This window comes from Polypterus senegalus, chromosome 8, assembly GCF_016835505.1.
Source record: "Polypterus senegalus isolate Bchr_013 chromosome 8, ASM1683550v1, whole genome shotgun sequence".
NCBI classification, from domain to species: Eukaryota; Metazoa; Chordata; class Cladistia; order Polypteriformes; family Polypteridae; genus Polypterus; species Polypterus senegalus.
This window is the reverse complement of record NC_053161.1, coordinates 32,835,793-32,907,881: the sequence shown is the minus strand read 5'-3', so window position 1 is coordinate 32,907,881 and position 72,089 is coordinate 32,835,793. Positions and strand designations below refer to the sequence as shown.

Here is a 72,089-nt window from a genome sequence, read left to right as displayed (position 1 = left end):
ATAAAAAACTAGTAACTGTGGAACGGGTAATTTTAGCAGAATAAAAAAATTGCCATGCAAAACATTGCGTGTTTGTATTTCTTTAATACTGCAATACATCTTATGTAATAATGTTTAACTAAAATTATTTATATTTTAAAGATCCAATAGAACCTATGGTATTAGTAGTTGTATTAGTAATGTTATCACATGTAGAGAGTAGAATAGAATTCTTACTTCTATGTCCAACCAACTTGCAATACATCCCCACTCTCCGACACCATGATAAACAAGAATATTTTAGGAGTCATCCTAGGAGCAGAACCAGAGGCTGTTGTAATCATACATTTTAACTATCACTCAGCAGAAAATATATAATGGGAATGCATTACCTATGGGCATTATCTGTGAAAAAATAAATACATGAATGGCAGGTATTTATGAGATTTATTTGTAATGCAATTGAATGGTGACTCGCAATACTGTAGATATTTAGAATACATTCTCTACGTTAAACCAATAAATTATACAGAAATACGGTATGTGTAAATTTTAACCAGGAAAAATATAGTTTCATTTTATTCAAGTAAATTATACCTGCATCAATCAGTTGTTTAGTGGGTTTTTTTTGTTAATTAGCCTACTAGTGTTAATATAATAAAGATCCCTCTACAGGCACTATGTACAGTATATATTGTCACAATCAGAGTAATTGTACACCGAACATGTGTATTCTAATTTGTAAAGCTACAAAAAATATTACTCTGGTAGCTTTGAAACCTTTTATATATAAAATGACTCTGCAGTTGATTCAATGTAATAGTATTTTAAGGTGTTGAGGCATTTTACTTCAAGGACATTTATTTTTAGTTTGTTCAGAGTCACATATTCAGGGAGGAGATTGTTCCTCCCCCACACTATGCGACTCTTCAATTCCACCCGGGGAGGTAAACGTTAACATTATACAAAGTTATTGTCTGTTTTACCTGCATTTTTATCACTCTTTAATTTTAATAATGTTTATTTTTATCAGTATGCTGCTGCTGGAGTATGTGAATTTCCCCTTGGGATTAATAAAATATCTATCTATCTATCTAGAACACTTGGTTGATAGAATGTTTCATGTTGCTTTTAAAATTATGCCTTTACAGTATTTTATGTACTGAGATCTTTAATAAGCATAAAATAATTTTATTTTGTTGCCTGTGTTCCTTGGATTAGGATGTTGACCGAATTATTTTCCCGTTTAATTAAAATTAAGCATTACTCGCTGCTTTTCAGCTGGAGGAAGCTCAGTTTAAATTTTGGATCAGAATCAATCTGTATGGAGCTTGCTTTTTCTCTTGTGTCTGTGTGGCTTTTTCTCAGTAATTCAAGTGTCCTTTGAGTGAGTAAGTGTGTATATTAGCTTGTCCTGCAGTGACACTAATATTTTTAAGATTCTCATTCTGTCAGGGTGAACTAACACTTTAAACTTCCTGAGAAATCCCATTTCGTAGATAGATAGATAAATAGATACTTTATTAATCCCAAGGGGAAATTCACAAAGTCCAGCAGCAGTATCTGATACAAAGAAACAATATTAAATTAAATAGTAGTAAAAATGAAAAAAATAAAAATAAAATTAATGTTCGCATTTACTCCCCCGGGCGGAATTGAAGAGTCGCATAGTGTGGGGGAGGAACGATCTCCTCAGTCTGTCAGTGGAGCAAGACAGTGACAAAAGTCTGTCACTGAAGCTACTCCTCTGCCTGGAGATGACACTGTTCAGTGGATGCAGTGGATTATTCATGATTGACAGGAGTTTGCTTAGTGCCCGTCGCTCTGCCAAAGATGTTAAACTGTCCAACTTTACTCCTACAATACAGCCTGCCTTCTTAACAAGTTTGTCCAGGCGTGAGGCGTCTTTCATCTTTATGCTGCCACCCAAGCACACCACTGCGTAGAAGAGGGCCCTCGCCACAACCGTCTGGTAGAACATCTGCAGCATCTTACTGCAGATGTTGAAGGATGCCAACCTTCTCAGAAAGTATAGTCTGCTCTGACCTTTCTTACATAGAGCATCAGTATTGGCAGTCCAGTCCAATTTGTCATCTAGCTGCACTCCCAGATATTTATAGGTCTGCACCCTCTGCACACAGTCACCTCTGATGATCACAGGGTCCATGAGGGGCCTAGGCCTCCTATAATCCACCACCAGCTCCTTGGTCTTGCTGGTGTTAAGGTGTAAGTGGTTTGAATCGCACCATTTAACAAAGTCTTTGATTAACTTTCTGTACTCCTCCTCCTGCCCACTCCTGATACAGCCCACAATAGCAGTGTCATCGGCAAACTTTTGCACGTGACAGGACTCCGAGTCATATTGGAAGTCTGATGTATATAGATTGAACAGGACCGGAGAAAGTACAGTCCCCTGCGGTGCCCCTGTATTGCTGAACACAATGTCAGACCTGCAGTTCCCAAGACGCACATATTGAGGTCTGTCTGTAAGATAGTCCACAATCCATGCCACCAGGTGTGAGTCTACTTCCATCTCAGTCAGCTTGTCTCTAAGGAGCAGAGGTTGGATGGTGTTGAAGGCGCTAGAGAAGTCCAAAAACATAATTCTTACAGCACCACTGCCTCTGTCCAGGTGGGAGAGGGATCATCTTCTTATACTATTAATGAAGACAGTTATTTAAACTGACCAGTAAACTGTAAATTTATCCATGGATTTGGTCCCATATCTTCATGAATGTCTAGTACATCATCCTGGTACCACTTCCAGTGTGCCATATATTTTGGTCAATCTCATGATTCCTTCTTTCCTCACTTGTAAATAAAACTTGCTGCTTACATTTCTTTGTTTGAGGAGTCTAACCCAACCTCACCTACAGAGAGCAAACCACTAGTTTCCAAGAGACCGCCATTACTTTAGAACTGGAGAAGTTCATTCTCATCCTTAACACATCAGAAACAACTTTGAACTGCTCTAGTTCAGGTTGCAGGTCATAGGTGTACTGTCTGCATGCAACATAGTAACAAAAGTTGGACATTTGGACCAGAGTTAAATCAAAAGCTAAAAATAAAGTCAAAGGGACTAGGAAAAGAATTCAAGGCCATAAATACCTACAACAAATAAGGGTGTTGAGGTTATTCACAATATCAGATCAAGACAGATCCATTGTCGCTGTATTTGAAGCACTGCATCAATGACATTAGAAGCTGCAACCTCTGAATCTACGCCCCCTTGCAAAACTGCATCTTGATGTCAGAACTCCAGAAATGGCAGCTCCAGCATGCAAAACAAAATTGATGTTACGATAATGCTAAATAATAAGGATAAAAAAATGGTCTTTGTCCCAGAGGCAATAAATAATTAATTCATGTAGCCAAATAATTCTTTGACACTCATGCACAAGTGAGAAGGTATTATCCTTTAGAGCATCGCACACATCATCTCTAAGACCGTTGAATACTCTGATTAGATTTTAGGGATATGCATGGAAACTCAAAAAGTTTTTTCACAAAAGTCACATTAAGTCAATCCTCTCATCTACCAGTACAAAGTATATATTCACAGTAAAGCTCCCACATTCAATGGAAAAGGCCATATTATCTAAGAAGCATTAAACGTAAACTCTCTCAGTCATCAACAGAATTAGCTTTGGATCATTTTCTCTCCTTAAGTCAGTTAGGCAGATCTAACCATTCCTGAAACTCACAGATCTTAAATGAATGATGGGAGCATTGATTTTTCCCATACCAAAATTACAATCCTAATATGATATAATTCTAAATGTTCTACTTTACTTCCCATCTGCTCAATATGTTTTGGTTTTAGTGACCATACACTGTACTGTATCAAGTCACCATATCTCTATATTAATCACCAGCTCTTCTTTAGGAATTCCCAGCCATTCTAAAACAAGCCAAGAGTGAGTCCTCAGTCTGCTCCTGGATTGTCTTCCATTATCCCATGCTTGGTACACTTAAAGGGTCATAGTCTCATAACATGTCTACATGAACTTACCTCACTGCTGTCAATTAATGGCTCATTGGCCTTTCATGTCCCTGTTAACACTGTGCAGAAGCTCTATTCGGCCAACTCAAATCATAATATCATTCAGCTACTATACAGAGTTCATAATGACAGGTGAGTATGGCAGTTTATATTGTGTGGTAAATTGAAGGCTTTGTCTAACAAAATAGTTTCCACTTTACCACCACAGTTCTCTTTAACAATCATAGAGCTGCTTCCAGTTTATATCACAAACATACTGACTAATCCCACAATCAGTCCCCATTCATGTAGGAGACACTAAATTCAAATTTCAACACTTGGGACAGCTGCTCCTTCCTTCTAATCTGCAGTCTAAATATTTTACAATATTTCAGAATATCCTGATTGAAGTGTGGATAAAGGAGATGAATTGAAGATGAGCTGAGGCAGCTGCTGAAGTGTTTCATTTTGTTGGGATATAAACATAAGCCAGTTCTCTTTTTTTTTTACCAAATTTTTATTAATAAAATAAAAAATGCAAATGCTAAATTAAACATAATACCATCAAATATCAATACAGCAAAAAAACATCCATCCCACGGCACTACACCCCACCCTCAACAGCCCCAAATAGCACAAGTTAATTATGGAGGAGAAAATGCACAACTCTCAACAGGTCATTAGGTAAAATTTCCAACCAGGTAAGTCAGAAAAAGTTGTATATATGATTGGCACTTGAACTGAAATATTTAAGTCGGTTGCACTATTAAGTCTAGCAGTAAGTAACACAAAATGGTAGAAAGAAGATTTCCAAAAGTTACAAGATAGAAAGTCAGGAAATTTCCAACTTAAAGCCTAAATTAACTGTGCAGTGACTGTGCCCAAACTGAACAATCCTTCTTTTAAAACAGTTTGCCAGTCGTTGTAGTCAAAAAAAGTAATTATCAGCAGCTTTGGGCAAGAAAAGAGTCTTGATGGGAAGAGTAAATCCTTTGAGATCTTTCAGTGGACAGATTGTACCCATGTAATGAGATGAATACTGTTAGCTACAGATTTTTAAATATTCAGATGTACTGCTAATTTCCAAATTTTCTTTGATCCAGAAAATAATACATTATTGTTTCAGTCATCCAGTTCTATTAGTTTCAAGTTAGGTTTGCTACAATGATTTCAAATGACTAGATCTTTTCATCTTGCTGACCAAAGACATTCATCAGCCTACTGACATTGTGTGAGAATTTGCTGTATTTATTTTTCACCATTGCCAGATCTCTTTGAAGTAGAGCTAAGTCCACATAAGTCTCAACCACCCATCACCCTGTTGGTCATTCTTGTTTTTTTCCCAACTTGGACAACTGTCGGTAGATAATCACTACAGCTGACCATGAACACCCCACAAGCCTTTCCATTTGAGAAGTGCTGGGGCCACAGAAATTTGCTCACATTGCCAATGAGTACCTAATGTCAGCTTATCATGTAATAGATCCCTTACCCTGACATGCACTGTTACAAGATAGTCAACATCATTCACTTCATATGGGCGTAGTGATAATGTTTTGGCTCTTTAGCATATAATAGAAAGACACCCTACCCAAAGCAATTAGGACTCTAGGAGTGAATATTGGACCAATTGGTTTAGGATGAAATTAATTAATTAATTAATTAAAGTGCCATTTAGGATTATGATATGTAGCTACCAGCCAGGGAAATCTAATTACTTAAATAATTCTCTCCATACAGCACATCATAGCTTTTTGTTGAGTTGTATATTTGTTGCAGCCAAACTTTCAAGCTGTGCATTTTGTTTTCTGTCCAGCATATATCTTTTGGCAGAAATTTCTATTCATTACTGGAAAGAGTATCAGAATGTACTGTTGCAGATTACAGAGGAAGAAATCCCACAGTGAAAAGGAGGAACATTTTCTGAAAATGAATGCAGGTAAAAACATTCACAAGGAAATAATTTAAACACTTGTTGAAAAGAATTGTAAGTCACTTTGGAGCCACTTTTGTTTTTTTTTATTATTTTTACTATTATTTATTATAGGGGATATCTGCATTATTTGAAATAACAACACAATCATTGTATATTCTTTGATTGAAACTTGCATTTGTAGTGCATCATTTTTCATATAAACGATAACAATAATAACAATTCTCCAATTGCAGTAGCAAGGGTGACAGAGACATGGCAAAATAAAATGAAATGATGAACATGACTCCATGACAGTGACCCTAGTCAAATATCATCCTCCTTTCTTCACTTCCACGTATGACTTGATTTATTTCACATTTGCTCCTGGCTCACTGCAAAATTCTCTTAAGTCGACTTCTTGTATGAAAAACTCTGCCTTGATGATGAAGTTGCATTCTCTGCATACAGTGGTCTGGACAAAGTAAACAGGAATCATGATTATATGTTTAAAGATGATTATTACACCAGGATTTCATTAATTGTTTTATTAAATTGGGATAGTTAGTATATGTCAGCAGCCTCAATGAAATTTCTGTATGTATGGTTTGATAAGATTTTGCTGCCACTGTTATCATATTAAGGGGCAGTTGACCTCTCAAGCCTTGTGGGTTGGAAATGATGGTGTCTGGGAAGAATGTATGTAAATTCCTCCGTCACCCCCAGAACCTGGCCATTGTTGTGTAAAACCCCTGCTGCTGTAAATGCTATCCATGAACTGAGCTGTGCAAACCTCAGCTGCTATGTACACATCTCGAAACGGTGGCATATGCAACAATGTTTTAATGTTTTATAACTGCCTAGGGCATTCAGCACTGAAAGATATAACTAAGCCATTATGTGTCAGATGAAAAAATACTGTAAGAAAGAACTTATTTGCAGCATTTCACTAGGAACTCATACTAAATAGCACTAAATTGTTCTACAGTAGAGAAAAAGAAGCTTAGGTCTGCACATTTTATTGCAAACCTGAAAACTGAAAGCAGAAGAAAGGAAAAGTCACAGAAAACATATTACAATGTTTTCTGTGATTTTATTCTTCTCTGCATCATCACATGGCTTATCTTTCATTTTGTTTGAAAGTGAGTCATTTTCCACAGGGAATATGAAAATGCCTTATATAATATGAAAAATGACACAATCAGTGTGACAGCTTTTTAGATATGTTCAGCCTTCTGTGTTGCATCTGCTTATTGGCCGGATAATGTTGAACCACGTCAAAATGAGTGAATTCAGTAGGAGAACACAAACCCACCTGAGACATACTGACTTGATTCAGTGGTTAAAGTGCGGCCCTGGGTTGAAAGCCTGCCAAATTAATAAGAACTTTCAGAATACTATGGAAAGGTGTGCTTGCTTTCTGTACCTTTGACATCTAACACAAACTGTTTTTATTTTCCTTTTCTTTTTAACCACATTCATCATTTACAGTACCTACAGCTTATTCCCTTTCATAACAAATACGGTGCTTTCATATTTCCATTGTAAAGAGAAAGCATCAACTACTGGTAAATTTAAACATTTGACCCTTGACTATCAATTACATATGTTCTTGACTCCAGGACTAATATGAAGTCAGTATATCAATATGTCAGCTCACTCAGTAGGCATATGTATGTCATAACACCTCCTGTGTTTTTAAAAACAATTAATCCTGTTCACACTTAAGTATTTTTTCTTCCAGGAGGTGCTGTCAACAAGTAAACTCTTTTCCCATTAAACAAAACAATGGCAGAATCGTAAAATACAAGCATGTCCATCTGCACTCTAATTAAAAATAAAAGCACCCTTACCTGAGTTACGACAGCTTTCCCATTGATGAAACATATAGTAGAAAAGGGTCCAAGATATCAAAATAGAGGTAGGAGCAAATTTCCTATACACTGTGACATTGTGTATGTTTGTGGCTTGTGATTCAGATTCATAAAGTTTATGCGCTGCCTTAAGAAGAATGTGTCAAATTTTTTTTGCTGAAACAACTCCGGTTGGAGGATGTGTATAAAAAAACTGAAGATGAAAGAGGAAGAGAAAATGATTTTTAAAACAGCGAAGGCTAGGGACAAGGCTGGCAGGGATTTTAGTGAGATAAAGCAGATTAATGATAAGCAAGGTGTGGTCTTGAGTGAGCATGACAGGATCAAGAATTGAAGGGAAGACTACTTTGAAAAGCTGTAGAATGAAGAAAATACAAGGTTAGCATTTGGGGTTGGAGTCTCAAATGAAGGACAAGTGCCAAGAATAAGGAGAGAGGAAGTAAAGGAGGCGCTAAAAAGAATGAAAAATGGAAAGGCAACAGGATTGGATGTAATACCAAGAGAAGTGTAGAAGAGTTTAGGAGAAGAGGAAGTAGATTTGTTTGTGGGCTCAAATGCAGAAGATCTATGAGCAGAGAGAATACCAGAGGAGTAGAGGAACAGTATGATTGTACCCATTTATTAGGAGAAGGGTGATATTTGGGGTTGTTGAAACTCTAGGAGATAGAGCTGATGTCACACACACTGAAAACTTGGGAAAGAGTTATAGAGAGAAAACATAGGAAAGAGGTCACAATAGGGAAGGAGCAGTTTGGTTTTATGCCAGGCAATGGAACAACTGATGCAGTCTTTGCATTGCAAGAGCTCATAGAAAACCACAGAGGAAAACAGATGGTGTTTATTAATTTGTAGAAGGCTTATGATAGTGTGCCACAGGTCTGGAAGTGCATGAGAGAGAAAGGAGTACCACAGAAGTATGTAAGGATTGTTCAGAATACATATGAGGGAGTGTGCACAGTGTTGGGGTATCAGACAAGATCCCAGTTAGAGTAGGTCTGAACCAGGGACCTTTTTAAGTCCTTACCTCCTTGATCTGGTTATGGACATGTTGAGTCAAGGGTTAAAAGACCAACCCCCCTGGTGCATACTTTTTGCTGATGACATTGTGTTATGCAGCACCAGGAAAGACGAAGTGGAGAAGTTGGAGGAATGGAGAAGGGCTTTGGAAGATAGAATGTTGTAAGATATAGTAAATAGGAAGAGGACAGAATATATGAAGTTTATGATCAGAATTCGAACGTTACTCTGCAGGGAGACCTATTCAAAAATGTAGATAAATTTAAATGAGACTAATTTTTTTTCTAACTAACAATATGAACTGTAAATTTGTAACCTCATCTAACTGTGTATGTATGTGTGTTTCATGGCAAGAACTTAAAAAGTCATATAAAATAAACTTGATAAAACTTGAAAATAATATGAAGATGAATGGTTGCCAGGTAAACTTTGATTTTTGGTGAGATTACAGCTCATTTTCCTCATTTACTGTACTTTTAAATATACTGACATGTGTTGAAACAAAGTGGACTAACACTAAATACAGTCAGTCATTATCCAACCCGCTATATCCTAACACAGGGTCACGGGGGTCTGCTGGAGCTAATACTAGCTAACACAGTGCACAAGGTAGGAACAAACCCCGGACAGGGTGCCAGACCACCGCAGGGCACACACACACACACACACCCACACACCATGCATACACTAGGGACAATTTAGGATCGCCAATGCACCTAACATGCATACTAGTTTGCAAAACTAGTTTGTTATAATTGTTGGCATACTGCCATAGGAAAATTAAAAGACTTACCTAGGTAATTATAAAGGAATTACTCCACGAAGATGCTTTACCCTTTGTCAAGTTTTGGTGCTTTCCAACAATACTTCTTACAGTGCTAAACTTGATATTAGAAGGAAAAGGAAAGAAGTGGACTAAACACGGTTCATTGTTGGCTCAATAACAGGAAGCAGATTTACCAGTCGATACATCACTTCCGAATTTTGTGGAAAGGGCTAATTGCCTGAATGAAAGTAGGTGGACTTTTAAAGATTTCTTCTTCAATACATTGGCAGCCAGACAGTTGTGGTCATTTTAGCATGCTGCACTTTGCTGATAATGCCTCAACTGAACCATACATTTTCCAAAAATGTTCTTTCTTTAGTGAATAATGAATGAAATAATGAACACTATAGGTAAAGAATAAGTGAGCTTTGGGAGTGTTTCCTGAAGACCTTCAATATTCAACATTTAACAAATGAGTATTAAGTATTTCTATATTGGGCTCTCCCCCAAGTGCCCACATCAGAAAAGCATAATAATAATAACAGGAACATGGCTTGAGGGTTTAACATTAGAGTTGGCAAGTATTTACAAAGAGGATACCCACTGTCTCCCAGTAACCAACCACCAGAAAACTCTCCATCCCTTGCTATCTGACACACTCCAGAGTAGGAGCAGATATGAGCAACATATGGACTCCAAGGCTGCTTGGCCACAAGGTCTCTAAAAAGTCCCTTATGGTTGGTTGCATATCGACTGGACATGTAACGCTGAGAATCATTTTTGACAGGTGTGGATGGGATTCAAGGGGTTAGGAGTGTGAAAGAAATGTGCATTCTGTTGCAGCACCCGTTGGCGGTGCCTGCAGAACCCCACAGAGCTGTACAGAACTCGAACCCCCATGAAGCCCTGGGGGAGTCAGAGGCACCGCTGCAACCCAGGGAGGCTGCCATCTAGCGTCCAGGGGGAGATACTGGGCTTCACACCCTTGTCCCCCTGGCAGATGCGGTGAAGGGGCATCCTGGCCAGGCATGGACCACGCCATCCGTCACAGCTTACATTACATTATCCATCCACCCATTTTCTTAACATTATAATTTTATGCCTATATTGGAACATTGACTTATTATTATTATTATTGTTGTTGTTATTTTTATTATTGTTGTTATTGTTATTACATTGTCCAAATAAGAGCATCAGTGTGTTTTTTTTGTGATCTACTTATGGCACCCTTTGTCTATACGAGACAGAATAGAATGTAAATGTCCAAAGAATGATATTAAAAATAATGTTTAGGTCAGGTCGGTTGTTAATTTACAAACTAGATAAAGTACTACTATAGTTCTGATGGGTTTTAGGAAACACTTGCTAATTAACAAATAATCTTAAGTTAGTGCTGACTTAATGTAACAGTGTTACAAAGCTTTTGGAAACTTGGCCCAGAATTGACCCAGGCGCCATTGAGTAAGGAACGGGCAGCGTGAGCTGGGACTGACATATTCACTCACCATTCGTCATGATTATCTTGGTAAGATGATTTACTCTGCCATCAGTTTCCTAAGTTACGTAACAATTTAAAGTGGTAAGTTTGACGGACATTTCTCATGTGCCGCTCTAGGTGATTATCTTGTTCACCCTATGGATAGGCTGGTCCTGTCTCCACTGACTACAGACCTTGAGAATGTTTCATTTCTGTAGGAAGTCATATTTCTTTAGCAAGGAGAAGAAACTCATACATGAAAAATCTGAAAACAAATGATCACTTTTAGTGACAATGTAAACACTTGTTATGTAAGGATGTACCCCTAACATTTGTAAATAATTAAAGGTTATAAAGAAAAAGAAAGCTTTATACCAATTGCAAACAAGCCACTTGCTGCTCTCCATAACAATCACAACATAAAAAAGAAAGAAAAATTCTGCTGAACATTAAGCAAAGTATAGTAAGTACCCCTATTACCTAAATAAATTGTACAGATTCATATAATAATGGATTTTAATACATTTCTCACTCTCATGCGAAGATTAAGAGACCTTGAAGAAGCATTATTAATTTACATGGTGGAAAGCTCCAGGCCATTTAAATGATTTATATATTTGTAATTGTAACAGGTTACTTGATTGTCAAGAGTCTGCTGGGGCAGAACAGGCATTTATATGGCACAGTAAACAAGGCATGCCAGGAGGCAGTAAGCCTTGTCCTTACACAAAATGTCTTCAATGTAGATGCTCTGAGGGCACCAGAAAGAGAGGGAGGGATTTAAGGACTGGAAGGAGGCCATCTGAATTCCAATAGGCAGGCAAATGGCGGCAAGGACTCTGCTGGCAATTATAGTGGGGAGGCAAGCTAGAAGCAATATTGAAATATGTTGGTATTTAAATAACAACAAAAAAAAAAACAATACCAATATAATTGATGATTTTTACCACATTTAAGATTAATGAAATTTGGCTGTCAAAGCAATGAGAGATTGTGCACTGTAAATGCATTAAAAGGAATTACATTCAACAGACCTTTACTATAATCATGTTTAGGGTTATCCGAGGTTACAGAGGAGGTTACTGGGCACAGAAACATTTATGTTTATATTCTGTCCAGGTTCATCTGTAATGATTCTGGAGGTTCTAAGGTTTCCACCATTCCACTTAGTTTCGTATAATCTGCTAACTTAACCAGCATGTTATTTATTTTGTCCTCAAAATCAGTTTGGGTGACAGCTATGTAAATATGGAAGCCATCAAAAAAGCCAGCACAGATACACCCTATAAAAAGGGAACCTCTGCACTCTGGGATCCAGAGTTGGTTTGTCGTGTGGTGGGTGCTGCAATGTGCTGCATCAGTGTGTGCTCCTAACCTCTGCACAGCCATCTGTCTTCAGTCTAGCACTGATGGCTGGGTAAACGAGTCCTTTTCAGGATAGGAAACCAATAAAACAGCCATGAAAAAGAGCTGCAATCCAGAGGAGTCACACGCGTTTTGGTTCAATGGTGTCAGGAGTACGGGATGGTGACTTACACTCCAATTCAGCAAAATACCATTCCTTGCATATAGGCTGTATAGATTGTACTATGAGGAGTGCCAGCATCAGTACCCTTCCTCCTCCTCAGAAGAGCCGGTTAGTGGATCGGCTAGGCCACATTTACATCTACAATGGTCAACAGGATTGACAGTTGTTTTGGTCCCAAGTTCAAATAGCACCCAAGCACAATAGTTGGAACACCTCTACTTCTGCCACACCTCTGGGACTGGCAGTCACGGGTTTAAGAGTTGAATTTGAACTCTGGTCCAATGTGCACATAGCATGTGCCAAGTCTCATATCCTTCTGAACATATGCTTAAAGGCTGAAGCTGTTATTTTATTATTCACTATGACGAATGCATTTTGGTTATCTACTGTATATATATCAAAGTCAATGTGTGTATGTATGTTCCAGCATCACGTCCGAACGGCTGGAGCGATTTTCATGAAACTTGGAACACATGTTCCTCATTGGTCGACTAAAAATACTGTAGGGTGAAATCAGCCATTACCCACCCCTTCTGGGTAGGATGGGAGGTGATCTTGCAGTCTTGTATGCATGTTATCATCCAGTTGACACTTGGAATGACCACCAGAGGGCGAACTGGAAGCAACTGCCGGTATTTTTTATGTTTGAGCGCCACCGTGCCCCTGTTGCTTTAGAAATTAAATAGAGTTCTACGCATGGAAGTGTGTGTGTCTGTCCGGCCCGGAAGTGAGACGTAGAGTCGGGGTGAGGGCGTCAGCTCTGAGGATACGCAAGCGAGGCCAGTACACCAGGAAAAGGAAACCTCCTAAGAAAGACAGTTGCTTAGCTGCTAATGCACAAACGATGCAAGTACTTCGGCAACATGAATCCTTCTAGCAGAGAGATGCCCAGAGTAGTTCTGATAATTTAAATACTTTCTAGGATCCCATGCTTTTAACAGCACGGGCTTACACAGTTAGTACTGTATATACCAGGCGACTGCCAGTATTCTTTATTTTTGAGCAGCACCGCGCCCCTGTTGCTTTTCAAATTAAATACAGTTGGCCAGTTCCGAGTGTCAACTAGATGATAACATACATACAAAACCGCAAGACAAGGACATTAGTGAGTCTTTGTTTCTTAATTTATTTTTATTTTTAACGTTATGTTTTTTTAATTATGTTTTTCTCAAACAATTAAAAAAAACACAAGGGCGAACTGGAGGTGACTGCAAGCATTCTTTATGTTTTAGCACCAACGAACCCCCTGTTGCTTTTCAAATTAAATATAGTTGGCCGGTTCCGAGCATCAACTGGATGATAACATACATACAAGACCGCACGGCAAGGACATTATTGAGTCTTTATCCATCCATCCATTATCCAACCCGCTGTATCCTAACTACAGGGTCACGGGGGTCTGCTGGAGAGAATCCCAGCCAACACAGGGTGCATGGCAGGAAACTAACACCAAGCAGGGCACCAGCCCACCACAGAAAACCCACGCAGACACGGGGAGAACATGCAGACTCCACACAGGGAGGACCCGGGAAGTGAACCCAGGTTTATTGTTTGTTAATTTATTTTTATTTTTAAAGTTGTTTTTTTTAATTATGTTTATCTCAAACAATTGGAAAAAAACAACTTTATTTTCCTCCCAGGCAAAGCTGGGTATTTCAGCTAGTTTTTATATAAAGCTTAAAAGGAAAATGTTATATTTTAAAGTATAATCATTGTTCTATTGTAATGTGCTAAAGTTTTCTGTTGATGGAAAACTTAGGAAACATATGGTTCAGAACACAAAAATGAATGTGCATCTTGTGCATGTAGTGTACAGGGTGGTTCAGATCTAATTATGCAGATCCAGATTGTCTGGATGACTTTGATTTATGCAGGGACAATTCCAGTTTGGCGCGAAATTGATTCTTCATGTCGTCAGTTCTCACAAGTCTCGATGGTCCAGGATTTTTCAGGTGATTTTTTATGTAATAAACTTAATACGTTATAGCGTAATGAAAATTGCATAATTAGATGTGGACCACCCTATACCTTTAACCCTTCTGAAAAGTCACATACTCTTAAGTACTATCAATCAAAATAGTGGATGGGGTCAATTGTGGTTATTTAAGGTATCAACATTTCTCATGTCCCATTAGTAACTGGGTGCAACCATTCATGGTAAAGGTTTTCAGATTATGCAATGAATTCCTTAAAATTGTGATTTAATCAATTAATTATATAAATTTAGAGCAGACAACACTATTTTCCTTTGCAAAACTTGATAATAACATATACTGTTGCCTCTTACAAGATTTAGATAAAGAATAATGATTGATGCTTTCTCCTGCCTGTGGTTTATTGTTTAAAGTAGGGCATTCCAGTGGGAAGTGTCCATTAAAATGTTCTTCCACTAGGGGGAAGCTGCAAAAGTGCTGTTGTACCTCTGACCAGAGGATTTCAACAACTTGTCCACTCTATTTACAGCCTTGGAGAGGAGATACAGACAACACTGTTTCTCCAACCAAATTCAAGCTGCATTATTCAATTGTCAAAGAAAGCCAAAGAAAGCATCTACCATTGAAACCCTGATTCATCAGGCTCATCCCGACTTCCCAGAGGCCCTGCAGGACCAGCTGGCTCTGCAGGCATTTTTGAGGGTGGTAATGATGTTAAAGGTTCAACAACAGCTTTGTTTGGCTTCAACAAAGATCATGAAGGAACCAAGAGGAACAAATCCATTTTAGGCCCTGTTGAAGACACCCCTTCCAGCTGCATGGAACATCAGGGACACCGTTTAAAACTGTCAGGAAACTTCACCAGATAGATGCTGTGATGAAGGCATTGCCACGCCCCTCCAGCCCTCAAACAACGAGCATCCATACTATTGACTTTCTGGATCTTTCATGCAGCCCTCAAGTCCCTTGCCTTGTTGTTTTATATATTGTGAGCTGGAGGGCTGATCGCACCCCAAATAGATACAGACGCCCCTAGGAAAACCACAAACCCTGAAACACTGACTACCCTCACATTGCTCCTTATCCTTGCACTATAACGCGTAATACAAGCCTCGCGCGGTACTCCGCCAACTTATAAGCCTTGCGCAGCGCTTGTCAGTTTTGGGTATTGATTGTTTGCTTTTATCTCTCTCTGCTCCTAGCGGAACTGTCATCTCTGACTTGTCATGGAGCATGTTTAAGCTCATGTGTTTGCGGTGTTTGAATAAAAATCCTTCTTGTTTCTACGACCTCCTGTGTCTCTGTGCAAATCTGTGTCCCAAGCGTGACTATATATATATATATATATATATATATATATATATATATATATATATATATATATACAGTAATCCCTCCTCGATCGGGGGTTGCATTCCAGACCCCCCCCGCGATAGGTGAAAATCCGGGAAGTAGAAACCATATGTTTGTATGGTTATTTTTATATATTTTAAGCCCTTATAAACTTTCCCACACTGTTTATAAATATTCCCCACAGAGTTATACAGCATAATCCCTTTGTATTCTCTTAGATATTAGGTAAGATTCATTGAAATTATGCATATAAACACACTGTTTATATACAGTAAAACCTAAATATTATTTTAAAGATATCGAGTGTCTCCGATATCATATATGTTACAGCCATTACGATAGACAGGCCACCAGCAATAAATACGTACAATGCAAGAAAAATAGTATACAGTAAATATGTGTACAGTGACACTAAACGTACGTACATGTACTACATGTACTAAGTACTGTAAGTAGAAAATTAATTATGGTTACTCACCAACAATGACACGATGACTTGTCCGATAACAATGGGTTTTATTTTACTGCACAACAAAGGAGAGCGTTACAGCCCTTCTAAAGGAGCCATTTCAGGCGATTGTGTAGCACTGCCGTTGTTCTTCTTCTGGCAGTCTTCAATCCAAATCCCTAAAGCAGATTCCATCTACTGCCTTATTACATCCACTTACAACTCGTTTTGCACCCTGGTTAAAAGGACACTGTGGCCGTAGATCTTATATTCCTCTCCTAAAGAATCATAGCCTCATTGATGCTGTAATGGCGTCCTACAGCAGTGTAGCTTTTCCCTTCCTTCGACAAATGCAAAACGTTTTCCTTTTTGGCAATCGTTAACATCTTCCGTTGGCGCTTGGGCACGGTCCCTGAAGCAGTAGCAGGAGCAGATCGTTTTGGAGCCATAATGAAGGGCTTGACTATGCACAAAGATAAACACAAAAGAGCACAAAAGTTAACTCTTTACACAGCAAAACACGTTGATGCTGAATGAGCGAGACGAGACTTCCTGGTTAACACTGCATTCAGCACACAGGAACTTAACTGCGTGCTCTGATTGGTTAGCTTCTCAGTCATCCGCAAATAGCGTCCCTTGTATGAAATCAACTGGGCAAACCTACTGAGGAAGCATGTACAGGAAGTAAAAAGACACATTGTCCGCAGAACCCGCGAAGCAGCGAAAAATCTGCGTTATATATTTAGTTATGCATACATATAAAATCCTTGATAGAGTGAAGCCATGAAAGTCGATGCGCGATATAGCAAGGGATTACTGTATATACATTGTGAAATAATGAGTCTCGACACACTAAAAGAAGGTTTGGGGCAGCCACCCACATATTGTTCCTAGCTGCAAAAGGATTTAGAGAGCACAATTGATGTTGCTGGTTTGAGTTCCCAAAATGAACTGCCCTTGGTTTGGCAAGATGGAGGATTTATAGTCCGTAACCCGTAAGTGACTTCAGTCTGGGATCCGCAACCGGAAGTGACATCAGTCTGGGAGCCAGAACCAGAAGTGATATTAATCTGGGAGCCGGAACCAGAAGTGATATTCAATCAGGCAGGTTTTCCCGTATTTGATCTGCAGAATTAACAGAAACAGGTTTAGAGCACCCTGCCACCCCCTGGCCTGGCGGGTAATCACCTCCACTTGGTCCACTCAGCTCGCTCCTAGTTGCACGTGTGTGACACGGCCACCCCCATCAGCCTAGACCCATCGGTCCAGGCGTACCTGTTCGTGAGGTTTTGGCACAGAGAAAGGGCATCAACATTGGCCTGCAACAGACCTCAACGATAAATGACCGAAAACTTATAAGGCTGTAGGTCCAAAAACCACCTCGTGGCACTATGGCATCTATTTTGAAACATTGTGGTTTGACCATACCTCGGCCCACTAGGTAACCTAAATATTTGGCTTCGAACCAACCCAAAATAAAATTTCTTAGGATTAATACGAAATCAGGCCATCGCTAGTGTCCGTAATACAGCCTTAACCTGCAGTAGGTGTTCCTTCCATGTGCTGGAATAAATGACAATGTCATCCAGGTAGGCAGCACTGTACAAATTATGGGGTCTGAGCATTTTGTCCACCAGACATTGGAAGGTAGTGGGTGCACCATGTAATCCGAATGGAAGTACACGATACTGCCAATGTCCGCTAGGAGTGCTAAACGCAGTCTTTTCCTTTGCGGAATACGTTAAGGGAACCTGCCAGTACCCCTTGGTCATATCAAGAATAGTCAAAATTTTGGCATGTCCTAGCCGCTCGAGAAGGTCGTCCACTCGCGGCATCGGATAGGCATTGAATTGGGAGACTTGGTTAAGCCGACGGAAGTCATTGCAAAACCTCCAACTTCCATCTGGCTTTTTGATCAATACGATAGGACTGGACCAGGGACTAAAACTTTCCTCTAATCCGATATGGCCGTTCTCTGACTATAACCCCTGGTTTTGTCACTATGTCATGCACAACCAAGGAGGTTCGTCCAGGATTTTCGTTCACTACCTCTGGGACAGACAGGATAACTGCTTCGAGCTCCCGTCGTTGTTGGCGAGTCAAATTATCACCGAAGTTAAGGTGTAATTTATGAGCGAAGAGGGAGCATGGCTGTTTGGAGGAGGGATCGGGATCCCTTTCCTTTCATGGTTTCAGCAAGTTGACATGATAAATCCGCTCTTTAGGTCAACAATTAGGTTGGATAACTAAATAATCGATCAAACCCTTCCTCTCCATGGGCCTTGCCAATGAGCCAGTAATTTGGAATGTGATGTAGGAACTAATACCATGACTCGATCCCCCGGGCGGAACCGAGCCTGGGCTGCTTGCGTCTTTTCCATGTGAGAATGTAAGATAGGTCTAATTTTGGCAAATCTATCACGTAATTGCACAATACTGTATATTCAAGTATATTTACAGAGGGAAGGACCTCCTCTTCCCAGCCTTCTTTTAATATATCCAATAAATCCCGGGGTTGTCATCCAAACAATAATTCAAAGGAGGCTTGGGGGACTTCCCGATATGCAAAAAGGATGAGGGGGAGGAGTTGATCCCAGTTCCTTCTGTCTTCATTGACTACCTTGCATAACATCTGCTTGAGAGTTTGGTTAAACCTCTCAACTAGACCATCTGTTTAAAGGATGATATACAGTACAGTACAGAGGTCTTTAAATGTTCTATTTTCAGTAACTTAGCAGTTTCCCTGAACGTTTCCGAGGTAAATGGAGTCCCTTGATCCGTCAGGATTTCTTTAGGGATTCAGACTCGCACAAATACTCCTACCAACTCCCGTGCAATATTTTTGGAAGTGGGTGAGCGTAAGGGAACAGCTTCAGGATATCGGGTGGCATAATCCATGAGGACCATTATATATTTATGTCCTCTGGCTAAAGGCTCTAGGGGTCCCACCAGATCAACCCCGATACGTTCAAAAGAGACATCAATTAGGGGTAAAGGGATTAAAGGAGCACAGTCCGTTCTAGGAATCTGCCATAATTGACAATCCGGACAGGACATGCAAAAGCGGTGGACCTCCTCATTAATCCCAGGCCAAAAAAATTGTAGCTTGTTTTGCTCTAAAGTTTGCTCTGAACCCAGATGGGCTCCCAGGAGGTGGGTATGAGCTAGTTCACAGACTTTTCGCAGGTAAGTGTGTGGAACTAAGAGCAGTGACCTCACCCCTCCTTCATGATCTGCCACCCGATATAAAAGGTCATTATTTAATGCAAAGTGGGGACCTTGTGGCATGGGATGTGTGGTGCGCTGGCTACTAAGACCACTGCATTTTTCGCAAATTTAAGGGAGTCATCATTCCATTACTCCCTTTAAAATGAAGCCGGTGTCTGCCTAAACTGAAACTGCAGACGATTGAGGGGATCAGATTCAACCTCAAGGGGCGTAGTTTCAGACCGAGCCAGCGCAGCACTTGGTGATGACGTTTCGCTCTGCGAATGTCCGGCTGTTTCCAAGTCATTCTCTAAGACCATATTCTGTTACTCTACCAGATGTGTACACGGCATGGAGGTAGCTAAGGATGCAGTTTATATCTGACCAATCTCTACCCAGTATCAAGGAGAATGGAGGATTGTCATATACCGCCATTGTTATTTTCTTTATAACGCTGTTTTGGCAGGTGTAACAGCGGGCGGACTCGTATGACCAGACGTCCCCATGAATACAGGTTAAATGGGTCTTTATTTTTAATCTTTGTCGCAGCAACACTAAATGGCGAGCAACAATGGTAATGTTACTGCCAGAGTCAAATAAATATTGTTCTTTAAAGCCATTGACTGGCGCTTATCCCATATGAGAAAAGGCCAGAGGATTAGTAGGAGCACCCTGCCCCCTGCTCTGTGTTTCTCTGCAGACCCTCGTGTCACCTCGCGAAGCCCTCCGCCGTGCATCCAAAGCATGCTCCGCAACGTAAGAGTAAGACTCTAAGTTAGTGGCCCCTTTGGGTTCACAGGGATTCCTTTCTGGGTCTCCTAAGTAGGTTTCATCCCATAAGGTGTTAATTATCCCCACAAGGGTGACCATGTTGTTATATGAATGTCCCCAGGTCAGCTGGGCGAGATTAGCAGGTAGACCCTTTATTACTATGGCACAGGCCACCCTTTCCACAATTAGTCGGGCATTTTTATTATATGACCATAGCCAACACCCAACTTTCTGCCATAGTGTCATGGCCTGTTCTCGGAGGGATTCCTCTGGATTGTATTCCCAAGTCATTATTTCCCTCACCTGCCTCCCAGGGCACCCCCACCTTTCTCAAAGAATTTTTTCTTCGTGGGGTTGTTTGGGTCAGTCCCTGTCCTCGAGAGCCCATAATGAGTCCCCACTGTGTTCCTTTCAGAACCTGGCCCTCATCTGTAGGTCTTCTGCCTACACTCCCAGGTTCTCATTAAGGAGAACTGGGTTGGAACATACTCCAGATCCCCCCGAAACACACTGTCAGACCCCAGCTTGGCAACACAAGAATGGTACTTTCCTACCTGATTGGTCTTGAGGGGTTCATCATGTTGGTGTGTTGAGACATAAAGTTGGTTCGGCTTCCGATTCCACCAGTAGGCCATCCTTGCCGACTATGCCACTGTGAAATAATGAGTCTCAACACACTAAATGAAGGTTTGGGGCAGCTACCCATATATTGTTCCTAGCTGCAAAAGGATTTAGAGAGCACAATTGATGTTGCTGGTTTGAGTTTCCAAAATGAACTGCCCTTGGTTTGGCAAGATGGAGGATTTATAGTCCGTAACCCGGAAGTGACTTCAATCTGGGAGCCAGAACCAGAAGTGACATCAGTCTGGGAGCTGGAGCCGGAAGTGATGTCAGTCTGGGAGCCGGAACCGGAAGTGATGTCAAATCAGGCAGGTTTTCCTGTATTTGATCTGCAGAATTAACAGAAACAGGTTTAGAGCACCCTGCCAACCCACTGGCCCGGCAGGTAATCACCTCCACTTGGTCCACTCAGCTCGCTCCTAGTTGCACGTGTGTGACAACATATATATATATATATATATATATATATATATATATATATATATATATATATATAATATATTGTGACAGTAGGTGTCATTGTCACTCCTCCAAACCCGCAGACAGCATGTCCAGACACCTGGTAAAAGTATCAGAAATGAACTTAATTTCTTTAATAATGTGCACAAAGCACCTCCACCGCCACAATACTCAATAATAGTACAATAATCACAATAAATTACAATAATCAATCCTCCTCTCCACCCAGCAGCTCCGTCACACTTCCTCGCAACTCCAGCTCAGTCAACTGGGTTTCACACTTTCCTTTAAATAGTGCTCGACCTGGAAGTGCTTCTGTCCTTCTGTCCATGTGATTCCATAGCACTTCCGGGTCAGATAAAAACTCTTATTTTTCTTCAGCCCGGAAGTACTTTAGTTCTTCCGTCCCCTTGACTAGGGAGTACTTCCGGGATATAGGGAAAATAGAAAACCCCTTGTCCCCTTGCAGCATCCTCTGATGGCACCCACGGCACCCAGCAGGGCTGTGAAGTTGCATTCCATCTCCCATGATGCCCTGTGGGAATCTGGGGCACCTCCATGCTGCAGGGAGGACTCCATCTAGTGGCCTGGGGGTGCTGGCCAGGATAAACTGCCGGCCATCTCTCACAATATATTATATCGTGACAGCGGTAGGGTGCATGCCAGCCACCCAACCAACTCAGACAGACACAAGAGGCACACTTACAAAACTCATGCTTTTATTTCTTATTCTCTAATTCAGCACACAGAACCTTACACAGTGCTCAAATCACCAACAATAACTCCGTCCTTTTCTTCTTCTCTATTCTTTCTTTCTCCTTTTCTCTCTTTTGCCGCCTCTACTCCTCCTTTTGCAAGCTCTGTCCTCCACCTCCTGATTCTGGCTCCTTTAATGGAGTGAGGCAGCCCCTTTTAAATTTCACCCAGATGAGTTCCAGGTGCTCCTTGACGACTTCCCTGCAGCACTTCCTGGTGTGGTGGAATTGCTGCATGGACACCCGGAAGCACTCCAGGTGTGCCTGGTTTCTCTTCCACAACCACCTCCTGGTGTGGCAGAAGTGCTGCTGTCCATGGCTCTGGAATCATCTGGGCGCCCTCTGGCAGTGGCCATGGACCTGGTTGACCTTCTAAGCTCCAATCCTGTGGCCCTTATGCAAACCAGGGGAGCTGCCCACTTGTGTCCCAGGTAAGGTTCTGCCTCTCTCCTAATCCTTCCATCCTCCAGGCCTTCTGGCTGGGCTAGAGCCCCAGCTGTCCGCTGCTATATATATATATATATATATATATATATATATATATATATATATATATATATATATATATATATATATATATATATTATTTGAAGTAAATAGTGCCATGGTATTTTCTTTTTTCACAAGGTTGTGGTAAGTGGGGGCAGTGGTCAGGCCCATAGCATAACACTCTCAAGATGTAACGTAATTAGGGTTTTTAGAGAAAATTACATTCCAAGATAAAAGGAGATCACACAGATAACATAAGGATAAGATAAGGAGAAAACAGATCACACTTTCATACTGAGTATAATTGCAAAGGCCTGTAAGTAGCCTTAAGTTACCATACAGAATGGTGCGGAGACAGGCTTCAAGAGAAGACACAGAGATGCAATTTCTATTTTAAAAAGGTAAGCAGAAGAACAAAAAGAGCAGGGGGAATACAATTTATTTCTTATTCTCACCTAGATAAAGCTGGCAGCACTGTGAGAATTTTGTTTTTTGATTTCTCCAGCACCTTCAATACTATTCAGCCATATCTGTTAAGGGGTAAACTCAGAGAAATGCGGGTGGGTGAGTCTATGGTGTCCTGGAAAACGAACTATCTGTCAGGCAGAACTCAGTTTGTGAGACTCACTGATATAGATGTGAGCAACACTAGAGCACCACAAAGAACAGTCCTGTCTCCCTTTCTCTTAACTCTGTACACCTTAGGCTATAAATATAATACCAGGACATGTCACTTGCAGAAATTTTCAGATGATTCTGAACTTACGGAGTGTATCAATAAGGGGGATAAACAGAGTATAGGAGTGAGATGGAGAACTATTTTGTTGGGCAAACAGAAATGTCTGCATCTTAACATCACCAAAACCAAGGAACTGGAAATTTGCCACACCAAAGAGTCTCTATATCTGGTCACTATTCAGGAAGTGGATGTAGAGATGGTCCATTGCTGCAAGTACTTGGGGGTCCACATTAATGACAGGTTGGACTAGTAATGGAACAGAAAGGAACTATATAAGAAATGGTATAGCAGGCTCTTTTTTCTTAGGAGGCTGCATTTCTTTAATGTGGGAAGAGACATCCTTCATGTCTTCTACAACTCTGTGATGACCAGTATGATTTTCTACACTGTGTGCACTGGGATGGTAACATCGCTTCATGAGAGGCTCACCAAATCAACAAGCTAATTAAAAGGGCAGGCTTACTTATGAGACACACTTTAAGCTTATAAAGAAAAGTAGTAAAATCATCAAATTGGATCCAGTACTACAAGAAAGAATACTAAGAGTTGGAGGGAGACTCAGCAAATCTGCTATGCCAAAGGAAGCCAAGCACCCTGCAATCGTTCATAAAGGCTCGCATATCGCTACACTCATAATCAGACACCTTCACCAAAAACATAAACACTGTAGACGTAATTACTTGTTAGCAGAACTACTTCAAAAATACTGGATACCTCAAGCAAACGCAGCTATCAGAAAAATAATTTCAAAGTGCACTACCTGCAGAAGATACAATGCGAAAGCAGGTGAGCAAAAAATGGCAGATTTGCCAGAAGATCGCCTAGCACCCAACAAAACGCCTTTCAGTAATGTTGGATACAATTATTTTGGTCCCTTTTTTGTCAAAAGAGGACGAAACTTAGTCAAAAGGTATGGAGTAATTTTCACCTGTTTAACAACTAGAGCAGCACACATAGAAATTGCACATAATTTAGACACAGATTCCTGTATCCATGCCACACTCAGATTTATGAGTAGAAGAGGTCAGGTTAAAATCAAGCACTCAGACAATGGAACAAATTTTGTCGGAGCAGAAAGAGAGCTAAGAGAGGCTATAAAAAATTTAGAACACGAACAAATCGGCAAAAAAATGATGCAAAGAGAAATTAAATGGATTTTTAACCCACCATCAGCCTCTCATCAATGTGGAATTTGGGAAAGACAAATGAGAAGCATAAGAAAGGTTTTAAATATCGACACTAAACCAACAAACACTCGATGATCAAAATCTTCACACAATGATGTGCGAAGTGGAATCAATACTCAATAACAGACCCCTTACAGAGACATCAAATGACCCTAACGATCTTGAACCACTCACACCCAATCACTTACTGTTGGACACACAACCCAAAACGCCACCTGAACTCGTTTCAGAAAAGAAACCATACCCAAAAAGACGCTGGAAACAAATTCAATACATGGCTGATCTGTTTTGGAAAAGATGGACTAAAGAGTATTTGCCAATACTTCAGGAACGTCAAAAATGGTTTATACCAAGAAGAAATTTTGAAACAGGGGACATTGTTTTAATTGTGGATAAAGCTACACCTCGCAATTCCTGGGTAATGGGTCGAGTCATCAAGACAATGGCAGGTGCCAAAGGTGCAGTCAGAAGAGTTTGCGTGCAAACCAAAAACAACACACTGGACAGACCCGTGAATATACTGTGCCTGATCCAGGAAGGATCAAATAACTGAAATGAATGAACTTTATTTGCATGCTTATTATCACACTGTTTCTCAGTTACAGTAAGAAGGTTTTATATCTTGCTAACTTATAGGGGGAAAAGACTATACCATAAGTTATGACTATGAAAGAAATTTATATTCTATTCAAATTCAACAGACATTAATATGAGTTTAACTCAAAACTTTAACTCTAAGATAGGCTCTTACATTTAGGTAGAAGGTTCTGGTGGGAGGACTATTTTTCTTTCTTTCCTGAAAACCGGTAGCAATAGTTTCACTTCTTAGATCTGCTGAATGCAATAAAAATACTTTGCTAGTTGTTAATAAAATTATAGAACTGTTTTGCTACCAATCACTGAAAAATTTTGACACTTAATTTTAAGTTATTTAAGTTGCTGTTTTATTATAAAGAGGTAAAAATGTAATGATTAGTTTTAGGACCTTGTCAGTCTCTCACACTCTCTCGCTCTGTCTTGGTTAGAATAAATCAGAATTTCTGCCCTCTAGCATCTTGGTTGTGTGTTGTCATCATTCTTTCTCCACTTTCTCTGTTGTGCAGGTTCCATTTCTTTTACTTTATAAAAGTTTCACTGAAACACTTATATACCATTAATTGTGAAAATATCCACCAATTAGACATAAATGGGTATGGGGCAGAGCTGTAGCTCTTCGGTCTGTCGTCTCAGATTTGTTTTGGAATTTAAGATATCTGTACTCAGACTTGGCCACTGGTCTCTCTAAATATGCTCTGAGGTCTTGTGATTTTATGTTTGTTTTTATCTTTCAAGCGATGTTTATGTTAGGATTCCATTAGTACAAATATGAGATCGCTCTTCTAATTTTCTTTGGGTGGTTTCACTGCAGTCATTTTTTGGTGGTTATTCATTAGGATCATGTTTTGTACTATTTCCTTGCAGTAAATTGTTAATGTTTCCTTGTTATTCCAGACAACTGACACTGCGCAAACTCAAACTCAACATCTGACCATTGTGAAAACAAGTGAAAGACCCGGGCTTGGTCCAGACAATGACAATTGAATGAATGTTGGTGACAATTAGGGTAAGACTTGTCACTTTGATTTTTGTTTTTATCATCCTTGGTCGAGTTCAGCTGTCTAGAACCCTGTGTGACAGAACACTGCCATCTTGATCAGTCAACCCAACACAACAGCAACTGTGGCATCATTTGTTTTAAATGAAAATTGTCACTGCCTGCATAGGTATGCTTGATCGAAAATGCATTGTTTTTCAGATTTGCATATGGTAAATACAAACAAGTAATATTAGATTTATTCATAACTTTTTGTCTCTTCACAATATATTGCTCATTATTTTTCAAATGTGAACCTACATCATTGTTTCAAAGCACTTGTTTTCCATAATTACAAAAAATGCAACATTAATAACATTGTTTAGTCTCACACATTACATATAAATGCTCAAATGCTCATATTGTTTGTTTGGGATTAGAACTACTGTACAAGTTCATCAGAATATTTTGGTCATGTCTCCACTGAAAAACTTCTGATTTCAACTGTCTATACTGCGACACAGAATGTGGGTGAAGATTATTGGGAGAAATAAAGGATTACCTAGGAGATGGTCCATGAAGACAGAAACCTAATCAAACAAGGCAAAGATCAAAATCAGAAAATCAAAAAATAAAACTGAGAAAACTGGACAGCAAAAAGTGGCAGACGTTTTTTTGTAGTCAAAACAGAAAAGTTAATGCAGATGCTCAAACCTCACACTAGGGCCTACTTAGAAAAGAAGCTAATGCACAAAGAGAACTTTCAACATGTTCTGTATCCTTGGCAGGATAAAACAAGTTGTGACCATCACAAATTTATAGCATTGCCACCACAATGTCATTGGTGTGTTGAACATGGTCACATGCTTTGCGCAAAAAAAGAAAAATGAGAGGTGAATGAAAACAAACTCTGTAAAGTAAATCAAAAATGAAAAATAAATCTCATAAGCAGAATCCACACAAAATACTCAAAAACACATATATAAAATGTGTTAATATAACAACATCCTTTTATATGGTGTGACAGATAGGGGCGCTGTTGTCCCCTTGAACCCTCAGATCAGACACCAGATAACAGTACAAATCTTAAATTTATTTGAACAATAAAGTGCACAAAGCACCCTCCACTCCACAATATTCATATAACTCACAATAATCACAACAATAACAATCCTCCACTCTCCCAAACGCGTTGCCACCCTTCCTCCCGACTCAGCTCAACCCTGGGATCTCCCACAGTCCTTTTTATAGTCCTTGACACGGAAGTATTTCTCTCTCTCTGTCCATGTGACTGGTAAAACTTCCGTGTCAGATAAAAACTCCTTTTCTTCAACCTGGAAGCATGTCATTTCTTCTGTCCATGTGACTAGGACGCACTTCCGGGTTGTAGGGAAAACAATCATTCCTCCCTGCAGCGCCTTCTAGCGGCCCCCGTGGTATCCAGCAGGGCTGTGGATAAAAACTCCATTGTCCATAATTCCCTGCTGGCATTCGGGGCACCTCTATGCTGCAGGGAGGGCTACGCCTGGTGGCCTGGGGGTATTGGCCAGGATGAATGACCAGCCATATGCCACAATGGTTACAGTCCTCGTCTAAAGTGAATCTACAGGGGCAGGAGAGTTGAGTCCCAGGGATTTGGCAAATTTGGCTGGAAGGAACTAGTTAAGTTCTAGTTAAGGCTTGGTCTTGGATTTGCTATGATGTGGACTTGGTTATGACTCAGTCTCAACAGGTTGTGGAATTGGACTCGACAAAGATGATCTTGACGACAGCACTTTCATACAATAATGCCATACATGTAGATCACCTTAAGATGATTCTACCTAAATCAAAACACTTTACAAAACTGACATATGCCCAGGAACCTGGATTGGAATCCTGGCCTGGGGCCTCGTATAGCACAAAAGCCGAAATGTGCTTACGCACAGAAAAATCCAGATGCAGGAATCTGTGCGTACTCCAACTTCCACGTTCTTCCGCTACATAAATCCCGACCAGCGTGAAAACTAACGCTCGTGCACGCACATTATGTAACGCCCCAAATCCTCCCAGAATTACGCCTATTTGAATATGTAAATCAATATAAATCGCCCTTAAGCGCAGCCTTCTGTGAAAAGACAATGGGAAAAGCACGGGGAAAATATAAGAATTTCAGCGAATACAAAGTGGAGGCAAAGGAAAAACATACTATTTGTTCAAATAAACCGTGGTATAATCAGCAAAATGAAGTTGATCGAGTGACATAGCGTGTTGGAAAAACTTGAAAGCTCACATTCACAAAATCGCACAGTGCCGGAAATAAAAAAGAAGTCACATATCAAAGTCACCGTGAAAAGAAGAGTTGTAAGCCCACTGTCTGAGTGTCATATGAAAGTTTATTAGGGTACAGAGAAAAAAGGCACATGGTGGGGAAAAAGCACAAAATGTCAACTTCAATCTCGACATTTCCACTTTAATCACGTAGTTTATTTTGTCATTTAGTAGAACATTATAAACTTCATCTTAAAATCGTTTAATTAACCAGTTTCTCAAATCACATCGTAATTAAAGTAGCACGTTAAATGCTTTGTTTTGTATTTGATCTTCTATGTGCCTATGTGTGTGAATCACTACTTGCTTCTTAAACCGGCTCTCTTCCTCCAACTGGACACAGAGTCCATTACATTCGTGATATTACAGCTCTCTGAATAACTAAAATACTGAGATGTATACGTGATGTCATTTTCATGATGATAGGAGTTAAAGCACATTATTAAACATGTGTTTCACTTCGATGAAATAATTTATTGCAGCAGTAATCAGGGGTAGGCTCTAGGCTTGTGGTGGCACTGGGCAGAGGAAGAATCGGTGGCTCCTTCGTCGGCCAATGTCAGTAAGGTAGCTTATCATGGTGGATGGCCACGTCCATTGCGGACACTGCACAGCAGCCTCGTGCTCATGACAAGCATTTATCTTTTGTCGAAATTTGTTGCTGCGTTTTTAGCTGTGTTGTTATTTTCTCTTTCTGTTTTATATTCAATATATATTGGCGTGGCCGCCCCAAGAGTCCTTGCTTTTCTTTCCCCAAGTAACCGATCACAATTACAATCAGCTCTATAATAGACGTTAAGCAATCTGTAAGCTTAGCGCCGATAATTCAAAACGTTTAAAGAACATTGAAATATCTTCGTAGTACATGTTTAATTATTCTATCATTCACGACACTCCCAGTGAAGAATATAGATTATTTAAATGAAGTTAAAGTTTTATGTGTATAATTTAACAAACATATTTTGCTGCATTTCACCTTAAAAATGATATCTTCATCATATGTAAATACGCGCTTTATAAAGTGGCCCAGGTTGTGAGATATTATAACTGTAGTGCAAGTTTACAGTGGGGTGATTGTACTTATAAGTACAAACCGTTCTACAAGGAGCAATTGATTGAGTGCATTTAAAGTTCTTGGGATTAAACTGTTTCTGAACCGCAAGGTCTGTACAGGAAAGGCTTTAAAACGTTTTGCAGTGGCTGAGATAGCATGTCCTTGAAGCTGTATACTCAAAATTCTCTTTCCGATCAACTGCTGCTGTGATTCACACTCAGATACAATGATATAAATACTCCGAGTCGTGCAGTGAGAGTAATATGGAAAAAAATGATCCGCTGTGGCAACTCCTAACAGGAGGAGCTGAAAGAAGAAGAAGAAGAAGAAGAAGAAGTGAGAGTAACAACGCTAAAGCAGTTATGGTATTTGGAATACTATGGCTGTTCCCTGGACCATCATATTGTTACGAGTTAATTACAATCAGATGCATTACACTAATAAACAATATGCGGTTAGTTTCTGTGTATTTATAAAGCCGCGTCACGAAAATAATGAGTAATCACACAAGAACAGTACCATTGCTTTGACGCTGGGTGCCGCCAGTTTGCAAAACTGAGTGGAGAACTTGCGTACGACAAGGCATGAGGTACCGTGGAAAAGTGCGTGGCTTTACGCCAAGTGTAGGTTTTATACATCGCGATTTGAACGTGGAAAAGTTCTTACGCAACATTTCTGTGCGTACGCACCGTTTATACATGAGGCCCCTGGTCATTTGTTTTTTGAAATGTGCACCTTGTCTTCATTTCTGTGTTTGAGAGTGTACCCGGTAATGCACCATCATTGGTTGATTTCTACCTTGTACCTGACTCTGTACTGCTGTGTGAACTCCAACTGGTTTGGCATGAATGGATGGAATTTTTTTTTCCTTTATGCCACACTTTTGCATTTGGCAGATTAATCCTAGTGCATTTATCTATCTATCTATCTATCTATCTATCTATCTATCTATCTATCTATCTATCTATCTATCTATCTATCTATCTATCTATCTATCTATCTATCTATCTATCTATCTAAACTTCTGTTACTTAACTTTAGCATAATAATTCTGATGAGAAAGGCTAACACCTAAATTTTTTTATACACAAAGCCATTTTCTGAATGCGCTTTTTCAGTGATAGGGTCTTAGTAGCTGTGGTCCATCTCAGCAGCACTGGGCCCAAGGCCAGAATGAAATTAAAATATTGTGCTAGTTATGGCATGGCACACATATTCCCATTAGGCCTGTGAGTATTTCCAGATAAACTCCACACGCAGTATGCAGTTGGCTATGTGGGAACAGGTGTCACTCCTAAACTTACCTATTTTCTAGTCTGTTAGATATTGAAGTCACAGCTCGTTCTACACTTAGAGGACTCCATAATTACGTTCTTCATATAGTTATCAAAAACAAAACAAATGATGTTCAACGTCAGCGTTTCTGAAATTCATTGATGCAGTGCTATCTCCTCTTGTCTGATGTTTCCAGTGTATGTACGCTACTTTAGAAATACTTTATTTAGTGATGGTAATTTTCTTAATATGACATCAACATAGTCACAAATGTTTATTATGGACACTGTAAATATAAAATACAAAGTCAATCAGCAACCCACTATAAAAAACAACATTTATATAACTGCAATAAATGGACAACTGCAGAAGTATTCTTATTATTCTCTTTTAGTAGTCACACATGTTGCTTACATCCTAGTGCCTCAGACCTCTCAAACTTTGTGTCCTAGAAGAATGGCTTAAGCTGCATATTTTTTTTTTTTAACGAATTGACATTACAAAAAAATCTCAGACATCACAAACCAACCACTAGTCATTATGTTTAAATAAGTCAGCCTTATGAGGTTTATTCAGCAATTAATGGACAGATGTTGCAGCACTAAAAACTATAATATGTTAAAAGCTGAGACCAAGGACCTCTTGATTTGAACCTTTATAGCAGTTTCTAAAGGCATGAAAATTAACTTACTGTACTCCCATTTTCTAATTTTGATCTGGCAACACTTCAGTGAATTCTAGTTTTCTTTCCAAATTAATTTTTAATCACTGATGAATATCATTAAACAGCTACTGGGATGCCAATCTCGGAGAAAGTTCACCCAACAGCACAGAAGAAATGATTGGGAGCAACTATCCCTTTGAGGTTTAAAAATGCATAGCAAGTTAAAAAAAATAGAAATACAGGTGGAAAGCTGCCATTTTTGAAAGCAGAAAAGAAGACATGTGTACTATAAGAAGATTTATAAGGAACAAGAGACACATTGTTCAAATCAATGAGTGTGCTATGGAATCAGGATCATTTCATTTAAAATAGCTGTGCTCCACATACATTAGCATCTTCATTTGCAGTATTCCATAAAGACATCATGTTAAGCAAATTAGAATGTCAGGCTGGACTCCAAGTTGGAAGGATGAGGAAAAAAAACACTCATTGGCAGGATAAAAAAATAGCCCGATTCTAAAACCAGAGATAAAGCAGTAAGATTCTGAAAAGATGAGAGAATGGGAAGTTTGAGGTGAAAGATGGCAACTTGGAAATGTTGTGCTGCACAATTGCCAGTGAAGAAATATGAGTATTGAAGAATTGTTTTATACAATTTTATTGACCTTTTGGTGGATGAATTCAGGGAATGCCAGGGTTTCAATCCAGGGGCCTCATGTATAAACGGTGTGTATGCACAGAAATGTTGCGTAATAACTTTTCCACGTTCAAATCGCGATGTATAAAACCTACACTTGGCGTAAAGCCACGCACGTTTCCACGGTACCTCATACCTTGTCGTACGCAAATTCTCCGCTCGGTTTTGCAGACTGGCGGCACCTAGCGTCAAAGCAATGCTACTATTCCTGTGTGGTTACTCCTTATTTTCCTGACGCGGCTTTATAAATACACTGAAACTAACCGCATATTGTTTATTAGTGTAACGCATCTGATTGTAACAATATAATGGTCCAGGGAATAGCCATAGTATTCCAAATACCATAACTGATTTAGCGTTATTGCTCTCACTGCACCTTCTTCTTCTTTCAGCTGCTCCCATTAGGAGTTTCCACAGCAGATCATCATGTTCCATATTATAGTGATCCCTCGCTATATTGAGCTTTGACTTTCGCGGCATCACTCCATCGCTGATTTTAAATGTATACGATATGCTTCCCGCGCAGTGCTTGATTGTTTGCTTTTCTCTGTCTCTCTCACTCTCTCTGCCTGACGGAGGGGGTGTGAGCAGAGGGGCTGTTTGCATAGAGGATACGGACGCTCCTCTACAAAATGGCGCTTTATCGCGGTGCTTCTGCATACTTAAAAGCACGTATTGATTTTTTGATTGTTTGCTTTTCTCTCACGCTCTCTCTCTGACATTCTATGCTCCTAACACGCATTCTTTGAAGAGGAAGATATGTTTGCATTCTTTTAATTGTGAGAAAGAACTGTCATCTCTGTCTTGTCATGGAGCACAGTTTAAACTTTTGACTAAAGGGTGTTATTTCATGTCTAGAGGGCTCTAATAATGTTAACAGTGTGGGAGAGTTTATAAGGGCTTAAAATATATAAAAATAACCATATGGTTTCTACTTCGCGGATTTTCATCTATCACGGGGGGATCTGGAACGCAACCCCCGCAATCGAGGAGGGATTACTGTACTCTCATTGCACCACTCGGAGTATTTTTATCATTGTATCTCAGTGTGAATCACAGCAGCAGCTGATCGGAAAGAGAATTATCGGTATACAGCTTCAAGCACACGCTACCTCAGCCACAACAAAACGTTTTAAAGCCTTTCCTGTACGGACCTCGCGGTTCAGAAACAGTTTCATCCCAAGAACTTTAAATGCACTCAATCAAGTGCTCCTTGTAGAACTGTTTGTACTTATAAGTACAATCACCCCACTGTAAACTTGCACTACAGTTATAATATTACACAACCTGCGCCACTTTATGAAGCGCTTATTTACATATGATGACTATATCATTTTTAAAATGAAATGCAGCAAAATATGTTTATTATATCTATACTAATAAAAGGCAAAGCCCTCACTCACTCACTCACTGACTCACTCACTCACTCACTCACTCACTCACTGACTCATCACTAATTCTCCAACTTCCCGTGTGGGTGGAAGGCTGAAATTTGGCAGGTTGATTCCTTACAGCTTCCTTACAAAAGTTGGGCAGGTTTTATATCGAAATTCTACACGTAATGGTCATAACTGGAAGCAGTTTTTCTCCATTTACTGTAATGGAGATGAGCTTCAACGCCGTGGGGGCGGAGTTTCGTGTGACATCATCACGCCTCCCACGTAATCACGCAGTACATAGAAAACCAGGAAGACCTCAAAAAAGTGCTCAAGAAAACATGCATTATATAATTGAGAAGGCAGCGAAACAATAAGAAGCGAGTTCTGCTACTTCGGAAACAAAGTACGATGTAAACCTACACTTTAAATTAAGTTCATAGACAGGCTGCCGCTGGCGTGTGTAATTTAGTGCCTGCCCATATAAGGCCGTCCGTCAGCGGCAATCCAATAGCAAACTGCCACGGGTAAATATTCACGGGTGAAGGACTGTGCTTATGGAGAGGAAGATGAGATGGTCAGGGTGGTGTTTGACACAAACTCAGCGAAACTGCGAGAGAAAGTTTTAAGTGCCAGGACTAAGGTAACATTAAATAAAGCTATGGACATAGCACGAGATGGCACCAGCACAGCTGGGAACCTTCGATGCAAGTACACCGAGCTCTCACGTGAACTGGCGCAGTGCACAGATAAAAGCAACAGTTCCAAAGAGCTGAACAAAACCGAATTACACAATTGAAAAGGCAGCAAAAATATGAAGCGTCTGATAAGCATATTCATAAATGCAGCTACTGTGGAAACAAAGCACACGGTGGAAAAAGTCAATGTCCCGCTAACGGAAGACAGTGTAAAAAACCCGTGCATGCAGTGTGTCAGGTCTCAGATAAAGAAGAAGACGAGCTGTTTATTGATGCAGTAAGAAACGAATCGATGAATGAAACCTGTCATCTTTACAGCGATTGACAAACACGGAATGTAACTTGAACACAACACATCCTACAAATACGAACCTGATTGAAAGAAATAATGATAATCAAATCCTTGATGACAGCAACATTCAATAACACTCACAAAACAATTACTGTATATTGACAATCATGTTACGTTATTTTTAAAATGTTCCCTTTTCTTTTCCTGACTTCTACTTCTCCACTGCGATACGGGTATATATTTAAATGTATATATATACCCCTATCTACAGTACATACTCTCATAGACAAGCCACATGCTGTGGCTCAATTGTAGAGTCTTAAGCCTCTAATGCCGACATTCGAGGTTCGATTCGAGAGGGATGCACTGAGTATGTACGCGCTACTGATTCATTTTACCTTCGCATCTCCTTGGTTTGGGACGTATGAAAAAATATTAGGTTAACGCAGAATCATGTTACGTTATTTTTAAAATGTTTCCCTTTATTAGCACAAGCACAGCTGAGAAGCTTCGATGCATGTACTCCATAACGCGTTAAAAATAACGCATTTAATCACACTTTCAATTCCAAGCAAGCGGGAACTTTTGTCAATGCATGATTTCCTGGTACATCCATTACACTGATGCACACATCACAGCTACAAAAATGTTAGAGTCGGAATAAAGCGCGTTCCTACGACTGATCATTTCGACTTCCGAAGCCTTGATAAAAGCATGGTTTTGTGCACACTGAAAAGCAAGCAAAATTAGATGCATTACAGAAAGTGGACTTTGTGGCTCTTACTGGGGATCATTGGACTTCCGTGACCGTTAGTAATTCTAATTACATCTAATTACAAAATGTTCAATGATCACACTGTTTTAGCCTAATGTACAAAATAATTTTGGCTAATGTTACTCAGAGTTTAAAGAGAAGTTGGTCAAATTACCTTTTATGTTTCTGACTTATTTTTTAAGAAGAAAAACTGCACTTTATGTTGAAATTTTGGTTATTATTATTTAAAGACAATACTATTCTGAAAATCTACTTAAAGTACTTAAACTACCACTTTATTTTTAAGTCTGCCCAATTTTAACCAGGGATGATATTTTTGTTTCTGTTTTGAATTCAAATGCAGTTTAAAGGCTTTTTTTCAGAAATTAAAACAGCTTCAGTTTACAATATTCATGTACATGTCTATTATTTGATTCTGTAAGCCCACTAAAACACTTTTAAATTAAAAAAAAACATTTGCGATTTGGGGCAAATTTACGTGTCGATTACATACGATTAATCAAGATTAATTCTTACACAGCCTCTAATTAATTGGATTAATTTTTTAATCGAGTCCCACCTAATATATATATATATGTGGATATATATATGTAGATTTGTATATATAAATGTGTATATACAGTATATATGTAGATATGTATATGTGTATATACAGTATGTATATATACAGTATGTATATATATGTATGTGTGTATATATATATAACTGTGTATATATATGTGTATAGATGTATATAACACTCATGACAATGACAAAACAATTACATTGTCAATCATGTTTCGTTATTATTAAAATGTTTCCTTTTCTTTTTACTTCTCCGCTGCCAATCGCAGGTATTTTGCTATATATATATATATATACAGATATATACAGATATATATATATATATACAGATATATATAAATATATATATACAGATATATACAGATATATATAAATATATATATATATATATATAAATAGATAGATATGACAACAACACTCAATATCAATGACAAAACAATTACATTAACAATCATCTTACGTTATTTTTAAAATGTTTGCTTTTCATTTTCATAACTTCTTTAACACACTACTTCTCCGCTGCGAAGCGCGGGTATTTTGCTAGTTATACAGATAAAACTTTAACTTCATTTAAATAATCTATATTCTTCACTGGGACTGGCATGAAGGATTAATAATAATTAAACATGTACTACGAAGATATGTCAATGTTCCCTATACGTTTTGAAGAATCGGCACTCTAAGCTTACAGATGGCTTTTACGTCTATTATAGGGCTGATTGTGTGGCGATCGGTTACTTGGAGAAATAAAAGCAAGGACTGCATAGGCGGCCATGTCAATATATATTGAATATAAAACAGAAAGAGAAAATAACAACACAGCTAAAAACGCAGTGGGAAATTTCGACAAAAGTTAAACACTTGTGTCATGAGCACGAGGCGGCTATGCAGTGTCCGCAATGGACGTGGCCATCCACCGTGCATAAGATACCATATTGAGATTGGCGGGTGAAGGGGCCACCGATTCTTCCTCTGCCCGGGGCCGCCACAACCCTAGAGCCACCCGTGAGTACTGCTGCAATAAATAATTTCATCGAAGGTCATGTTTAATAACGTGCTTTAACTATCATCATGAAAAAGATATCACGTATACATCTCAGTATTTTAGTTATTCAGAGAACTGTAATATCATGAATGTAATGGATTCTGTGTCCAGTCGGAGGAAGAGAGCCGGTTTAAGAAGCAAGTAGTGATTCACACACATAGAGCACATAGAAGATCACATACAAAACAAAGCATTTAACGTGCTATACATTAATTACGATGTGATTTGAGAGACTGTTTAATTAAATGATTTTAAGATGAAGTTTATGATGTTCTACTTTAATGACAAAATAAACTGAGTGATTAAAGTGGAAATTTCGAGATTGAAGTTGACATTTCGTGCTTTTTCCCCACTGTGTGCCTTTCTTTTCTCTGTACCCTAATAAGCTTTCATATGACACTCAGACAGTGGACTACAACTCGCCTTTTCACAGCGACTTTGATATGTGATTTCTTTTTTATTTCCAGCACTGTGCGACTTTGTGAACGTGAGCTTTCAAGGTTCTCCAACATGCTATGTCACTCGATCAACTAACTATACCATGGTTTAATTAAACAAATAGTATGTTTTTCCTTTGCCTCCACTTGGTATTCTCTGAAATTATTATATTTTCCCTCGTGCTTTTCCCATTGTCTTTTCACAGAAGGCTGAGCTTAAGGGCGATTTGTATTGATTTGCATATTCAAAGAGGCGTAATTCTGGGAGGAGTTGGGGCATTACATGAAGCGCGTGCACGAGCGTTACTATTCACGCTGGCCGGGATTTATGTAGCGGAAGAACGTGGAAGTTGGAGTACACATAGATTCCTGCATCTGGATTTTTCTGTGTGTAAGCACATTTCGGCTTTTGTGCTTACGCCATGTTATAGTGCGAATTCTACGCACGGCGTTATACATGAGGCCCCAGATCCCTGAAGCTCAAAGGTGTCATGACTATTGTATTCAGCCACAAGCCCAAATAAATATTAAAAATAAAACATACACACTGAGTAAAAGTAAAGGCCACAGAAAGTTCTCTTGATGTTGACAATTTCTGTAATGGCCCATGCAATAAAGTGCAGGGCTGAAAAACAGTATTGAAAATTCTTATACTTAAATTCCTTACATATGTAGGTTCATATTATTCTACAGTATATTTAACTTCATAAGTTTGTTGAAATACAATAGTGTCCCATCCAGCCCTTTCCCTGATTTGAAGCCTGTGCTTTCAGGATAGACGCTGAGCACTTGTGACACTGTAATGTGAAATAAAGGGATAAGACAATGAGTAATGTTTTTATATTTCTTTGTTATTATTATTATTTTAATGATTTTATTTGAAGAAAACAACACTCTATACAGTCATGTTAAATTTAACAAACCATTTAATTCAACCCCCACCCGAAACAAAGAGAGGACACCCAACAACACAAGCAAATCTTTAAGAACAAAGAAAACAGAATGTTCTTTTCCCTGCTATAAAAGCTTATTCTAAGACTTGATTAATTTGATTTTGACAATTTTTTTAAAAGTTTTGAACTGATCCTCTAAGTGAGAATTGTTTTTTTCCTATTTGAGAGAATATCAGTTACTCACTGACTTATAACAGGTGGGCTGAGGTTCTTCAACGCTTTAGCGTTGTTACTCTCACTGCACCTTCTTCTTCTTTCAGTTGCTTCCGTTAGGAGTTGCCACAGCGGATCATCTTTTTCCATATTACTCTCTGTTCTGAGAGTGTTCATGGTTCACCTTGCAGAGGAACTTCATCGTTGCATCTTACTAGAAAAGGCGATGGAAAAAGAAAAGAAGGATGCAACATCGACAAGCTTCTGTTCCAAGACAGACACTTCCCCAGGGAAGTATGCTGAGTCAGTGTCAATTGCCCTTTCAACGTAATAGAAACCACAGCATAGAGAGAAGTGTGCGCATTGCAACAGATACACACGTTATAAATGTAGGAAGGGTGGTTCTTGCAGCACGGAGGAAAAAAAGAAAGAGACAAATATATGGGACATTGGGTATACATTTATGATACTTGTAAAATTTAGCTTTTAACCCAAACTCTCCTCTTTTAAGTCAGTGGGAAACTGACGTGTTATATAATTTGAAATTGGAAAAAATCAAATACTCAGTTAGAGGATCCGTACAGACTTTGTTCAAAACATGGCAGGATCTAATCAGTAGTATTTTAAAATAAGTTCATGAAGCACAGAGAACTTATTAATCTAAGTATGTCTACAAGCCTTAAATTTTACGCCGTTTGGCTTGCTCTCTCTCTCTCAGGGGTGGGGATCGATCTGTTCTTTAACTCAATTTTTCTTTTTGTAAAAACTTGATTGCTTTGTATGGATTGCAATATAATTAATAAAATAAAAGAGGAAAAAAAAAGTTAGCTTTTTTCAGTTTTATTGTCGCAATCAGGATCACACTCTAGTACAGTGAGGCAGGGTGCATGAAAGATGCTGTTAAATTTAATTGGGGAGTACCATTGCCACAAAGTGGTGCACCTGGTGTACAACAATCTTTAGGTGGGTTGTATGCATTGTGATGGATGTCCGGCAAGAGTTTCCGGCCCTCGCCCCCAGGCTGCCAGAAGGAGCTCTCTCGACAGCATGGACGTGCCCCGAGTTCCAGCAGGACCTCATGGACTTTGTAGTTTTTGCACACAGCCCTGCTGGATACCTTGGGGACCACAAGGAGTCGCTGTAGCAAGACTCGTAGACTCTTATGTGCCCTATAACCTGGAAGTGCGTACTGGTCACGTGAATGGGAGGAATGACGTACTTCCAGGTTGAAGAGAAAGACTTTTACCCTGACCCGGAAGTGGAAAGGACTTGTGGACTGTGGGGCAGGAGCACCTCCGGGTCAGGGGGTATAAAAGGACTCTGGGAAAGCCCAGACACTGAGCTGAGTTGGGAGGCAGGGTGGCTAAGCTTCTGGGAGTTTGGAGGATTGTTATTGTGATTGATTATTGTTTATTTGATTATTAGAGAATTGTGGAGAGGAGTGTGCTTTGTGCACATTATTATTATAATAAATAATAATTGGACTTTTTATCTGGTGTCTGACGTGGTGTCTGAGGGTACAAGGGTGCGAGAAAACCCTAATCTGTCACAGCATCAAAGTAAGACCCACATCAATGCCCAGACCCAAGGTTTCCCAGAAGAAAGTTTCATACACCATTACACTTCCTCCACTGGGACTCTACTGCGTGTTGTGCCACATTACTCCCTTAACTATCACGAAAGTATGTGCTTTGTGCCATGGTAGACCTTCTACTGGTTCGTACCAGATAGGATAGCCTTTGTTGACCTCTGGCATCGATGAGTCTTGGATTCCCAACACCCTGTCAAGTGGTTTGTGGTTTTTCGCTGCTTGGATCTACGTCAGTAGGTACTCACCACAGCTGGCCATGAGCACCTCATAAGACTTGCCTCTTCAGTATCTATGGGATGTGTTGGAACAATAAATCTGCTCCATGGTGGCTTCATCTTGCAACTTACAGGACTTAGAAGATCTGCTGCTGATGTCCTAGTGCAAGATACCATAGGACACATTCAGAGTTCTTGCAGAGTCCATGTCTTAGGAAGTCGGAACTGTTTTGGCAGCATGTGGAGGAGCAACAGTATACTAGAAAGGTAGTCACAATGTTTTGGCACATTACTATATAATACACCTGTGTATTATATTATATAGTATATACTGTATTATCATTTTTATTTTAGTTTTACATTATTATTTTCAGCTAGGCAAACTGTTTTTGCTTCCTGCTTTGTGCTTAATGTTCCAACATTCACTCCACACTGTCCCTACTATATATTTCAAAAATGAAGGGAAGAAATGAATAAATAAACTAAGGTATCATGGCAGTGCATTACACTGCTGTATTTTCTTGTAGACAGTAATTCTTAGGCTCAGTTTGTTACCTTCAGAGACTGTCTTCTTCTTCTTTCTCCACTTCTTTGTGGGGTCTATGTGACTGATGAACCTTCTCCATACAGCTAGGTCTTGTTCTTCTCTTCAGTCACACACAAATCTATCGCAGAATGGACAGAATTAAAAAAAAACCATATACCACTAAATGAACAACTCACTTTTGCTGGATTAAAAGATGCCTGTCTAACAAGCTATCATAAATCCTTTTATCTACCACATGAATTCTTATCAGGCAGCTTCATTATAATCCATACCTTGACAACTCAGCAGTAAGCTTGCAGCGATATAATTAATTTTCTTAATACAATATTTGTTTATTCAAAAAGCTTACAGTACACCACTATAGAACATAACATGGCTTTTTTGCATGGCCATCAGGACAACTGACAACTGATTAAGTTAGCTAAACAGTGACTTACTTTTCAATTGCCATTCTCTGTTTTCCAGCAAAATGAGTTACCATATTATAGGTTGGTATCCTGCACACTTACTATAAATATTAAAAATTATTTTTCTACTCCATTTTGTTTCCAGTTTGGATTTCCATAATTTCCCTTTTTATTTTATTCCTGTGGTTGCCATGTCAATGCTTTTAGCTGTCAAAATCCATCAGATAGTGTGCATAAATCAAGTTATTAAATGCTGTGGCACAGGCAATGGGAATGGAGCCCAAAATGCACTTTCGCTGTTGGACTTATGATGCTCTGGGCACAAGAATGAATGGTAAACTGTTGGAGTGTTTGATGGTGATCACAAATTTTATGAAACATGCATTTCCAGTAAATTCAGTTTATTATTTGAGAAGATCTAAAATCCTAATGCACACCTATAGAAAAAAAAAAAACCCTTCTCTCTTTTATACACCTCTACCCAAACTTTATTTGCACCACCTTACAGTCACATGCTTACCCATTTGTCAGTCTGTGAGCTGCTACTTATACAATCAGGACATTGAACCACCTAAAGATACTGTCTGACTGTCAAGCCTGTGCAATAAAAGCCTGCGGTCAACAGTATAAAAAGCTGCACTGAAAGCATCATGTATTTCCTGCATTACTGAATATAAGACTGTCATTGCCATCCCCTACTGGGAAATTTTACTTTTTTTTTTTTTTATTTATTAATTTTATTACAATCAATACATAGCAATCAAGTTTTTACAAAAAAAAGAATTATGTTAAGAACAGATCGATCCCCACCCCTGAGAGAGAGAGCAAGCCAAACGGAAATTTTACTTTTGAACTCTGCTGCACCCAGCTTTATCATTTAACAAACTTAAAAGTTTACAGTTTATTAAACTATTGTTAGTTCGGCAAATACTGCAGGACTTTTATGTTTGTGTTATCATGGAAAAAGGTGATCTGCTGTGGCAACCCCTAACGGGAGCAGCTGAAAGAAGAAGGATAAAATACATTTAGATGCTATTTCTTTATCCACAGCCAAATTGTTTAATCTCTGTCCAATTTTGGCATAAACCATTTTTTATAATACTTGTTTTTTGACTACTTTAATGCATTGCTAGCATATTTCAGCTTGTTATGTGACAAAATATTGATTTATTTTGATATTAAACTGAATTGTATGTCTCTGTCCAGCATTAGGTTTATTGCTTACTGTAAAGAGCAGTAAACTACATTACAGAAAAGTTTATCCTTAGGGTATCTGTGAATGTCTCATTAGTTTTGTCCTTCATTGGGCATGTTGTTAATACACTACTACGGGCATTTTACTTTGCATGTTGTCTGACATATGGGTTCTATCCCTTATGCTGTCATCTAATGAGTCTGTTGTTTTTTTGCTTAGGGCAGAGTATTCGTCACAATTATTTCTCAACTGCTTGAAACCAGGCTCTCCATAACATTTGTTGTTCTTCTGGAAAAGCAGGCCTGGGCCCATATATTAGTAATGCTCTTGGATAAAAGATTAATTCTCTAATCATTCAGTTACCTAGTAAGGGTAGCACATTTGTAATCCAGTATAGAAAAGGAAAAACATCAACTATTTAACAAATACTGTAAAAATTTTATTTCAAATTTCACAGTTAGGGCTTAAAGCACAAGTATTGCTTAATTGCTGTTTATGAGCCCCTATAGGATATTCTATAACTTTACTTTACACAGCAGTGAATTTCCCCTTGGGGATAAATAAGGTATCTATCTATCTATCTATCTATCTATCTATCTATCTATCTATCTATCTATCTATCTATCTATCTATCTATCTATCTATCTATCATGCTATTATTTGTTGTGCCAGTGTGATCCATTGTCTTACATCCTTGTAATACTCTAAAATATTTTTGTCACTACCCATTCTGTTTTCTTCAAACCTTACTATTCTCTATTAGCATTTTGTAAACAGGTGTACCTTCCCAGAATAGTGTCAAGCAGACCAAACTGTGCAAAAACAGTTGTGATTATTTAAAAAACACAGGGTAAGAGTGAAGAAAAAAAAGAACATCAAGTTAAAAGCAAAACAAAACACCCAATTACCCTCCAGGTACAATTCTATAGGACATGGACCTCATATCACCAGGGCTCTCATTTATAAAGCTTTGTGTGGATTTAAGTGTAAAAAAATATAGCACATGCACTTCAGAACAGGTCATCCACCTGAAGATAAGCATGTTCAGGCTCGGTCAGTACTTGGATTAGAAACCATCTAGGAATAGCTTAGGTTGCTGCTGGAAAAGGTGTTGGTGAGGCCATTATGGGGTGCTTACCCAGTGGTCTGAATATGGATCCCAGTGCAGTGACAGGGACACTGTGCTGTGAGAATGGCGCTGTCCTTCAGATGAGACGTAAAACTGAGGTCCTGACTGTCTATGGTCATAAAAAATGCCTGGGCATCTGTCATTAACAGCAATGTGTATCCCAATGTGCCGGCTAAATAGCCCTCCAAAGCCTATTCATTCTGTTCCCCCTTATCTTTCCCTTTCTCTAATTGTCTAACTATCTCTCACCACTTCACCACCTAACAGCTAATATGGGGTGAGTGTACTATGGCACAAATATGGCTGCCATCGCATCATCCAGGTGGATGCTACACATTAGTGGTGGTTGAAGTGGCTCCCCACTCACTATGCAAAATGCTTTGAGTATTGAGAAAAGTGCTATGTACAGTAAATGTAAATATTAATAATTATTATTATTATGGCAAAAAAGAGGAAAATACATATAGTAAAAAATTCTGCCCTACTCACATTTCTATGCAATGTATAAATCACAATCTTCTTGTAAATGTGCATACATGAATACTCCTTGAACGCCTGGTTGCCACCCTTAAAACAACCATATATGGTCCATGTCAAACAACGTCATACACAAATAATTAACATATTAACCTGTAGGACAAGACAATGGTGATTACAGAGTTTTTAAGCAAGATAGAAGCAAGATTGTTTTAAAGTAGACACACACAAAGAAACTTTGTTTGGTGGCTCACGTACGAATGAAATAAATACAAATATATTGAATGACAACAAACTATCACTATATATGAATGCCATGTGCTCTACCAGCCACAATATAGCTGAAATAAAGTGCAAACAAGTGCATCACTTGTCATTGGCAGAGTGTGAGTGCAATGGGAATAGAAAAAAGTACGTTTATGCTTTCTGAATTTTATCTGCGAATGACATTTGTGATTGGTGATGCCTTTTTATGAGGCATTATGCCACAGAGCAGTCCTGACCTTTGTCCATCTCTCCTTGGCATCACAGAGGTCTTGTGTATTAATGGAATGTTGCTGTTTACGGTTAACAAAAGTAGCATCATACTTGTTAGGTGCCCTTATTGTAACATGAGTGCAGTCAATTGCCCCGATTATGTTAGAATAAATAGACACTGCTGCAAATTACATTTATATGGTGACCGGTACACCCACACAATACGGAAAACTGAATATAGCACTTCATCAGTTGGTTTATACTTCCGGCAAAGCAGGCATATGATGGATCTGAAGCTTGGCGGAGATATTCTTGACCTGTCAGCCAGTTCCAGTAAGTGCCAGTTACTAGCAAGCCAACTGTTGTTAAAACCTGAATATGCGTAGCCTGACTTTGGGCAATCTGTCTCTCTAATGTCAGGCCCAACTCAGCCAAGGGAATGTCTTTTGGAAGCCTAAATTGGCTCATAAGCCAGTCATCATCATGGAGAAAAAATCCTGCCAGTCCAAGGCTCAATTTCTTTGCATATGGCTATTTGCATAGTCTTTAAGTACCGCTACATGAGCCACATTGTGTCAAACTATTAGACTACGAACAGGGAATGGGAATTAAAGTTTTCTTTATTCAGGGAGTGAATAACATCTGTGTTTTTACCTTAAGTAATTCTTAAGAATAAGTATTATGTTTGTTTCTAATCCTGACAAGTGACAACAGATAGACAATATAAACAGACAAAAATTCATCAGTAGAAATACACAGCTCAGGCCCTTTTGAAAGGCAACTACAATCATGTTCATTACTTTTGAGGTTTAATGTTTGCCACGTCATGCACATAATAATAACTCAGTGATATGAATTATTGTTTGCATGAGTTGTCTTTTGGCTGGATTGGTTGCGTTTCCCTACTTGATCAAGATAGTTGTCCTTTTGCACTTTCTCCGAAATGTGTTGCACAGGCAAGGATAAGAGTTGCTGAAAATATATGCATATTCTTCCATCAGGTTTTCTTTTATAAAATTTTGTGTGGAAATTTACACTTGTACATTTGAGGCATCTTTCTGTGTGCCTGCAAGTTTTATAAAACTGACACCTTGTCACTTACCTAAACATACTATACAGATGGATTACCTTTTCTAACCTCCTATCTCTGTCTATCTCTCTCAGTATCTTGTCCTCTCTTGCTACCACCAGTTGAGCATTTTCTCCCTACACTTTCCTCAAGATTTGAGACTTGATGACTTTCTGGCTTGAGGCAGCTGCATATCACAACTAGAATTACTCCTTAAAATGGGATAGCTCTATAAAGGAAGCTCTGTGAGATCTCCATTCTCTCAACAACCCACATGTACATCTTCTTTCTTGGATTACCAGAAGGGCAACAAAGTGTAGAATAAACTCTTGTGCCACACTACTAATCCAAGGAACCACTGATTTTTTATATCCTTGGGTGCAGTAATGGCCTGCATTCAATTACATGGTCTTACCTCACCAAAAAACTGCTCCATAAAATGATTGTGAGTGTGTCCAAGGTGACACTTCTTCACATTCAGAGCCAGTAGGTGTTTTTCCACTCAAGTAGAATGCAGTTCTTAGATTGGATGTTCTATTGTTGGAGAGACAATAGTGATGTCATTATAAAAAACAGAAAATTTAAGGATCGCGGTGGGCTGGCACCCTGCCTGGGGTTTGTTTCCTGCCTTGCACTCTGAGATTGGCTCCAGCAGACCCCCGTGACCCTGTAATTAGGATATAGCGGGTTGGATAATGGGTGGATGGATGGAAAATTTAAGGATCCTCAATTACTAGTTCTATAATTCTTTGAAAAGTTGCTACAACATTTTTAAACTAAAGGGCATGACTTCGAATTAAAAGAAAACTCAGGGTAAATGACTGCAGTTTTCATTTTGATGTCTTTTCCAATCTTAATTTACTAATATACAGTAGGATGCAAAGGTTTGGGCAACCTTGTTAATAGTCATTATTTTCCTGTATAAACCGTTGGTTGTTATGATAAAAAATGTTAGTTAAATATATCATATAGGAGACACACAGTGATATTTGAGAAGTGAAATGAAGTTTATTGGATTTACAGAAAGTGTGCAATAATTGTTCAAACAAAATCAGGCAGGTGCATACATTTGGGCACCGTTGTCATTTTATTGATTCCAAAACTTTTAGAACTAATTATTGGAACCTAAATTGGCTTGGTAAGCTCAGTGACCCCTGACCTACATACACAGGTGAATCCTATAATGAGAAAGAGTATTTAAGGGGGTCAATTGTAAGTTTCCCTCCTCCTTTAATTTTCTCTGAAGAGTAGCAACATGGGGGTCACAAAACAACTCTCAAATGACCTGAAGACAAAGATTGTTCACCATCATGGTTTAGGGGAAGGATACAGAAAGCTGTCCCAGAGATTTAAGCTGTCTGTTTCCACAGTTAGGAACATATTGAGGAAATGGAAGACCACAGGCTCAGTTCAAGTTAAGGCTCGAAGTGGCAGACCAAGAAAGATTTCGGATAGAAAGAAGCGACAAATGGTGAGAACAGTCAGTCAACCACAGACCAGCACCAAAGACCTACAACATCATCTTGCAGCAGATGGAGTCACTGTGCATCGTTCAACCATTCGGCGCACTTTACACAAGGAGATGCTGTATGTGAGAGTGATGCAGATGAAGCCTTTTCTCCGCCCACAGCACAAACAGAGCCGCTTGAGGTATGCTCAAGCACATTTGGACAAGCCAGCTTCATTTTGGAATAAGGTGCTGTGGACTGATGAAACTAAAATTGAGTTATCTGGGCATAACAAGAGGCGTTATGTATGGAGGAAAAAGAACACAGCATTCCAAGAAAAAACACCTGCTACCTACAGTAAAATATGGTGGTGGTTCCATCATGCTGTGGGGCTGTGTGGCCAGTGCAGGGACTGGGAATCTTGTCAAAGTTGAGGGACGCATGGATTCCACTCAGTATCAGCAGATTCTGGAGACCAATGTCCAGGAATCAATGACAAAGCTGAAGCTGCGCCGGGGCTGGATCTTTCAACAAGACAACGACCCGAAACACTGCTCAAAATCCACTAAAGCATTCATGCAGAGGAACAAGTACAACGTTCTGGAATGGCCATCTCAGTCCCCAGACCTGAATATAATTGAAAATCTGTGGTGAGAGTTAAAGAGAGCTGTCCATGCTCGGAAGCCATCAAACCTGAATGAACTAGAGATGTTTTGTAAAGAGGAATGGTCCAAAATACCTTCAACCACAATCCAGACTCTCATTGGAACGTACAGGAAACGTGTAGAGGCTGTAATTTCTGCAAAAGGCAGATCTACTAAATATTGATTTCATTTCTTTTTTGTGGTGCCCAAATTTATGCACCTGCCTGATTTTGTTTGAACAATTATTGCACACTTTCTGTAAATCCAATAAACTTCATTTCACTTCTCAAATATCACTGTGTGTGTCTCCTATACGATATATTTAACTGACATTTTTTATCGTAACAAACAACGATTTATACAGGAAAATAATGACTATTAACAAGGTTGCCCAAACTTTTGCATCCCACTGTACACTTTTGGTGGCCCACTGAGCAAAGTATTGAAACTCCCTAATGGGAATCAAAGATATAATGCGTGAAAGCTGTAATACACACATCAGGTTTTCATATTTAGTCATTGATGATACTGTGGTCATAAAATCAAAAGTACAGCACATTCATTAGAGCAACTCTGGGAGAGTTAGAATGTTCAATAATGTTATACTTTTGTTCTCTTTCATTAAAACACTTGTGATCTGTGATATTTAGAAGGCACAATTTTGCATGGGTAAAACTTTAAGGGCAAAACTGTTCATTTCTTGACAAATTTCCAATCCCTTATTGGGACCCCTTATACATGCCTTGATGACATTTCTGTTAATTTAGGTGGGAACAATGAAGTCCAGACTCAGAGGTATAGACATAGCAAGGCATTGGTCTTCCGTGATATAACTCAAGATATTCCATGTGATGTTCTTAAGTTGACAAGTAAAATGAGTCCTTGTACTTGTGATCTAGAAAGACAAGTCTCAGCTTTAAGATCCTCCATTGTCTCTGCCATGTATGCAGTGCCATTCACTTTGACTAGAACTACCAACAATGAACAAATTGCTTATACTGTATATTGGATGCCTGGGCTTCCCTATTTAGCAGTTTTTCGATAGGGTAACAATTAATTCTTGGCTCACACATAAATTTCTTGGTCATTCCTGGCATATTTTTAAAGATGTTTAAACACTTTCTTGCACGGATAAACATAGTCCACAACACTCCTCAGAATATTTCCCAGCCTAGGACTATATTGTATGTATTGAGGATGCAATTTATCAGTTTTTGAGGCATGTCTGGCTTTCAATAACAACTATAGGTGAATTTTCAAATTTCTTACTAGTGGATGTATACTATGGCACAGAGGTAATTTTCAAAGTGTGCCTCCAGAAGAAAGAATTTAAGCTTGAATACAAATGTGAAATATTCCTAATCAGTAATCGTTTGATCAGATGACAACCAGCTCCTTGACAGACCTAGCAGAACAGTGTTTTAATATGCCGTAGAGCTCTTCTTCAATCATGGAGCAACTCTTTAATGCTGACTCCACCAGCTTCACAAAGTTGAAGATATCCATTATTTTCCTAAGGTCACCTAACTTTGATATTTTCATATTAGGAACCATGGTAGATTTAAAAAAATGTAAGAGCTTAGTCAGTCTTCTACAGGTGGTGCTTTCATTGTCTCAATGTATTTGCTCCTAAGATGTTCTTTCTGTCTGTCTAAGTACACTCCTTAGTCCTTCTCTAAATCAGATGAGGTAATACTCTTTCATGGTGTACAATATACTGTAATATTAAAATATAATTTATGGCTGACCAGGGATAATTCAAAAGAGTACCATCTTATTCCTTTGTCATGGGAAACACTGTCTCATGTCACTTGACAAGGTTGTTGCATGCATTCCTCCACTTCATAATGAAGTAAGCAAGTTCAGTACTTCTTGAGTCTCTGACTGCAATTATACTGTAACATACAGTATGGTTCTCTAAGTTACAAAATTAGATGCCAATCTTCAAAATATTTGGCCTATTCAAAATGCTATCTCTGTAAGAGGCAATGAGAAACAAAATGAAACAGGCTGACCACAACTTATTTTCAGTAGTTTTCAGTTGGGTGGGTTTGCTGCTCAGGCCTCGATCTTTAAAAAAGCCATAAAATGTCTGAAATTTGATATGTAATTGACAAAAAATGTAATTACTGCTGCTCCAAATCAAACCTTTGGATATTTCTTTCTTCTTTTCTAATACAAAACACTAATTTAGGTACTAGTCATATAAGAAATGAGCAATAAATAAATCTAACTAATACATACAAAACCATGGTGTTTACATTTGAAAATGCTTCCTCTTTGTCTTTGACCTTTTCACTTTCACGTGTTGCTTCATTCCACTCTGAATCCTGAAATGATTTTTCCATCTTTTTTACCCCCTTTACACACTTTACTGCAGTCTTATCTGAAGTAATACTACTAACTGTTGTATGACTTGATGCACTACGGCAATGTGTAGCTCCTCACTGGATGCTTCTGTTTCTCCTTCAGTATATTTTCCATGCTGGAATGCGGAACTGCTGCCTCACTGCCCTTGTGATTCGTTCTTCAGGGCTGGTTTTATAAAAACAACCCCTGATAATCTCTTCCCAGCAATGAGTGCATATTGTCCATTTTCATACAATAACTAGTGTAAGTGAACAGATAAGACCATGATAAAGATTTGGGGTATCACCCTGGTAACCCTGGAATGGTTTAAAGCAAGGGAAACACACAACAATTGCAGAAACATCTTCACAGACACAAGTTAATAACAGAACTGATCTAAGATTTCCTTTGAGGAATTCTGGCAGGAAGAGGCAGGTCCAAGTAGATGGACACTGGAAGAGATATCAATAGTGTTAAAGCTGTCAATATTTCAGTCAGCAGAGGGTGAAAAAGAAGATACATTATTATATAATGCCAACCCCTGGAGCAGCTGGTTGTTGCTATTACAAGAGCCCTTAAGTGTCCCCTATGCACATACACGTCACACTGGCTATTCAATATATAAAATGAGGATTTTGGGTATATAATGAAATAATATACTCTCTGGTAAATAGTGCTGGAGTAAGAATTAGGTATTAAGAATTAAGGTAGCAGCAGGACGGCTTGATACAGTATGCTTTTACAACAACAACAACATTTATATAGAACATTTTTATGCAAATAATGTAGCTCAAAGTGATTTACATGATGAAGAAAAGAGAAATAAAAAACAAAGTAAGAATAAGACAACGCTAATTGACATAGAATAAGAGTAAGGTCTGATGGCCAGGGAGGATAAAAAATTAAAATCTGCAGGGGTTCCAGGCCACGGGACCACCCAGTTCCCTCTGGGCATTCTGCCTAACATAAATGAAACAGTCCTCTTTGTATTTAGGGTTCTATTGGAAGGACTTGATGATGATGGCCATGTAGACTTCTGGCTTTTAATCCATCAACATAGGACATCACGGTGCTTTGATTAGGTGGTGATGGCGCAGATCGCCATCACAGAAAACCGGGAAAAGAAACAGAAGAGAAAGTAGGGGTCAGTACGGATTTTAGAGCCATAATGAATAGTTATTATAATGAATTGAATACACAGAGTATCAGGATTAGATGAGTGTGAAGTTATCAGAAAGCCTTGTTAAAGTAATGTGTTTTCAGCAGTTTTTTTAAAGTGCTCTACTGTATTAGCCTGGTGAATTCCTATTGGCAGGCTATTCCAGATTTTAGGTGCATAACAGCAGAAGGCCGCCTCACCACTTCTTTTAAGTTTTGCTTTTGGAATTCTAAGCAGACACTCATTTGAGGATCTAAGGTTATGATTTGGAATATAAGGTGTCAGACATTCTGATATATACGATGGGGCGAGATTATTTAAGGCTTTGTAAACCATAAGCAGTATTTTAAAGTCAATTCTGAATGACACAAGTAACCAGTGTAGTGACATCAAAACTAGAGAAATGTGCTTGGATTTTCTTTTCCTAGTTAGGATTCTAGCAGCTGCATTCTGCACTAGTTGCAAACGATTTATGTCTTTTTTGGGTAGTCCTGAGAGGAGTGCCTTACAGTAATCTAGATGACTGAAAACAAAAGCGTGAACTAATTCCTCAGCATCTTTCAATGATATAAGAGGTCTAACTTTAGCTATGTTTCTTAAGTGAAAAAATGCTGTCCTAGTGGTCTGATTATTATGAGATTTAAAATTTAGGTTACGGTCAACAGTTACCCCTAACTTCTTAATCTCCGTCTTGATTTTTAATCCTAATGCATCAAGTTTATTTCTAATAATCTCATTGTCTCCATTATTGCCAATCACTAAAATTTCTGTTTTCTCTTTATTTAGCTTGAGAAAATTACTATACATCCAATTAGAAACACAAGTAAGACATTGTGTTAGTGAACTTACAGCGTCTGGGTCATCAGGTGCTATTGATAAGTACAGCTGTGTGTCATCAGCATAGCTGTGGTAGCTCACGTTGTAACCTGAGATAATCTGACCTAACGGAAGCATGTAGATTGAGAAGAGCAGTGGACCCAGGATAGAGCCTTGTGGAACACCATATAGGATATCATGTGTCTTTGAGTTGTAATTACCACAACTAACAAAGAATTTACTTGACCCCATGCTGTTTTTGGTGACCTGACTTTCTAAGGTTTGCCTAACTCTTTACGGTTTTACTGCTGGAAGGCTTCAGGCCAGGATAGTGAGTGCTAGGATATCAACCCTTCTGTCATCACTCCAGAGAACTTGAAGCTGGCGTGTGAGTGGGCATAAGGGTTTAGCCTAATGGCAGGAATTGAAGCCAGGCTATTGTGGTAAAGGTCAGAAGTTGATGGAGTAGAGTGATAATTGCTGCTAATTATATTTGGACAAGGACCAAACCAGGGGTGCAAGAACTGTAATCAGACCAGTGGAGCAGTGGAGATTCTATTTTTGTTTTTTTAGTCAGTGCCTTTCTTCCACTCTTTTACTTTCATTATTCTCTTTCTTCTGTTAATAAAAAAACAGCCTTTTTTAAACTTGGACCTCCTAGACTTTCATTGTGTTTGTGAAAGGCTCAAGAGGGCCTCCATTACTTCCACACAATGCAAAATGTTGCAAAAGAAAAAAACCTACAATTCCATATTGATTAAAATACACTCAGTTTGTGAAAGGACTATACTGTAATTCTAAATATACTGTACAAGAAAGGAAGCAACTTAGTCTGCTAGCCTTCCAAGTCATAAAACGGAGCACATTCTGGTTTACCTTTCAATCATCATCTGCCTTTTATTCTCTTCTCAATTGATTTTAATGACTTTATAACCATCAGTGAACTTTGTTTTGTAAATTGCCAAATCTGTATTTCAAGTTAAATATTTTGCAATTTAAAAGAAGGAATTGGGTAACTGTGTGAACTGCTGTACAAATGACTTCATTATAAAACAGTAATTCATATTATGTTGTTTACCTCACAGAATAATTTCATTGTTAGAATTTTATTACAAGTGATATGGCAACTGTTAAGACTGGGAACTTCATTATTAGGGATGTCTAGAGAAATATATTTTGATACTGCAGTGACAATTTTTGCTCTGAGTCAGACATCCAATGAAACAAATAACTACATTCAGTCCACAGTTTGTGAATATAATCAGCACTGTTGTGTTGTGTACCTTAACGAGCGAAATCGTACCACTGGCACTGGTACAGCTAAGTAGCTATTCAGAGTCAGTAAGTAAAAACTGCTTGTCAGGTGTCTTCTACCATATGTAAAATGACATACAGCTCCTATCTGCCTTGTTTTCACTTTCATATATGAGATAAGACAGAATAAATATGTTTAGTCTTACAGTATGTTTGGATACACCGTTCTCTCAGTCCATATATCCATTTGAATTGAATGCAGCTCATTTAATTTGACTTCCATAGAGTTTTGCTACCATATTGATGTTGTTGTGTTAAGTGATATACTCTGAACAAACAGAGAATTGCAACATACAATACTGTCCAAAAGCCTTAGCCAATTTAGACAGTCCACATAAGTATTTGTCTAAAATGGTTATTTTATGTCTTCTGGATTAGTGTGTCAGTAGTGTGAAGGATGGCCGGCATCCTTACCTGGCCAGGATGCCCTCAACCAGGAAGATGGCTTATAGTACACATTACTAAGGATAGTATCTCACCAGGACCAGCAAATGGCAGCCTCCCAGGATGCTGCAATGTCACAGATTCCCACAGGCACCATGGGAATTGAAGTTCTTCAACTCAGCCCATTTTGGGTTCCATGGGTGCCACAGGGACTGGGGAGCCCTACTTTGTGGGGCTCCAGCCTTATCCGAAGTGCTCTTGCACTAAACCATGAGAACACCGGAAGCACTTCTGGGGATAATATGAAATGAGCTGCCTGCCACTGCTCCAAGAGCCTGTCAAGAAGAAGGAGATAAAGCTTGCAGAGAGGAGCTGAGGAGGCAGTGGCCTAAAACATTGTTGTGGGCTATTATGCTGTGCTTGTATTTGTGGCTGTGGTGTGGGGAACTCTTGTCTGAGAAGACTTTCCCACAAAAAAAAACTCTCTTACTCATTATTACTTGTATCTTAGTACTTGTAGCCCCTTGTGTCGAGTTTGTGGAGGTGAAGCACTCCCTACAGTCCTCAATAGAAAAGAGAATATTGTAGAGTTTGAAACATTCCTTTTCAAAAAGTGAAGCAATAAGATAAAACTAGCCAACCCATGGCGTACCATATGCCGCATAATCAGGCCGGTTTTTTAATGATTTTTAAGCACAGGGAGAAATGAACATTTGAAAAATTGGTAATCTAATAAATCAGCAAGAAAAGCAACATTGTAACAATGCACAGAATGAACCAACACACAATCATCCGTGACTGAAAACTGGCAGTCCGCCATCACGCCTTCTCCTGCCAGACAGAGGGATGGGGGTGTACGGCGCTCAGGTGCGGAAGGTGGAATGGGAGGAGAGGAGAAGGATGTCCATTCCGCTTCCTCCATCATGCTAGTCTGCTGATTTCTCATTCAGTATGCACTGCCTGCTCATGTGCCCACCTTCAACTCGTCACTTGAGTCGTTGTCATCTTTACACAGTCCAGATGCACCTGTGACTCACGTAGACTTTTCATTGCTCTGTGCGGTTTTGGCTGCTTTTCTATATATAATCCACCAAGACACCCGACCACGGTAGCAGCGAGGTGGGAGGGAGGTGTGTACAAAGGGTAGGGTCGTAACCAGTGGGAGCGTATGAGTTGCACTTAGTGGGAATTCCACGGTTTGCAGCCCAAATGGGGTTCAACGGCTTAACCACGCCTCTCTGCGCCGGGTAGACACACGCTCAATCTCATGCATAATTATTTATTGAATGCTAAACACTTCTGGAAAGACACGGTTGTCTAAAACGGGTTGGTGTGAGAATACAACAGTAAGTGAATGAAAAGATGGAACTCTGGAGAGAGCAAAATACAACACAATAGTGAACCCACGGCATAACAAACACTGTATAATTATTTATTGATGGTTGAACACTTCTGGAAAGACACAGTTGTCTAAAAAGGGAGGGTTTGAGGATACAACAGAAAGTGAATGAAAAGATGGAACTCTAGAGAGAGAAACATATAATTGTCTGTGAGTGAAGAAGATGCATGTTTATCGCGGATGCGAATTGCTGTATGTAGCGTGTAAAACAGTTTGCTATGGTGCACGCAGTCATGCGTCGTAACCAAAAACTCGGTTTTTAACACTAGAATTACCAGAGCCTACGAAAAAACTCGTAATTCCGTCCCACCTTAAATCGCTTCTTAAAATCGTTCACAGCTCTCCACCAGCGTCTTTTGTCATCTAAATGTGCTGATAAAAATCAGGCTGCAAGCAGCCGGCTATTCCATCCCCCCACCGACTTAGAACGTGCACAAACTTCTCCCAGCTCATGCCTTGATTGATTATCTGGGGGTGAAGTGGAGTTTTAGACTGGAAATAATAGATCATTATTTGGAATACACGCATTTCACGTGTGTTCCGTTTCTACAGTAATCCGTGTAAACACATTTTTAAAACTGAAACGTTTTTCATATTGTACTAGTAAATGACAAAATGTAAGCATAAACTATATAATGTATGAAGCCTGAAGTCCAAATATCAAACACTTTCACAAAAGGTACACATATAACAGAACAAGTATGCTTTTATTCAAAAATATAACTGCAGAAAAAAGCCACCTTAGCATTCCATATTGACATGTATGTACTACAGCTGCCATGGTAGCATAATTGTATTAGCCGCTGACTAGTATCCAAAAGCTCATGAGTTCGATCCCACATGGTTCAGTTTTGAGAAGTAAACTGCTCTTATTCTTACTATTTTAGAATAAAAACATGCATTTGATTTCAGTGTGTAACAGCCAATGTAATTTATGATACTTGTAAAGGTTAGTTTTTTTTTATTCACTTTTCATTCTCAGTCTCAGTCGTGTTCAGGATCCTTCCCTACCCCCCATCTGAGAATGCTGTTTTCACATAAAGATGCGCTGTAGCTCTGCAGCGTACTTGTGACTGCATTCTCGTACCAATGCTTGCGAACTGCAGTGCCTGCGTGCACTTTTCGTGGCATTACACGTCTATTTTTTTAAGCATGCCCGTGTCGCTCAAACACAGGAACATATGTTGGTGTACAAGAATAAAAAACAAGTGCACATTTATTCTAGACTATAAGTGAAGAAAAAATAAAGCAAGTTACAGTAGGCGGTTGATACGACAGCCTGTGTGGTGCAATGCTAAGAACTGCTGATTTCCGATCCATGCTATATAAAATCATCACATTCAAATATTAACAATTTCCACACACCCTTCCTACATTCACGACATGTGTACTTGTTGCAGTGTACACATCTCTCTGTGCTATGGTTCCTATTACACTGAATGAGCACCTGACATTGTACTTTCTTCCCTATATAAATCACATTCGAGTTATAGCGCGTCTTTATGTGAAAACAGCATTGTCAGAATGGGGGGGAGGGGGGAGAACGCGACTGAGAGAATGGAACTGAATAAAAAAAAATGACTGAAATCAAATGTATGTTTTTATTCTAAAATAGTTAAGTACATGCAATATTATTTGAAAACGAACAGCGTCAGATCAGGTTTGAATACACGCTGCGACGCTGAACTCCCTGTCTATCTATACAGTAATAACAGTAATTTTATTATTATATAGGAGCTTCCCTGTCTGCCTATCATATAGTGCCTTTCCTTCCTACCTACCTATCTATATATCTATCCCCTTAGCTGTTTTTTTAATATCTATTATACAGTGCCTTCCCTGTTTATTTATATATCTAGTGCCTTCTCTGCCTGTATGTCTGTCTGATTGCATATAGCGCTGAACTTACTGCTCTGTACTATTCTGTCCTCTGCATGTCCTGGAGTACAAAAGAAACAGCACCATACAGCAACATGTGCGAACTGGCAAGATCGGGGAAAAAACACGCGTCACTGATTACAAACCACAAGATGAATGAAAGAGACAATATATGTAATAACATCATCGCACTAATGCAATATTATTTGAAAACGAACAGCGTCAGATCGGGTTTGAATATGCGCACGATCTGACGCTGTTTGTTTTCAAATAATATAGCATGTACTTAACTATTTTAGAATAAAAACATACATTTGATTTCAGTCATTTTTTTTATTCAGTTCCATTCTCTCAGTCGCGTTCACAATTCCCCCAGCCATCTGACAATGCTGTTTTCACATAAAGACGTGCTATAACTCAAATGTGATTTATTTGGAGACGCGCTATACTCGAATGTGATTTATATAGGGAAGAAAGTACAATGTCAGGTGCTCATTCAGTGTAATAGGAACCATAGCACAGAGAGATGTGTACACTGCAACAAGTACACATGTCGTGAATGTAGGAAGGGTGTGTGGAAATTGTTAATATTTGAATGTGATGATTTTATATAGCACGGATCGGAAATCAGCAGTTCTTAGCATTGCACCACGCAAGCTGTCGATCAACCGCCTACTGTAACTTGCTTTATTTTTCTTCACTTATAGTCTAGAATAAAAGTGCACTTGTTTTTTATTCTTGTACACCAACATATGTTCCTGTGTTTGAGCGACACGGGCATGCTCAAAAAAATAGACGTGTAATGCCACGAAAAGTGCACGCAGGCACTTCAGTTCAAGCATTGGTACGAGAATGCAGTCACAAGTACGCTGCAGAGCTACAGCGCATCTTTATGTGAAAACAGCATTCTCAGATGGGGGTAGGGAAGGATCCTGAACACGACTGAGACTGAGAATGAAAAGTGAATAAAAAAAACTAACCTTTACAAGTATCATAAATTACTGGCTGTTACACACTGAAATCAAATGCGTGTTTTTATTCTAAAATAGTAAGAATAAGAGCAGTTTACTTCTCAAAACTGAACCATGTGGGATCGAACTCATGAGCTTTTGGATACCAGTAAGCGGCTGATACCATTATGCTACCATGGCAGCTGTAGTACATACATGTCAATATGGCATGCTAAGGTGGCTTTTTTCTGCAGTTATATTTTTGAATAAAAGCATATTTGTTCTGTTATATGTGTACCTTTTGTGAAAGTGTTTGATATTTGGACTTCAGGCTTCATACATTATATAGTTTATGCTTACATTTTGTCATTTACTAGTACAATATGAAAAACGTTTCAGTTTTAAAAATGTGTTTACACGGATTACTGTAGAAACGGAACACACGTGAAATGCGTGTATTCCAAATAATGATCTATTATTTCCAGTCTAAAACTCCACTTCACTCCCAGATAATCAATCAAGGCATGAGCTGGGAGAAGTTTGTGCCCGTTCTAAGTCGGTGGGGGGATGGAATAGCCGGCTGCTTGCAGCCTGATTTTTATCAGCACATTTAGATGACAAAAGACGCTGGTGGAGAGCTGTGAACGATTTTAAGAAGCGATTTAAGGTGGGATGGAATTACGAGTTTTTTCGTAAGCTCTGGTAATTCTAGTGTTAAAGACTGCTTACTTCATTGTGTTTTAACCTCAGTTGTAAAGGATTGTTTTAAGTATCCCATGGGATACCCCTCTCAAACTGTTTTACACGCTGCATATGGCGATTCACCTCCGCGAGAAACATGCCTCTATGAACAGTCAACGTGGCTCGGAGGTGCATGTGGCCTCTACGACAGACGAATATAAATGACGCCGTTTTTTCTGTGTCGTCGCGTCTGAGTTGGTGGGCGTGGCTCTGCGAGTTGTCGTCATATCCAATGGTCTTGGAGTTGGTGGGCGTGGCTCCTTCCTGCGTGCGCCATAGGTGTCTTACTTTTTGGCAGCTTAGTGAATCCACACCCCTTTTCGGCGTGCTTTCCATGGGTGTCTTGCCTTAGTGAATTATATATATAGATATTTATGTGTATGTACCAGAATGTTTGTATTTGATAGCAGTACCAGTACCGATGAAATTTCATGACACTGACTTATTCGATAACATGAGAAAAACAGAAATCCAAATAAACTGCTTTTTATTAAAAGTACCTCCATTATTCAAATGAAAAATATTGTGATTTTTTCTGTAATAGAATATACAATCTATAAATAATAACAGTAACAACAGCCTTAAAATACGGACATACCCAGTAGCTACCTATACAGTGGAACCTCGGGTCACAAACGTCTATAAACACGTACAAATCAGGTTAAGAACAAAAATGTTCGCCAAACTTTTGCATCTGTTCACGACCACTCTCTCGGGTGACGAACAAGCCAGTGTCCCTTCCGGTTCTTACACGCCGATGATTTCCGGACATGTTCAATCTCTCCCTGTACTGTATATTGTTCTCGGTGCATCACGCAGAGGGACTCTTCATCAAAACTGTAACCCCCTCTCAACCCAGCTTCCTCCTGTGATATAGCGGGTCCACAGCCCCTTTAAAAAAGGCCAGTTTTGATAAATAATCACTGCACTCGCAGTTTAGCAAGGTGGCGTGGTGATTTGTGGCCGAAGTGGTTCCTGAGGAGTTCATGATGTGGGCGTTTCTCACCAAAGTGCACAGGTGAGAAGCGGTCCACATCCGTAATTGCCACGACTACTACATCCTCTTCATAAATAGAAGCGTCAGCTAAAGGGAAAAAGAAGAGAACAGGAAAGAATGTGAGGTTGCAGGAGAAGGCAGGAAGCAGGAGGAGAAAGCCGGTGGAGGAGAGAGAGAGTGAGCGGGCACGGAGAAAGAGAGAGAGAGGGAGCAAGTGAGCACGAGAGAGAGAGAGAACAAGCGAGCACGAGAGAGATAGAGCGCAGCTAAGCAGGAAGCCTGCGTGTTTGTCTCAGTGTTATTCCAATGTTTTTACATTTAGTTTACTATTACACTGTGCATTCTATGGTATAATTAACTATTTTTGTGCTTAAAAATCTTTAAAGAAAATATATTTACATACAGTTTGTACGGTCTGGAATGGATTAATTGTATTTACATACAATCCAATGGAGGAAATTACTTCGGGTCATGACCAAATCAGGTTACGACCAGAGTATTGGAACGAATTATGGTCGTGACCCGAGGTTCCACTGTATCTATATACCTATAAAGTTATCTATAATTTAAGTAAATTATACTTGGCATTTATAAATATCAAAATGCAGTTCTGGGCCTGAATATTAATGTGTAATAGACATGAGGAGAAGTGATTTTGGGGTTGAGTTTAAAGGATGATTGCGGAAAGTTGTGCTATGAAGGTGGAGTTTGCCAGTTTGTACAATGTGAGTGTGTGACCATTTATACATTTTTCATTAGGCTTAAATAGTTACATCAGGGCACTTTTTGTATCTTGAGAGTTCAAAGGTGGTGCCATGAAAACTCTGGTAGAGAGAAATGGCGAAGCAACTGGAGGGATGTGTACAGCCGTAGCGGCCCATCAGGTCTGAGCAGTCGAGTGCTATGCCACTCGACTCATTTGTGACGTTAGGAAGCATCCCACTGCTAGGTACCGAACTGTGAGGTAAAAGAACAAAAGTTAGAGAAGCCTTTGCAGTGAGAAAGAAAATGGCCCAAGAAATAATAATAGTAATTAATTACATTTATGTAGCCCTATTGTTGCTACTCAAAGCACATTAATTAGACAGAGGGGAACCACTTCATTCACCACTAATGTGTAGCTTCCACCTAGATGATGCAAAGGCAGTCCTTATTACACCAATACACTCACCACACATTAGCTGTAAGGTGTTGAAATGGTGAGAGAGATAATCAATTAAAGGACAGAGGGTTGATAAGGGGCCAGAATGGACAAGGCCATGGTGGGCAATTTTGCCAGGACATTGGGATATACACTACTCTTTGCAAATGATGCCCAGAGATCTTTTATGACTACAGAGAGTCACATTTACATCCGAAGAATGGTACTATTTTAATAGCACAGTGTCCCCATCAATGCATTGGGGCATTGGGATCCACATTCAGACCATGGGATAAGCACCTCCGATGGCCTCACCAATATCTCTTCCAGTGTAACCCAAGCATTTTCTAGATGCAAACATGCTTAGCTTTAGGTGGATGACCTGTTCTGAAGTGCAGATGGTATGGCTGCTGACAGAGATAAAAGTGTTTACTTGCTGAATGGTAATTGAAGTTTTTGAAAAACTAAATGATAATACAATACATGCATTCAGCATTTTTTCTTATTATATAATTATTATTATATATAGTCTGTGTTTAAGGCAGCATTATTTATTTCTTTGAAATACAACAATCCATCCATCCATCCATTATCCAACCTGCTATATCCTAACTACAGGGTCACGGAGGTCTGCTGGAGCCAATCCCAGCCAACACAGTGATCAAGGCGGGAAACAAACCCCGGGCAGGGTGCCAGCCCAAAGCTGTGAAATACAACAATTATTCATGAAAAAACCTGTTGCACATTGAAACAATGAATTGATATTGGCAGCTGAAACATTGCATAAATGTCAATATACGTGCATTTATTTGTTTTAAATTATTTTTTAACCTTTTATTTTACTACAGTTTTTATTGTTTAGATATACCTTTAATTTAATATATTTTATGGGAGATCTGTACATTATACTAATTAGTCATTCCCTTTATTTGATGTGTAATTATAAATATGATTGTATTTACTATATACAGTGCTTGCTTCTTACCAATCTTATACTGTATGATACACACAAAAATAATAAACACATATGGGAAACAGCCTGGACACAGACAGGCGGACACCGATGGTCCAAAACCACACACACGTTTATTTTGTACATTATTTACAAGTGAATGTCCAACAGCACACAACCCAGTGCCCCTGCACCAATCACCCTTTGTCCAGGCCTCTCACAATGCCTCTCTTCACCGCCTCCACTCCTCTCCTTCAAGTTTCGTCCTCTTCCACTTAACTCCAGCCCCCGAATGGAGGGAGGCGGCCCCTTTTATGTTCACCCGGAAATGCTCCAGGTGGCTCCTGATGAACTTCCGCCAGCACTTCCTGGTGTGGTGGAAGTGCCGCTTAATCACCCGGTAGCCCTGGGAATCCTTCTGCTAGCACTTCCGGCTGTGGCGGAAGTGCTGACATCCAGGGCTCTTCAGGCATCTGGGCGCCTCCCGGCAGTAACCACGGGGCCCTATAGGCCTATAGGGTTGAACTTCCATGCTCTGTTCCTATGGTCTCCATACCAACTAGGACGGCTGCCCTCTCGTGCTCCAGAGGAGGCGTAGTCCTTCTTCCGGTCCTTCCAGGCATCCCGGCTGGGTACCGCCCCCAGCTGCTCGCCACACACAGTACAAACTTATTTTTTTGCACAAAACTCTTGATTACTTTATCAAAACATATATTTGCAGAGCATTCAATCAATAGAATTGCTGAAGTTGTTGAATGTTGGTGAGCTGTATTGCAAAGTAAGTAGTTTTTAAATCTTTTACTGAAGTATGCTGCACAACCATTCACAAGCTGCATCTGATAAAAGTGAAGGGCTGTCTCGTGTGTTTTTATGTCTGCACTATTACAAGTAACACGTTTCTGCATGTGCTTTTAACTCATTGATCATGAGATGCTTAGTTGACAAACATTAAAAATACACCTGTTTTCTCTTTGTGTTATGGTGGTGTGAGGCAATAAAAAAAATGAAATGGAGGAAATCCATACAGGGTTCCATATTAAGAAATGGATTGCAAGGGGGAAAAACAATAATAATCTTTTGGAATGAATTAATGCGGAATGGGGCTACATACCACTGAGATAAAAGTAAGATAAAAAAAAAACTTAAAACAATCTGTTCAAATGAATTGCGTAATTCATTCAAATGAGTTACTAATTCATTCAAATGGGTGGATAATTCTTTTAAACAGTTTTTTGCTTTGTTTTTTTTTTTTTTTGCTTACACCCACAGGGCCCTGTAGTGTGCTGTTGTCTCTCTTCTTGTTGTTTTTCATTTCCTGATGCATATTGACATTTCCTGTTAAACTTTTTATGAAATAAGTTAAGATTTTTTTTAAACAACAGTGTATGGCAGAGCAAACAAACAAGTCCACTAGCAGAACAATAACTTTATATTTCTGAATCGTCACAACAAAACAAGGATATGCGAGGATGAAAGCCATAAATCCGCTTTTCAAAATCACAGACAACACCAACCTGTCAGAATTGCAAAAGAGTGGCTAGCCCCAATGCCTGCGTAGTTTAAAAAGTGCATAGACTAGCATCTATCTATCTATCTATCTATCTATCTATCTATCTATCTATCTATCTATCTATCTATCTATCTATCTATCTATCTATCTATCTTCTTCATGAGGCTATGACATCTTTGTTATTGAGTTGAAACACTAAACTTCTTTATGTCAATGTGATGCTTCACCCTATTTTTACATTGGGGTCATTAGCAGTTTCTAACACTGTGCTGCACAAATAAATGCAATTAGACATTGATAATGCATATTTTCCATCCATTATCCAGCCCTCTATATCCTAACTACAGAGTCACGGTGATCTGCTGGAGCCAATTCCAGCCAACACAGAGTGCAAGGCAGGAAACAAACTCCGGGCAGGGTACCAGCCCATCGCAGGGTACGGACACACACACACCCACATACCAAGCACACACTATGGATAATTTAGAATCGCCAATGCACCTAACCTGCATGTCTTTGGATTGTGGGAGGAAACCCAAGCAGAGACAAGGAGAACATGCAAACTCCACACAGGGAGGACCCAGGAAGTGAACCCTAAGTGCGAGGGAGCAGCGCTACCCCCACTGTGCCAATTTGTTTTAATTTTATTTGAAGAAAATAATATTCCATACAATCAAGCCAAGCTTAAAACAGAATTCAGATCCCACCCAAGAGAAAGAGATGATCCAACAGCATGGGTATAAATTAAAGTAAAAAATGCCCCCTAAAATTAAAATTCTAAAATTTTATTAATTAGATCTTACCACATTTTAAAATGTTTTAAACAGATCTTGAAAGCACAAATTTCAAATAGTATACAACAATAGTTATATAGATTTCTTATATTAGATAAGTTATTTGGTTGTTAGCCAATGAACCAATCTGAGTAAAATGCCAGGTGAAGTGTACGCATTAATTTAGCATTCATTTAAATTCAGTTGATTATAAATATATGCCTCTGCTCTTATTCTTTGACCATCTTCTGACACTTCTGCTCGGCAAAAACTTTGGCTTAGTAGATGGACTGTACAGGGTGCTCCCTCTTCATGAAGGCATAATTAAAGGATCAGTAGACAAGCTTCCTCCTGCCTGGTTCTTTGGTTTGATTAACTATTTAAATACTCAAAGAGGTCCTAGCTTAGGACAAGATTTCTTTCTTTAACATATATTTTCAAATTAAATTTCTATAGTTCCTGTTGAACAAGATGAATATACATGCTAGTAGTATGGTATAGGCAATTACAATCAATTTGTCCTTCTCCACTTGTCTGGGAGTACACCAAACGCAGCTGTTAATGGATTAGGAGTGATTCTGACACTAAAGATTTCTGATAAGCATTCAAAGATTTTTATCCAAAGTTATGTTAATTTGGAACACTCCCAAAACATGTGACCCAGTTTGGCTGGAGCTAGATTGCAATGTTTGCAGGCTGAATCTTCCCCTGGATACATTTTGGACAATTTTAAATGAGAAAAATGGGATCTATGAATGATTTGAATTTGAACGATTAATTGTTTTGTACATACAGAGGTGGAGTGTATTCTATGCATGGCTGCCTCCCACTGCTTTTCTGACATGTTAAGTGAAAGGTCCTTTCCCCACCAAGCCCTAGGATTTTTGAAAGGAAGAGACTTTAAAATGTTTTTATATATAGTTGAGATATTGTCTGAGTATTTCTTCTGCAATAGAAATGGGTGGGATGTGTGGAAAATTAGGTTCTTTTAAGTAAAATTCCTGCTTTGAAAGCAGTGAAAAAATTGTGTTGCTGGGAAGTGAAATTTTAAGCGTAATTGTTAATAAGATGCAAAACATTGTCTATATACAGTTCTCTAAATGTTTTAATCCCGGACATTTTCCTAAGAAAAAAATTCAACAATGTTAGTTCCATTATTATTAGCAATGTTCATAAATCCTGAACACAACAAAATTCTAATTCAAATCTTACCCAAGCATTAATTACCATATGTTTTCTTTAAAAAAAAGGACTTATTGCAATGTGCATCATACAGATCAATTCTGAATAAGGATGGTAAGATACTCTCCAAAGTTTTAGCTAAAAGGACTGAGAAAGTGCTTCCTTCTGTAATATCACAAGATCAAACCGGATTTAATAAAGGGAAAAACTTCTGTTCAGATCTTCAACTTCTGTTTAATGTAATATACTCACCCATAAAATCTAACACATCAGACAATCTTATTATCTTTGGATGCAGAAAAAGCCTTTGAGAGAGTTGAATGAGACTACCTGTTCACTGCATTGCACACATTTGAGTTTGGCCCAAATATACAGTATGTGAATGGTTAAAATTACTCAATACCAGTTCAGAAGCCCCTGTCTGTATTAACAACATGGTCTCAAACACCTTCAAATTAGAATGTGGTACTTGACAAGGGTGCCCCCTATCACCATTGTTTTTTTACAGATGTCATTGCACCATTGGCCATGACCTTTACAGACTTCTACTGTTTGCTGAAGGGAGACAGGATGCTGGGGTCAATGGACAACATTATATAGTGATATGGGATAATATTCCATTCCATCACTCGTCTACAGTGATGGAATTATTTAAGGCTTATCCACACTTTTCTTTTGAATTCCTTCCTCTATATTCACTGTTCCTCAGTCCTATTAAGCATTTTTTTTCTTCCTGAAAACAGAATGTCTCTACAACAATCTGAGTATCCAACTGCCAGTTTAGTCATCTGTTTAGTCCGTGATGTTTATGGTGGATTGCTTTTTGTTTTTGCGCTGCCTTAGTGAGATGTGTGGTTAGTGTTTTGTTTGTGAATATCCAGTGAACACTTGGGCATGTTACTGTTGTAATGCTATGTGTTACTCATTGAGTGGATTAGGCAGTTTTTGTTTTTATTGGAGTAGTGAGTTTTACAGTGAAAACATAGAGTCCACAAAATCTATTATTGTTTTGCAGAGTTTGTTCATTCTTAAGAGGATGTGGTTAATGTCTCCACCACTGTGGTAAAGCATTTGAGAAACTGTACAAAGGTCCCCAGGCCTGATCTGTACCATGGGCCTTGATGTTAAACACCACTGGTCTAGAGCATGGAGAAGTGGGGATAAGTGTGGTGGCCTGGACATTTTGTTTTATTCAAGCTTTATTGTGAAAGTAGCCCTTTGTTCATTGGAGCAGGCTGAAAAGAATATGGACTGAGACTTTTGTTAAAATTATATTTTTGTTTAAGAATGTCCTTGGTGATCCTTTCAAGCAGCCAAGACTGGGGAGTTGGAAATACAAGTAGGACTAGAGTCAAGGAGGTTTTGCCTGTTTCATATTTATTCACATAAATGAACTGTAATTTTTGATGGACTTACCAGCATGTTTTTCACTTAACTTTTTAAATGAGAGGATATTTTGATATCTCATTGTTTTTAATAAAGCACTGCCAGTCTTTGTGGCACCTTGTCTGTGTCTCTCTAACTGACCGTGGTTAATCCTCGATACGACTACTTGGTACCCCGTAGTAGAACTGTTGCAAGGTACAGTATGTGGTGGATACAGAGCATCGCAATGATATCATCATAAACTAAACAATGCATTGATTCTAAATTTATTCTCTAACATTTTCTCTTCAGTAACAGCGACATACTGCTAAAAATCCACACTGAAAATGAAAATTAAAATTCAGATATTTCTACATATGTATTCTTGAATCAGTGAAGAATAAAGCTGTTTTTCTAACAACCTGCTTTTAAAATCTGTGTTTTAAGAGAATCACTTTGTCAGATTTGTTAACATTTGCTATTACAAGATTTATATTTGCATCATTAGCTGGTTAAAAAACTTAGTAAAGAGTAAATATTTAATAGATGAGCCAAACTAATTGAAATGTCACAAACTCCTGGTGCTTTAATTGTTAAAATCCAACTTTTTATTTTAGATTTATCCCAACTTTAAGGCTTTTTGTTTTAAAACAAACTTGTCAGTTTTACATTAATGCATTATTTTAGAACTCTTGTAAAACAGACTTTGTTGTGTTGTTTTCAAAGAATCTTATATGGGCTTTGTTACTGTTTAGCCAGTACAAATCAGATTTAAAAAATTCACTGGATTAACGTTACAATTAATTTTAACAATTCAAATATACAACACGGCTTTATGTGCTTTTACTACATTTAGGGGTTATGCTCATGAGCATTAATTTTCCTACAAAAAACAAACACATGAATGCCACAACTTACATATCCGTATTCAGCAAAAAAGTTTGCTGTTTTCCCCATCTTAGAAATTATGTATTTCTTTTTACACAGTACGTGTTGTATTGATAAAGGAGAATTGCTTTGTGCTTCAAGGCATTGAAACATAAAATTAATTTTATTTTGGTATTAAAAAATGGAGCATCTTATTTCATCACTAGTGTGGACAATCCAAATAACCACTTCAATTGAAACTTTCCTCGATTTTTACTTACTGCAACTGTTAGCATTGCCAGTGGGCCATTTCTTCCCACATGCCTATAGGTGCATGTGTGTGAGCTTCCTTCATGCGACTCAACCTTATATGCCATTTAGAAGATGAAGGGATACTTGGATGGATATTTGTAGACGTTGCTCATTATGATCAGAAAATTAATTTGAAGCACGTGTTCTTTTTGGACAATGGATTAAAAACTGATTATGCTCACCATCATTTTGTCTGCTCCTACATATTCATTACACTGCAAGTTAAATGATTACAACATCTGATTGGTCACTTTATTGCACTCTCAAAGGACACACAAATCTATTTCTGAACTAACTTTAAAAATGAGACAAAAGTGTCTACAATGGAGGTGTAGGTGGGTGTGTGTTTTGCCATTTTTTAAACAACATTCCTGCATCACACACTTGAATTCTCCTGCCTTGAACACAAAGCATTTCCAGACAGGACTTCTGTCCCTTTTCTTTTCGAGTTGTGTTGATGTGGCAGGGTATCATCTCTATTGTGAGCCATTTTTATGTGTAGTCTTTACTTCTATTCTTCTCACATATATTGTACCTTCCAAAGTAATTCGTCTATTTGCAGTGACACCTGAGTGCAGTACCAACTTTCACTCAAAAGGTAGTATTGTTACGTTTTCAAAATTTTGGTATTGACTTGGTATGAATGTATTGGTTCTTGTGACATCCCTATTTGAAAGTCTCCCAAAGTATTATAGTGATAGCCCTCTTTCCAGTTCCGAACAGCAAGATGTTTGTAGGCATATTGCCCAGTGCTTGATTAAGCAAATAAAACAAACAGGAGCTAATGTTTAATGGCATAATGTGTAATCTGAACCAAACTGATTTACTCCAACAGTAAGAGCTGAAAAATAAAACAGAGAAAAGGAAAAACATACTAGAAAGGTGAGGTTTAATCTGAAAATCTTACACAATGGTGAAAGCAAACATAGCAGCAAGACACAAAATGGTCATCTGTAGAGATGTTTCCAGATGCGCTGTGTCCAGGCTTTTCTGGAGTAGCATAAACTAACAGGCAATGCTATGGAACAGAAATGCAGTGGACAGCCCCAGAAACTGAGTGCAGCAAATGAGAAATACATCAAGCTTACATCCCTTCAAAATCGGATGATTTCCCTTCTGCACCCATCTACAGTCTGGAGTAGTCTTACTAGATGTGTTCTTTGTGGAAAGATGTGACCAATAACCTATTTCTCCAAGGTTGAGATAAATCCAAACGACTCACCTGTGCATGAAAAAACAAGGAGTGGGGTGCAGAAAAATGGCAGCAGTTTCTTTGGACAGATGAGGCAACATTTATGAAAATGTTGGCTCTAACACAAGCCAGTTTGTCAACCAATGAACCAGAGAAGGGTACATAGATGAATGCCTGCAAGTAATCATAAAACATGGTGAAGGTTCCCAACAGGTTTGGCTGCTGCATTTCTACAAATAGAGTTTGTGATTTTTATGAAAATCTGTGATCCCTCACTGCTGAGAAATGCAGGCAAAATTTTATCCACCATGGAATAATATTAGAGAGGCATCTGATCGATCCCAGCTTCATTCTGTAGTAGAGCAATGCCCCAGACACATGGCCAAAATAAAATAAGAACTATGTACAGTGAACAGATAGTATGGCCCCTGTCACACATGTGTGCATGGGAGGCAGCTAAAGGGCTTGAGTAAGGGCAGTTCCAAGTCATACCAGGATGTGGCAGAGTGCACTGACTCTTTTTCTCCCTTTCCTGCAGACCATTTACAGGACATTCCACCTGGCCCTCTTGATGTCACTTCCGGGACCGAGGCTATGATAGAAGACCTTGCTGGCTCCGGCCCCTGTGATGTCACATCTGGGCTCGAACCCTATGGCTGAAGACCTTCATGAGCCTGACCCCTTTGATCTCACTTCCTGTCTTCCCCTTTAAAAGCCTCCACCTTTTCCCAATTCCCTCAGTTTTTTTAGGACTTGGTTTTGTGCACAGAAGTGCTATCATTTAAATTACAATTTGCAGCCAGGAAACCAAATATACGGGTGGCTGCCCTTGCTATTGCTCTTTGTGGATTTTGTGACACCCCCCCACAAGACTCCTAAGTCAGCATCAAGCCAGTCTGGGATTACTTGGAGTGAAAGAAGCTAGCCAAACAGCCAAAGTCTGAAGTGCAATGGTGGCAAGTTCTCCAAGATGCTTGGAACAACCTACAGCATAAGTATCTTCAGAAACTGCATGTAAGTGGACCTAAGAGAAGGCAAAGGGTGGTCACACCAACTATTGATTTATTGTAGGGCTTCTTCTGTTTATTGCTCTTTCTAGGAAGTTAATTGATTAATAAAAACTATTCATGGTATTATTTTTGAAAGCATTCCTGCTTTTCAGCATTTTTTTACAATTAAGACTTTTGCACAGAACTGCACGGCGTTTTTAAACAATTCTTTTTGCAAATAACAAGTCTATCCATTTTCTTACCCCACTTAGTTCAAGACAAAGATACATTGTGATAGAAAAATAATGGTAACCTTAAATACAAGGCAAGGTACATCATAAACACAAGTGCACTCATACCAAGCCAATTTAGAGATTGATCTTAGGTAGCCAAGCATATAGGACAAATGTAGCTTATCCAGAGTAAATTAAAGCAGAACAAGTGAGAACCTTGGCACGATATGCAAAGATGCAGCACAATCCACTGCACTGCTACCTCCAAATTGTTCTTCAGAAAAATCTTGACACCCAATAAGCTCCAAGTTAAAAAAAATTAAGAATGTATTTTTAAAGTTGGTTTATTAAACATAATTGGAAATTATTTGATCTCACACTTATCATTAAGAATGAGTGTTTTTGTACTCTGTTTCACTCTCCATAATTTCATAAAAATCCCCTGTAGTGCTACTCTAGCACTTCACACGGCAAGCAAAAGATTTTTCTCAGTGAAACATGAATTAGACAAAACAAGTATGATACTGAGTTGCTGGTCTGATATACTTTGGTTTTCTATATATTGCAAATGATGATATAATATGGTTATGTAATATCACCATTGTAAATGTATAGCTAATGAAATCTGACATTTACCTTCAGTTAGTAACAGAAACATAGTGTGGGCAAAGCCTACTGTATATTTATAGTTGTTCCATCTCTGAAATCAGGATACCTTTCATGATGTTTTAGAATCAACATTAGACTGAACAATATCCTATATCTACTTTCATACTGCATTTTATGAAAAGAGGTACACTGTTATCACAGTATAACTGGTGAATCCTGTTGTAAATTCATCTTTCTTCTTTTCTTCTCACCAAGGCAGATTTTTTTTTGCATTTAATATGACTCAAATGGCTATGGTATACAACAGAATACAATAAAGTGTAAAGCATTTATTAGTAGACTAATGAAGCTGTGCACTAGATACCAAACACCTCTCAAAAACATTTTAACTGCATTTGTTTTCATTCCATGCCATAGCCAGAATATGAAACCTTCTGAATAGTGTATAGTACCACATCAAAATTAATATTTTGTTGATTAACATATTGCAGAAAGAAAGGTACACAGAGCTATCAATGTTCTTTACAACTTACATTTTCTTATTCTTTAAATAAAGATTTCCCCAACATTGAAGCAGCACTGTTTGAAATTCTTCTGAATTTTTATTATCTTGTCTACTAGCCATCATCATATTAGTGGGTTTAAATTGCCAACTTTATTCTGCATTATATATTAATCAGTATCAGTTAACATGGCTTATGATCTCATGAAATGCACAGAAGTAAGGCCTTCAGTATGAAATTATTTAAATGCTGCTTTTCTTGTTGCAGTTGAGCTGGGCAGACCAGATTTCTGTGTCCAAAGCATTTTTGTACAGCTCCTGATGAGTAATCTGCTAGCACTATCAGGTTAAATGAAAGGCAGAGTCATTCCAGTTTGTCTTCGGTATGCTCCTGCTTCACCTCCCTGTAGGCTGTGCCCAGTTTGATTGTTAAGGCGGCCCCTAAGCCACCTCAGCTGGATCATCTTAGCCAATAGCAGCAGTGGACCTTTTGTAATTCTTTCTGTGGTTAATGGAGCTATTCACACCTTCATACAGAGTGAACTTAGCAGAAGAACCTAACTATGATCACTTGATCACACTCTTATATTTACCACCCACATCTCATTACAACAGGAAAAAACAGGTGTAGAATTAATTATTTACTTATCCATCACATCATTTTTGTCTTCATTTTTTGTTAATCTTGTCTTCGCTTTTTGTTATATGGTTGTTTAGAGCCAGTAACTGTTGCAGAAATAATAGGACCAAAGCAATAATGTACCAATGACACTCACTCACTTACCCACCCACTCTCAAGGGCCAAGGTCTACTGGAGTCTGTTTGAAGAATAATGGATGTGGCTCCGATTCTTCAGCACATATGGTGGCTGAATGTGGCTTCTTTAATCTGAACTGCACCAGACTTATGGTT

General features: G+C 38.9%; 1 protein-coding gene across 1 annotated transcript in view; it reads left to right on the top strand.

Moving 5' to 3' along the window:
• The window catches only part of immp2l (inner mitochondrial membrane peptidase subunit 2), a 1,365,073-nt gene extending 1,365,020 nt beyond the window's left edge, over positions 1 to 53 (top strand). The window contains exon 5 of the mRNA XM_039762139.1: positions 1 to 53. This exon is cut by the window's left edge and continues 140 nt beyond it. Within this exon, the coding sequence (XP_039618073.1) occupies positions 1 to 4 (4 nt within the window). The 3' untranslated portion in view covers positions 5 to 53.
• Positions 54 to 72,089: the final 72,036 nt, after the last annotated feature.